Source organism: Haliotis rubra, unplaced genomic scaffold, assembly GCF_003918875.1.
Source record: "Haliotis rubra isolate DU_JTF1 unplaced genomic scaffold, ASM391887v1 Scf1691, whole genome shotgun sequence".
In the NCBI taxonomy this organism is placed as follows: Eukaryota; Metazoa; Mollusca; class Gastropoda; order Lepetellida; family Haliotidae; genus Haliotis; species Haliotis rubra.
This window is the reverse complement of record NW_025765660.1, coordinates 55,167-127,208: the sequence shown is the minus strand read 5'-3', so window position 1 is coordinate 127,208 and position 72,042 is coordinate 55,167. Positions and strand designations below refer to the sequence as shown.

General features: G+C 42.8%; 2 protein-coding genes across 2 annotated transcripts; one reads left to right on the top strand and one right to left on the bottom strand.

Moving 5' to 3' along the window:
• Nucleotides 1–28,372: 28,372 nt before the first annotated feature.
• Nucleotides 28,373–41,428, top strand: LOC124272375 (protein Wnt-7-like). Its single transcript, XM_046707546.1, has 3 exons — nucleotides 28,373–28,399; nucleotides 29,697–30,721; nucleotides 41,418–41,428. Exons 1-2 carry the CDS (start codon nucleotides 28,373–28,375, stop codon nucleotides 30,177–30,179), a joined length of 510 nt encoding a protein of 169 aa, XP_046563502.1. The 3' UTR covers nucleotides 30,180–30,721; nucleotides 41,418–41,428.
• Nucleotides 39,508–41,164, bottom strand: LOC124272374. The gene is made up of 5 exons (XM_046707545.1): nucleotides 40,527–41,164; nucleotides 40,366–40,467; nucleotides 40,172–40,315; nucleotides 39,847–39,990; nucleotides 39,508–39,790 (listed from the first exon to the last, which is right to left on the bottom strand). The coding sequence occupies exons 1-5, from the start codon at nucleotides 40,667–40,669 to the stop codon at nucleotides 39,508–39,510; spliced, it is 816 nt and encodes a 271-aa protein (XP_046563501.1). The 5' UTR covers nucleotides 40,670–41,164.
• Nucleotides 41,429–72,042: the final 30,614 nt, after the last annotated feature.

The window sequence follows — 72,042 nt, the reverse complement described above, 5'->3', positions numbered from 1 at the left end:
AACGTTGATGATAGTTGTTCCGTCCAATATTGAATCATTATCGATCGAAGGTCAGCGATACCGAGCCAGTTTATCGTCAGAAAGTTACATTGATTTATTTCCGCATTAACGACACTTCCAGATCATTCATCGAAGAATCGACTTCGTTAATGATTAGTATCGACCACCGTTCAATGAAGAATCCCCATTGTTCGACGATCATCGAAGAACTCCCATTACCGACGACTTCGTCCAGTGAAGAACCGATTTATTCGTCGACGACCGGATCGAATGACTCGTCCGTCGAAGAATCATTTCATTACCGATCACCAGGTCCGCCCTGAATAGTCGATCATTCAGCAACATTAATCTCGACGAGCCGCAGAAGTTGAACCTCATTTATCGAAGGTTCAATGAAGAACCGATTTCGATTGAATGACTGAATCAATTCGGTCCACGAAAACCTCGGTTTCATCGATCGAATTTGATTGAAACAGTTGAAATTACCGACTGATATCGATTCCGCCCGATTCGGTTTCGATTTTACGACCGAAGTCCAGTGACGAACCGACCATATCGATCGACGACCGTCCACGAAGAACCGACTTTATCATTTCCTCGAATGAATGACCTCGTCCATGAAGAACCATTCGACCGACTGAATGACTCGTCCATCAGGAACCGACTGGTTTCCGACAGAATGTTCCTCATTCAATGAAGAAACATCTTCATTAACACTATCGACGTTCAGTGAATTTCATCGATTGAATGACACTTCAATGAAGGTCCCTGTTACCTACGAATGACTCATTCACGAAATATTCATTACCGACTGAATTATTCGTTCGGTGAAAGAAACACCACCGACTGAATGCCGCGTAATGAAGAACTCTATTATCGACGAATAACTAATGAAGAATCCGAATATCGACGTATTCGCCACGAAGAATCATCGATCAGTTCATGATAGATCGAATCGATTCGTCTGGTCGAATTATTACCGTCGAAGTCCGGCGAAGAACCGATTTCGATACGAGATCGTCCAATGAAAACATTCGTTATTCCGTCCAATGAAGCAACCATTACTACCGATTGAATGATCATTCAGTGAAGTTGAATTAATACCAGTTTATTCCGTTCATGAAAGAACCGACGTCACGATCCAAATCATTTCATTGACGATGAAGATTCCACCACGAAGAACCGTTCAATGAAGAACCTTGTCACGATCGAATGACTCGCCCATACGACGAAGATTCGCTGAAATATTCACGACCTCGTCAAATGACGAAATCATCATCCGTCGACGAAGAACCATTCTTGCTCGTTCAGTGAAGAAACACTACCGAAGGTGCACGAAGAACCTTCTGTTATCGACCGAATGGGTTCCGTTCAATGAAGAACCGACTATTGCCGATTGAATACTGTTCAATGAAGAATCTTCGAAGAAATCATTTCATTACGATTAACGATTCGTCCGGTATATTATCGATTTATCGTAATGAAAGAGTTGTTACCGACGAATGACTCGACTATCAATTTTCCCATTCAGAATATTACTACCGATCGAATGACCGTCCAATGAAATCATTCATTACCGATCGAATGACTATCATCATTGTCACCGTCCGGTCGAAGAACTGTTTCGACGAATGACGTCCAGAAGAACATTATTAATGATCAAATGACATCAAAGAAAGAAATCATTTCATGACCGGGATCGAATGACCCGTCCGTCGAAATTACCCGTCATCGAAGAATCATTCACTATTCCGTCTGGTCTCTTCACCGAATATATTCGCAATACAACCTTCTTACCGACCGAATAGTTCCGTCCAATGACTGAAGAACCTCACTAATTTTACCGAATAACCGTTCGCGATGAATCATCGAGCCACGATTAAATGAATTGTCCAACGAAATAGCCATCGATCGAATGACCGTCATTACCGATCGAATTATTCCGTCCGCCCACTGTTACCATTGTCGACCGAGACTATCCAGCGATCATCATCGAATATTCGTCCAATGAAGAACTTCGGTTGCTTCGATCGAATACCAGTCCAGTGAAGAACAATTGTTCTCGACCGAGATCCTTCCACGAAGTTAACATTACCGATCAAATGATCGTCCAAATCATTATGAAGAATCATATTGCCGATGATGAACAGTCCGCGAAAGAAACACCGTTTTCTCGACGATTCGCCCACGAACCTCGAGACGTTCAATGAAGAACTTACCGACGATGATTCGTCCGGTCGAAGAACTCCTTTGTCACTACGAATAACCGTTCATGAAGAACCGATTTTCATTACGATCGAATAATTTCGTCCGAACTCATTGTTTGCCGAATAAATCGTTCAAATGAAGAACCGACGATCAAATACCGTTCAATACCGACGAATATTCGTCAACGAAAGAAACAAAGTTGTTACCGATCGTCGACCAATGAAGAACATACTTTCACTGCTCTTTCGGACGACAGTTCATTACCACGAATGGCTGTCCAATGAAGAACATCATCGATATCGAATGATCTACCGACACCGCCCGTCGAACCTCATCGAATGTTAGGGTCACTTCACGACCGACTGAATGTCCAATGAAGAACCGACTACGACGAATGAAGACCAGTTACTGGCTTCCCAGTTGATGACGTTCAGTGAAGAACATAATCTTCGATCACAGCCCGGTACAAATTCTTAATACGATCGAATAGTTCCGTCAATGAGCTTACTGATTTATCACGTTCAATTGTTTCCGGTTGAATAACGTTCATGCCCCTGTTATACCGATCGAATGATCGTCAACGAAGAAATCGAATTGTTACCGACGACCGGCTCAATGAAAGAAACACTCAATACTTTTCTGAATGAACAATAAAGTGAAGAATACTACCGATATCAACGAAGAACCGATACGATCGAATGACTGATTCGTCGAAGAACCGACCACGCCCGTTCAATTCCTCAATATTGATCGAATAAACATCATCGAATGAGATCCTTCAATCATTGTTCACCGACAATGACTCGTTCAGTCCGACAGTATCGCTCGCTCAGGAAGAAATCACTACTGACGATCGAATGACCAGTTCAATGAAGAAACATTACCGAATGGCCTCGTCCGAAGAACCCTCATTGCCTACGCCGAATGATTCGCCCGTCGAAATAATCACTTGTCGGGTCTATTCGTCTGATTCAATACCGACGAATGCTCCGTTCACGAAATATCGATCAATGACGTTCGTAATCATTTCATTGTCGATTTAATTCTCCGGTCGAGCCAGTCCCCTGTTTCGACCGAATGTCCAGAAGAATCACTTTAATCGTTCAATGAAAGTTGTTATTTCGCGCAACATTAACCTTCCGTTCAATGAAGAAATCATCGCATGTCCAATGAAGAAATCATTCATCAATGACCATAGATCGGTCGAATTCGTCACTATTGGTCGATTGGGGCCGACTGTTAAGAAATCATTCATTGATGTTCACGAAGTAACCGTTTCGTTACGTATTCCGCTCAATGAAATAAATCATTAATGACCGTCCAGTGAAGCACCATTACGACAATGACCGTCGTTACTACGCTCACGAAGAACCACTACACGATTGAATGACTCGCCCAACCACTATTACCTCTATCAGTAGCCGCCCAGTGAAGAAGCCACGACCGCCTGTTTGTGCTGAACCATTACCAATACCACGAATGAATTTACTACACGGCTGCCGTGAAATCATTTCATGACCGAATTTTATTCCTCGCCCAATGAAGAAATCAATTTCGCCACGACGGTTCGGGTCGAAGAAATCATTCACGTACTCCTGCGACCGTCCAGTGAAAGAAACACAACTTCTGTTTATCGGTGTCATGCAATGAAGAACCTCTGACACGATCGAATACCGTTCAATGAAGAACCTCATTACTTCCACGAATAACCAGTCCTTCATTACCGACCAACATCTGTTCAATGAAACCGAATGACCTCGTCAACGAAGAAATGTTACGACCTAAGAACATTGCCACTTCTTTTCGAATAGCTCAGTGAACACTACTGGTTTCGACCGAATGACTGTTCAATGAAGAATCATTTTGCCGCTCGACCACGACCATCCAAGAAAGAATCGAATCACTGAATGAATGAATGCGCGCCCGTCCGTCGAAGAACTCCTTGTTATTTACGAATGACCGCGAAGGCCACGATACTGATCGTCAGCGAACACCGCCTGCTCACGAAGAAATCACATTACCGACGATTCGTTCATGAAATCATTTACTACTATTAATGACTCGTCCAGTGAAGAAACACTGTCTTCAATGTTCAATGAAGAACCACGATCACTCGTCTAGGCCGTCCTTCGCTTCGCCGGTAGCTGAATATCGTCGAAGAAATCATTTCATTACCGACGACCTGCGTTCGTTCGTTTTCCCATCGAATGATTCGTCGCGAAACAGTTACCGACGAATGGTCGTCCATTTCGCTTCTTCGAACAGTCTGCGCGAACCGTTTCGTTTCTCGATCGAATGAAGCAGTCACGTTACGAGCCGAATACCATCCGTCGAAAGAATCAATACGACACCACAGCCAGTCCCTGTTTTATTCGTTCAATGAAAATCACTTCTACCGACGAAATTCTTCCACGAAAAATCATTTCGTTACCCGTTCAATGAAGAACAGCCACGATACCGAATGAGTCGTCCAGCAGTTAAATCACTCACCAGTTCAATGAAGAAACAACACTTTATCGAATAACCCTGATTAATTTGGTTGAATGATCAGTCCATTCTCCATCGATTGAATTTATCGTCAATGAAGAACATCATTACCGATGTTCGTCCAATGAAGAACACTATCAGTTAGAATCACTTTATTATCGATCAATGAAGAATCACAGCCGATTTATTCCGTCCATGAGAATCATCGTCGATCGACGACTCATTCAATGAAAGCAAACATCGCACGAAGAACCTTCTTACCAGCCGATCGAAGTCAATTCCGTTCAGAAATATCCACCGGCCAGAAGTTAGCCGATAACCGGTCGAATAATGAAGAAATCATTCGTCGACTTCCGTCCACGAAGAACCGTTCATTGTTTCGATCGAATGACCGGTTCAATGAAAGAATCATTACCGACGACGATCGTCCAGAAGAACATTATCACTCGTCGAAAGAATCATTTTCATCAATGATCATTCACGAAGAATCATCATTGTTTATTTCCATTCAATGAAGAACTTCATCGAATTAATGGCCCGTTCAGTGAAGAACATTATTACCGATCGTCCGTCGAAGATTACCGACTACCGTTCATCGATCGAATTTCGCTCAGAAGAACACTACTACCGATTGTCGTAAATCATGATCGATTGACGACTCGGTTCAATGAATCATCATTACCGACTAATGACCGTCCAATATTGAATGAAACACTAACTTTCGATTCGGTAATGAAGAACCTTCATCGATCATAATAACTCAGTCCAATGAAGAATCATATTGTCGACTGAACCTCACTACCTATTGAATGAAGAACTATTTCATTATTCTCGACAAGATTCGTCCAATGATTGATCGAATGACGAACCAAGAAGAACAGTTACCGATTGAAGGACCGGTTCACGAAGAACACTGTTTATCAGTGATCATTATTACTTCCATCGAATTTATCATCCACACGATCGAATGATGCTGGTTCAATGAAATACCGATTGATTCGTCAGAAGAACCTCATTACTGATCAATATCCAGTGAAATTATTCGTCCATGAAATATCGATCAGCGATCGTTCAACCTCATTATCGACCGTTCAATGAAATTAATACCGATTAAATGACTGTTCGTCGAGCCATTACTTCGATCGAATAATCGTCGAACATCATCGAGATTCGTTCACATTACCGATACCGTTCAATGAAGAACTCAGAGAATCATTTTGATGATATTCCGCTCAATGAAGAACACTACCGATAAATGACCGAACCAATTAGATTTCATTACCGACGTCGAAGAAATCATTCATTACCGATCAGCGAACAGACCGTCGTATTAATCATTAATGATCGAGAACGAAGAACCATTATTACCGAATGAATGACTCGTCCAATGAAGAACCGATACGATGAAGAACCGATCATTACCGAATTACCCGTTCATCGAACCTCATCGACCGAATTTTATTCCGTCCACGAGTTGTTCACCGAATGCATTCAGTGAAGCGTTAACAATGACCCGTCACATGACCGGACGGTTCATGAAGAATCATTACTACGAAGAACACTTGTTGAATGATACCGTCATAACCTTCTATCGAATAACTCCGTCCAATGAAGAACACTTTCGCCCTCATTATCAATAACGCTTCAAATGAAATCATTTCCTTTCACGAGACTGGCGATTCGTCCGAAATTCCACAGTCGACGAAGGACCGTCAACGAGTTACGTCGACGATTACGTCCAATGAAGAAACATCTTCGTTTCCACGAATGAATTGAAATATCGGTTTCCCATCGAATAATCCGTCAATAACCGACTACTACTGATCGAATGCCCGGTCGAAAGAACATCATCACCGATCGAATATACCAATGAAGAACCTCATTATTTCGACTGGTCACTGTTCAGTGAAGAACATCATCGCATCATCCGCCTCGATTCACGACGAAGAACCGACTACTGTTTCGATCGAATGTTCGTCCAGCATTACCGATCGAATGATCAGTCCAATGAAGCCGACCGAATGATTACGTCCGTCGAAGCAACCCCTTCGTTTGCCGATCGACTTCGTCCAATGAAGGTCCTTCTTTCACGATTCGTCCAGAAGAACCGATTATTACCGACAGTATCGTCCGGTCGAGATCGTCCAGCAAAATATCGATTGAATGACCAGTTGAACCCTGTTACCGATCGAATGACCGGTTCAATGAAGAACCGATATTACCGACGATCGTCGAAGAAACACCGACGAAGAACCTTCTGATTGTCGACGACACCTGTTCAATGAAGAATCATTAATGATTTATATTCGTCCAATGAAATTGTCGACCGTTCAATATTAGTCCCCTTTTGTTCCTTCAATGAAGAACCATTACCGATAACGAAGAAATCATTCGATTGTCGATCGAATACCCGTTCACGAAGAACCATATTACGACGAATGACTTCCGTCCAGTGAAATCATTGCGCCACGATTCGACGAAAGTTAATTATCGATCGACGTCCAGAAGAATATTCATTGCCGACGATTCGTCGAAGAATCATTATTACCGACCGAATGATTCGTTCAGTGAAATTACTTCAATTTTATTTATACCGTCCAGTAACCATCATTCAATCATTATCATCACCAATGACCAGTCGAAGAATCATTACCGTTCCAGTTGAATGACGTCGACTGACCATACCGGCGGAAGAACCGACCGAATTCGTTCAATGAAGAATCATCTACCACGATCGAATACCGTCCAATGAAGAAATATTACCGAATAACGATTCGTCTCCGAAGAACCTTTATTACCGATCGAAATTCCATCATTCAGCCACGACCGAATTATCTTTCATCGAAATAGCCACTATGGTCGGCCCGTCGAAGAAATTACTGGTTAACACGAAGAAACATAATGCATCAGACGAAGAACATTATCTTCGCACCAATAGCACACGACCGACGACCGCCCAATGAATAACCACTTTATTCACGAAGAAACAGTATCGAATGACCGTCCACGATCTAACACTTTCATCTTTCCAACGTTTCGTCGAACATCGTTACCGATCGACACCTACCAAGAAGTTAAACCCTTACCGAATAACTCGGCTCATCGTTAAACATTATTTATTCGCTCAACAGTTGTCATTCGTTTCATTTATCGAATGACGTCTGGTTGAAGAAACACTACTACCGACGACGTTCAGCGGTGAATCATCACTGAATGTTCGTCCATGAAGTCAACGTTCAGTAGTTCTCGACGAATGAAACCGTTCAATAAATCATTGTTACCGACAATTCGTTCAATGAAAGAACAGTTTCATTAATGACGACGTTCCGTTCAACGAAGAACCAATTTCATTACCGACTGAATGACCAGCTCAATGAAGTTGAAACATCAATGACGATTCGTCCATGAAGCACTTCATTACTTACTGTCCGAGAACCGATTTCTGGCCGACCGAATGATCATAACCATTCATCAACAGAAGGTTTAATTCGTTCAGTGGAACACCGATTGAATGACCTTCCAATGAACTCCCCGTGACTCACGAAGAATCATTCACGATCACGATTCCGTTCGTTTCTTCGACGAATACGGTGCACGAAGTTAATCGAAGACTCGTCCACGAAGAAATCATTTTCACGAAGAATCGATGACCAATGAAGAAGAAGAACCACGACTAGATCGTTCAATGAAGAATCAATTATCTCGACTTATTCACGAAGAATCACTACGAGCGACGACGTCGAAAGAACCATTGGCCGATCGAATGACCGTCCAGTAACCGACATTGGTTTCGACGACTCGTCGTATTGCCGATCGATTCGAAGAACATCATTACTGATCGACGACAGTTCGGTCGAAGAACATTATTGTTTCGATCGAATGAAACTAAAACAGCCTATTGTTTGTCGACGTTCAGAAGAAATTATTCGTCTGTCGAAAGAAATCATATTCGTCGAAAATCATTTTCAATAATTTGTTGAATGATTTCGTTCAGTGAAATCTTCTTCGACGGCAACCTTGTTGTCGACTTCGTTCAATGAATACCGTTCACGAAAATCATTCATACCTTTTCCGTCCCTGTTATTGACGACGAAGAAATCATTGCCGATCATGATTCGTTCAATGAAGAATCGCTCATTGGTTTCACGACTAATGAAATAAACAACTACTACTCGAACTGGTCATTCAGTCGAGTAGTAAGTGGTTCTTCATTGGACGGAGCATTCAGTCGAGTAGTAAGTGGTTCTTCATTGGACAGGTCATTTAGTCGAGTAGTAAGTGGTTCTTCATTGGACGGGTCATTCAGTCGAGGAAGTGAGTGTTTCTTCACTGGACGGGTTATTCAGTCAAGTAGTAAGGGTTCTTCATTGGACGGGGCATTCAGTCGAGTAGTGAGTGGTTCGCCACTGGACAGGTCATTTAGTCGAGTAGTAAGTGTTTCTTCATTGGACGCAGCATTCAGTCGAGTAGTAAGTGGTTCTTCATTGGACGGGTCATTCAGTCGAGTAGTAAGTGGCTCTTCATTGGACGGGTCATTCAGTCGAGGAAGTGAGTGTTTCTTCATTGGACGGGTTATTCAGTCGAGTACTAAGGGGTTCTTCATTGGACGGGTCATTCAGTCGAGTAGGAAGTGGTTCTTCATTGGACGGGTCATTCAGTCGAGTAGTAAGTGGTTCTTCATTGGAACGGTTATTCAGTAGAGTAGTAAGGGGTTCTTCATTGGACGGGTCATTCAGTCGAGGAGTAAGTGGTTCGTCATTGGACGGGTCATTCAGTCGAGTAGTAACTGTTTCTTCATTGGACGGGTCATTCAGTCGAGTAGTAAGTGGTTATTCATTGGACGGGTCATTCAGTCGAGTAGTAAGGGGTTCTTCATTGGACGGGGCATTCAGTCGAGGAAGTGAGTGTTTCTTCATTGGACGGGTCATTCAGTCGAGTAGTAAGTGGTTCTTCATTGGACGGGTCATTCAGTCGAGTAGTAAGTGGTTCTTCATTGGACGGGTCATTCAGTCGAGTAGTAAGGGGTTCTTCATTGGACAGGTCATTCAGTCGAGTAGTAAGTGGTTCTTCATTGGACGGGTCATTCAGTCGAGTAGTAAGTGTTTCTTCATTGGACGGGTCATTCAGTCGAGTAGTAAGTGGTTCTTCATTGGACAGGTCATTCAGTCGAGTAGTAAGTGGTTCTTCATTGGACAGGTCATTCAGTCGAGTAGTAAGTGGTTCTTCATTGGACGGGTCATTCAGTCGAGTAGTAAGTGGTTTTGGACAGGTCATTGTCGAGTAGTAGTGGTTCTTCATTTGAGTCGAGTGTAGTAGTTTCTTCATTGGACGGGTGATTCAGTCGAGTAGTAAGTGGTTCTTCATTGGACAGGTTATTCAGTCGAGTAGTAAGAGGTTCTTCATTGCACGGGGCATTCAGTCGAGGAAGTTAGTGTTTCTTCACTGGACGGGTCATTCAATAGGGTAGTAAGTGGTTCTTCATTGGACGGGTCATTTAGTTGAGTAGTAAGTGGTTCTTCATTGGACGGGTCATTCAGTCCAGTCGTAAGTGGTTCTTCACTGGACGGGTCATTCAATAGAGTAGTAGGTGTTTCTTCACTGGACGGGTCATTCAGTCGAGTAGTAAATGGTTCTTCATTGGACGGGTCATTCAGTCGAGTAGTAAGTGGTTCTTCATTGGACGGGTCATTCAGTCGAGTAGTAAGTGGTTCTTCCTTTGACGGGTCATTTAGTCGAGTAGTAAGTGGTTCTTCACTGGACGGGTCATTCAGTCGAGTAGTAAGTGGTTCTTCATTGGACGGGTCATTCAGTCGAGTAGTAAGTGGTTCTTCATTGGACAGGTCATTTAGTCGAGTAGTAAGTGGTTCTTCATTGGACGGGTCATTTAGTCGAGTAGTAAGTGGTTCTTCATTGGACGGGTCATTCAGTCGAGTAGTAAGGGGTTCTTCATTGGACAGGTCATTTAGTCGAGTAGTAAGTGGTTCTTCATTGGACGGGCCATTCAGTCGAGTAGTAAGTGGTTCTTCATTGGACAGGTTATTCAGTCGAGTAGTAATAGGTTCTTCATTGCACGGGGCATTCAGTCGAGGAAGTGAGTGTTTCTTCATTAGACGGGTCATTCAGTCGAGTAGTAAGTGGTTCTTCATTGGACGGGTCATTCAGTCGAGTAGTAAGGGTTCTTCATTGGAAGGGTCATTCAATCGAGTAGTAAGTGGTTCCCCACTGGACAGGGTCATTTAGTCGAGTAGTAAGTGTTTCTTCATTGGACGGAGCATTCTGTCGAGTAGTAAGTGGTTCTTCATTGGACGGGTCATTCAGTCGAGTAGGAAGTGGTTCTTCATTGGACGGGTCATTCAGTAGAGTAGTAAGGGTTCTTCATTGGACGGGCCATTCAGTCGAGGAAGTGAGTGTTTCTTCATTGGACTGGTCATTCAGTCGAGTAGTAAGTGGTTCTTCATTGGACGGAGCATTCAGTCGAGTAGTAAGTGGTTCTTCATTGGACAGGTCATTTAGTCGAGTAGTAAGTGGTTCTTCATTGGACGGGTCATTCAGTCGAGGAAGTGAGTGTTTCTTCACTGGACGGGTTATTCAGTCAAGTAGTAAGGGTTCTTCATTGGACGGGGCATTCAGTCGAGTAGTGAGTGGTTCTTCACTGGACAGGTCATTCAGTCGAGTAGTAAGTGTTTCTTCATTGGACGCAGTCATTCAGTCGAGTAGTAAGTGGTTCTTCAATGGACGGGTCATTCAGTCGAGTAGTAAGTGGCTCTTCATTGGACGGGTCATTCAGTCGAGGAAGTGAGTGTTTCTTCATTGGACGGGTTATTCAGTCGAGTACTAAGGGGTTCTTCATTGGACGGGTCATTCAGTCGAGTAGTAAGTGGTTCTTCATTGGAACGGTTATTCAGTAGAGTAGTAAGGGGTTCTTCATTGGACGGGTCATTCAGTCGAGGAGTAAGTGGTTCGTCATTGGACGGGTCATTCAGTCGAGTAGTAACTGTTTCTTCATTGGACGGGTCATTCAGTCGAGTAGTAAGTGGTTATTCATTGGACGGGTCATTCAGTCGAGTAGTAAGGGGTTCTTCATTGGACGGGGCATTCAGTCGAGGAAGTGAGTGTTTCTTCATTGGACGGGTCATTTAGTCGAGTAGTAAGTGTTTCTTCATTGGACGGAGCATTCAGTCGAGTAGTAAGTGGTTCTTCATTGGACGGGTCATTCAGTCGAGTAGTAAGGGGTTCTTCATTGGACAGGTCATTCAGTCGAGTAGTAAGTGGTTCTTCATTGGACGGGTCATTCAGTCGAGTAGTAAGGGGTTCTTCATTGGACAGGTCATTTAGTCGAGTAGTAAGTGGTTCTTCATTGGACGGGTCATTCAGTCGAGTAGTAAGTGGTTCTTCATTGGACAGGTTATTCAGTCGAGTAGTAAGAGGTTCTTCATTGCACGGGTCATTCAGTCGAGGAAGTTAGTGTTTCTTCACTGGACGGGTCATTCAATAGGGTAGTAAGTGGTTCTTCATTGGACGGGTCATTTAGTCGAGTAGTAAGTGGTTCTTCATTGACGGGTTCATTCAGTCCAGTCGTAGTAAGTGGTTCTTCACTGGACGGGTCATTCAGTAGAGTAGTAGGTGGTTCTTCACTGGACGGGTCATTCAGTCGAGTAGTAAGTGGTTCTTCATTGGACGGGTCATTCAGTCGAGTAGTAAGTGGTTCTTCATTGGACGGGTCATTCAGTCGAGTAGTAAGTGGTTCTTCACTTGACGGGTCATTTAGTCGAGTAGTAAGTGGTTCTTCACTGGACGGGTCATTCAGTCGAGTAGTAAGTGGTTCTTCATTGGACGGGTCATTCAGTCGAGTAGTAAGTGGTTCTTCATTGGACAGGTCATTTAGTCGAGTAGTAAGTGGTTCTTCATTGGACGGGTCATTCAGTCGAGTAGTAAGGGTTCTTCATTGGACAGGTCATTTAGTCGAGTAGTAAGTGGTTCTTCATTGGACGGACGCCATTCAGTCGAGTAGTAAGTGGTTCTTCATTGGACAGGTTATTCAGTCGAGTAGTAAGAGGTTCTTCATTGCACGGGGCATTCAGTCGAGGAAGTGAGTGTTTCTTCATTAGACGGGTCATTCAGTCGAGTAGTAAGTGGTTCTTCATTGGACGGGTCATTCAGTCGAGTAGTAAGGGGTTCTTCATTGGAAGGGTCATTCAATCGAGTAGTAAGTGGTTCCCCACTGGACAGGTCATTTAGTCGAGTAGTAAGTGTTTCTTCATTGGACGGAGCATTCTGTCGAGTAGTAAGTGGTTCTTCATTGGACGGGTCATTCAGTCGAGTAGGAAGTGGTTCTTCATTGGACGGGTCATTCAGTAGAGTAGTAAGGGGTTCTTCATTGGACGGGCCATTCAGTCGAGGAAGTGAGTGTTTCTTCATTGGACTGGTCATTCAGTCGAGTAGTAAGTGGTTCTTCACTGGACGGAGCATTCAGTCGAGTAGTAAGTGGTTCTTCATTGGACAGGTCATTTAGTCGAGTAGTAAGTGGTTCTTCATTGGACGGGTCATTCAGTCGAGGAAGTGAGTGTTTCTTCACTGGACGGGTTATTCAGTCAAGTAGTAAGGGGTTCTTCATTGGACGGGGCATTCAGTCGAGTAGTGAGTGGTTCTTCATTGGACGGGTCATTCAGTCGAGTAGTAAGTGGTTCTTCATTGGACGGGTCATTCAGTCGAGTAGTAAGTGGTTCTTCACTGGACTGGTCATTCAGTAGAGTAGTAAGTGTTTCTTCATTGGACGGGTCATTCAGTCGAGTAGTAACTGTTTCTTCATTTGACGGGTCATTCAGTCGAGTAGTAAGGGTTTTTTCATTGGACAGGTCATTTAGTCGAGTAGTAAGTGGTTCTTCATTTGAACGGTTATTCAGTAGAGTAGTAAGGGGTTCTTCATTGGACGGGTGATTCAGTCGAGTAGTAAGTGGTTCTTCATTGGACAGGTTATTCAGTCGAGTAGTAAGAGGTTCTTCATTGCACGGGCCATTCAGTCGAGGAAGTTAGTGTTTCTTCACTGGACGGGTCATTCAATAGGGTAGTAAGTGGTTCTTCATTGGACGGGTCATTTAGTCGAGTAGTAAGTGGTTCTTCATTGGACGGGTCATTCAGTCCAGTCGTAAGTGGTTCTTCTTTTGACGGGTCATTTAGTCGAGTAGTAAGTGGTTCTTCACTGGACGGGTCATTCAGTCGAGTAGTAAGGGGTTCTTCATTGGACGGGTCATTCAGTCGAGTAGTAAGGGTTCTTCATTCATTGACAGGTCATTTAGTCGAGTAGTAAGTGGTTCTTCATTGGACGGGTCATTCAGTCGAGTAGTAAGTGGTTCTTCACTGGACGGGTCATTCAGTCGAGTAGTAAGTGGTTCTTCATTGGACGGGTCATTCAGTCGAGTAGTAAGTGGTTCTTCATTGGACGGGTCATTCAGTCGAGTAGTAAGTGGTTCTTCATTGGACGGGTCATTCAGTCGAGTAGTAAGTGGTTCTTCATTGGACGGGTCATTCAGTCGAGTAGTAAGTGGTTCTTCATTGGACGGGTCATTCAGTCGAGTAGTAAGTGGTTCTTCATTGGACGGGTCATTCAGTCGAGTAGTAAGTGGTTCTTCATTGTCATTTAGTCGTAGTCTTCATTGGACGGGTCATCAGTCATTCAGTCGAGTAGTAAGGGGTTCTTCATTGGACAGGTCATTTAGTCGAGTAGTAAGTGGTTCTTCATTGGACGGGTCATTCAGTCGAGGAAGTGAGTGTTTCTTCACTGGACGGGTTATTCAGTCAAGTAGTAAGGGGTTCTTCATTGGACGGGTCATTTAGTCGAGTAGTAAGTGGTTCTTCATTGGACGGGTCATTCAGTCGAGTAGTAAGGGGTTCTTCATTGGACAGGTCATTTAGTCGAGTAGTAAGTGGTTCTTCATTGGACGGGTCATTCAGTCGAGGAAGTGAGTGTTTCTTCACTGGACGGGTTATTCAGTCAAGTAGTAAGGGGTTCTTCATTTGACGGGGCATTCAGTCGAGTAGTGAGTGGTTCTTCATTGGACGGGTCATTCAGTCGAGTAGTAAGTGGTTCTTCATTGGACGGGTCATTCAGTCGAGTAGTAGTGGTTCTTCATTGGACTGGTCATTCAGTCGAGTAGTGTTTCTTCATTGACGGGTCATTCAGTGAGTTCTTCATTGGACGGGTCATTCAGTCGAGTAGTAAGTGGTTCTTCATTGGACAGGTCATTCAGTCGAGTAGTAAGTGGTTCTTCATTGGACAGGTCATTCAGTAGTAAGTGGACGGGTCTTCATTGGACGGGTCATTCAGTCGAGTAGTAAGTGTTTCTTCATTGGACGGGTCATTCAGTCGAGTAGTAAGGACGGGTTTCAGTCGAGTAGTAAGGGGTTGACAGGTCATTTAGTCGAGTAGTAAGTGGTTCTTCATTGGACGGGTTATTCAGTAGAGTAGTAAGGGTTCTTCATTGGACGGGTCATTCAGTCGAGTAGTAAGTGGTTCTTCATTGGACAGGTTATTCAGTCGAGTAGTAAGAGGTTCTTCATTGCACGGGCCATTCAGTCGAGGAAGTTAGTGTTTCTTCACTGGACGGGTCATTCAATAGGGTAGTAAGTGGTTCTTCATTGGACGGGTCATTTAGTCGAGTAGTAAGTGGTTCTTCATTGGACGGGTCATTCAGTCGAGTAGTAAGTGGTTCTTCATTGGACGGGTCATTCAGTCGAGTAGTAAGTGGTTCTTCATTGGACGGGTCATTCAGTCGAGTAGTAAGGGGTTCTTCATTGGACGGGTCATTCAGTCGAGTAGTAAGTGGTTCTTCATTGGACGGTCATTCAGTCATTAAGTAGTCGAGTTCAGTCAGAGTAAAGTGGTTCTTCATTGTAAGTGGTTCTTCACGGGTCATTCAGTCGAGTAGTAAGTGGTTCTTCATTGGACGGGTCATTCAGTCGAGTAGTAAGTGGTTCTTCATTGGACGGGTCATTCAGTCGAGTAGTAAGTGGTTCTTCATTGGACGGGTCATTCAGTCGAGTAGTAAGTGGTTCTTCATTGGACGGGTCATTCAGTCGAGTAGTAAGTGGTTCTTCACTGGACGGGTCATTCAGTCGAGTAGTAAGTGGTTCTTCATTGGACGGGTCATTCAGTCGAGTAGTAAGTGGTTCTTCATTGGACGGGTCATTCAGTCGAGTAGTAAGTGGTTCTTCATTGGACGGGTCATTCAGTCGAGTAGTAAGTGGTTCTTCACTGGACGGGTCATTCAGTAGAGTAGTAAGTGTTTCTTCATTGGACGGGTCATTCAGTCGAGTAGTAACTGTTTCTTCATTGGACGGGTCATTCAGTCGAGTAGTAAGGGTTTTTTCATTGGACAGGTCATTTAGTCGAGTAGTAAGTGGTTCTTCATTTGAACGGTTATTCAGTAGAGTAGTAAGGGGTTCTTCATTGGACGGGTGATTCAGTCGAGTAGTAAGTGGTTCTTCATTGGACAGGTTATTCAGTCGAGTAGTAAGAGGTTCTTCATTGCACGGGCCATTCAGTCGAGGAAGTTAGTGTTTCTTCACTGGACGGGTCATTCAATAGGGTAGTAAGTGGTTCTTCATTGGACGGGTCATTTAGTCGAGTAGTAAGTGGTTCTTCATTGGACGGGTCATTCAGTCCAGTCCAGTCGTAAAGTGGTTCTTCTTTTGACGGGTCATTTAGTCGAGTAGTAAGTGGTTCTTCACTGGACGGGTCATTCAGTCGAGTAGTAAGGGGTTCTTCATTGGACGGGTCATTCAGTCGAGTAGTAAGGGGTTCTTCATTGGACAGGTCATTTAGTCGAGTAGTAAGTGGTTCTTCATTGGACGGGTCATTCAGTCGAGTAGTAAGTGGTTCTTCACTGGACGGGTCCTTCAGTCGAGTAGTAAGTGGTTCTTCACTGGACGGGTCATTTAGTCGAGTAGTAAGTGGTTCTTCACTGGACGGGTCATTCAGTCGAGTAGTAAGTGGTTCTTCATTGGACGGGTCATTCAGTCAAGTAGTAAGTGGTTCTTCATTGGACAGGTCATTTAGTCGAGTAGTAAGTGGTTCTTCATTGGACGGGTCATTTAGTCGAGTAGTAAGTGGTTCTTCATTGGACGGGTCATTCAGTCGAGTAGTAAGTGGTTCTTCATTGGACAGGTCATTTAGTCGAGTAGTAAGTGGTTCTTCATTGGACGGGCCATTCAGTCGAGTAGTAAGTGGTTCTTCATTGGACAGGTTATTCAGTCGAGTAGTAAGAGGTTCTTCATTGCACGGGGCATTCAGTCGAGGAAGTGAGTGTTTCTTCATTAGACGGGTCATTCAGTCGAGTAGTAAGTGGTTCTTCATTGGACGGGTCATTCAGTCGAGTAGTAAGGGGTTCTTCATTGGAAGGGTCATTCAATCGAGTAGTAAGTGGTTCCCCACTGGACCGGTCATTTAGTCGAGTAGTAAGTGTTTCTTCATTGGACGGAGCATTCAGTCGAGTAGTAAGTGGTTCTTCATTGGACGGGTCATTCAGTCGAGTAGGAAGTGGTTCTTCATTGGACGGGTCATTCAGTAGAGTAGTAAGGGGTTCTTCATTGGACGGGCCATTCAGTCGAGGAAGTGAGTGTTTCTTCATTGGACTGGTCATTCAGTCGAGTAGTAAGTGGTTCTTCACTGGACGGAGCATTCAGTCGAGTAGTAAGTGGTTCTTCATTGGACAGGTCATTTAGTCGAGTAGTAAGTGGTTCTTCATTGGACGGGTCATTCAGTCGAGGAAGTGAGTGTTTCTTCACTGGACGGGTTATTCAGTCAAGTAGTAAGGGGTTCTTCATTGGACGGGGCATTCAGTCGAGTAGTGAGTGGTTCTTCATTGGATGGGTCATTCAGTCGAGTAGTAAGTGGTTCTTCATTGGACGGGTCATTCAGTCGAGTAGTAAGTGGTTCTTCACTGGACTGGTCATTCAGTAGAGTAGTAAGTGTTTCTTCATTGGACGGGTCATTCAGTCGAGTAGTAACTGTTTCTTCATTGGACGGGTCATTCAGTCGAGTAGTAAGGGTTTTTTCATTGGACAGGTCATTTAGTCGAGTAGTAAGTGGTTCTTCATTTGAACGGTTATTCAGTAGAGTAGTAAGGGGTTCTTCATTGGACGGGTGATTCAGTCGAGTAGTAAGTGGTTCTTCATTGGACAGGTTATTCAGTCGAGTAGTAAGAGGTTCTTCATTGCACGGGCCATTCAGTCGAGGAAGTTAGTGTTTCTTCACTGGACGGGTCATTCAATAGGGTAGTAAGTGGTTCTTCATTGGACGGGTCATTTAGTCGAGTAGTAAGTGGTTCTTCATTGGACGGGTCATTCAGTCCAGTCGTAAGTGGTTCTTCTTTTGACGGGTCATTTAGTCAAGTAGTAAGTGGTTCTTCACTGGACGGGTCATTCAGTCGAGTAGTAAGGGGTTCTTCATTGGACGGGTCATTCAGTCGAGTAGTAAGGGTTCTTCATTGGACAGGTCATTTAGTCGAGTAGTAAGTGGTTCTTCATTGGACGGGTCATTCAGTCGAGTAGTAAGTGGTTCTTCACTGGACGGGTCCTTCAGTCGAGTAGTAAGTGGTTCTTCACTGGACGGGTCATTTAGTCGAGTAGTAAGTGGTTCTTCATTGGACAGGTCATTCAGTCGAGTAGTAAGTGGTTCTTCATTGGACGGGTCATTCAGTCGAGTAGTAAGAGGTTCTTCATTGACGGGTCATTCAGTCGAGTAGTAAGTGGTTCTTCATTGGACGGGTCATTCAGTCGAGTAGTAAGTGGTTCTTCATTGGACGGGTCATTCAGTCGAGTAGTAAGTGGTTCTTCACTGGACGGGTCATTCAGTCGAGTAGTAAGTGGTTCTTCATTGGACGGGTCATTTAGTCGAGTAGTAAGTGGTTCTTCATTGGACAGGTCATTCAGTCGAGTAGTAAGTGGTTCTTCATTGGACGGGTCATTCAGTCGAGTAGTAAGTGGTTCTTCATTGGACGGGTCATTCAGTCGAGAGTAGTAAGTGGTTCTTCATTGGACGGGTCATTCAGTCGAGTAGTAAGTGGTTCTTCATTGGACGGGTCATTCAGTCGAGTAGTAAGGGTTCTTCATTGGACGGGTCATTCAGTCGAGTAGTAAGTGGTTCTTCATTGGACAGGTCATTCAGTCGAGTAGTAAGTGGTTCTTCACTGGACGGGTCATTCAGTCGAGTAGTAAGTGGTTCTTCATTGGACGGGTCATTCAGTCGTTATTCATTCGAGTAGTAAGTAAGGGTTCTTCATTGGACGGGGCATTCAGTCGAGTAGTAAGTGTTTCTTCACTGGACGGGTCATTCAGTCGAGTAGTAAGTGGTTCTTCATTGGACAGGTCATTCAGTCGAGTAGTAAGTGGTTCTTCATTGGACGGGTCATTCAGTCGAGTAGTAAGTGGTTCTTCATTGGTGGGTTTCTTCAATGGACGGGTTATTCAGTCGAGTAGTAAGGGTTCTTCATTGGACGGGTCATTCAGTCGAGTATAGTAGTAAGTGGTTCTTCATTGGACGGGTCATTCAGTCGAGTAGTAAAGTGGTTCTTCATTGGACGGGTCATTCAGTCGAGTAGTAAGTGGTTCTCATTGGACGGGTCATTCAGTCGAGTAGTAAGTGGTTCTTCATTGGACGGGTCATTCAGTCGAGTAGTAAGTGGTTCTTCATTGGACGGGTCATTCAGTCGAGTAGTAAGTGGTTCTTCATTGGACAGGTTATTCAGTCGAGTAGTAAGGGTTTCTTCATTGGACAGGGGCATTCAGTCGAGTAGTAAGAAGTGAGTGTTTTCTTCACTGGACGGGTCATTCAATAGGGTAGTAAGTGGTTCTTCATTGGACGGGTCATTTAGTCAAGTAGTAAGTGGTTCTTCAATGGACGGGTCATTCAGTCCAGTCGTAAGTGGTTCTTCACTGGACGGGTCATTCAATAGAGTAGTTGGTGTTTCTTCACTGGACGGGTCATACAGTCGAGTAGTAAGAGGTTCTTCATTGGTCGGGTCATTCAGTCGAGTAGTAAGGGGTTCTTCATTGGACGGGTCCTTCAGTCGAGTAGTAAGGGGTTCTTCATTGGACGGGTCATTTAGTCGAGTAGTAAGTGGTTCTTCATTGGGCGGGTCATTCAGTCGAGTAGTAATGGGTTCTTCATGTGACGGGTCATTTAGTCGAGTTGTAAGGGGTTCTTCATTGGACGGGTCATTCAGTCGAGTAGTAAGTGGTTCTTCATTGGACGGGTCATTCAGTCGAGTAGTAAGGGGTTCTTCATTGGACGGGTCATTCAGTCGAGTAGTAAGTGGTTCTTCACTGGACGGGTCATTCAGTCGAATAGTAAGTGGTTCTTCATTGGACGGGTCATTCAGTCGAGTAGTAAGTGGTTCTTCACTGGACGGGTCATTTAGTCGAGTAGTAAGTGGTTCTTCATTGGACGGGTCATTCAGTCGAGTAGTAAGTGGTTCTTCACTGGACGGAGTCATTCAGTCGAGTAGTAAGTGGTTCTTCACTGGACGGGTCATTCAATAGAGTAGTAGGTGGTTCTTCATTGGACGGGTCATTCAGTCGAGTAGTAAGTGTTTCTTCATTGGACGGGTCATTCAGTCGTAGTAGTAAGTGGTTCTTCATTGGACGGGTCATTCAGTCGAGTAGTAAGTGGTTCTTCATTGGACGGGTTATTCAGTAGAGTAGTAAGGGGTTCTTCATTGGACGGGTCATTCAGTCGAGTAGTAAGTGGTTCTTCATTGGACGGGTCATTCAGTCGAGTAGTAAGGGGTTCTTCATTGGACATTTCATTTAGTCGAGTAGTAAGTGGTTCTTCATTGGACGGGCATTCAGTCGAGGAAGTAAGTGTTTCTTCATTGGACGGGTCATTCAGTCGAGTAGTAAGTGGTTCTTCACTGGACGTGTCATTCAGTCGAGTAGTAAGTGGTTCTTCACTGGACGGGTCATTCAATCGAGTAGTAAGTGGTTCTTCACTGGACGGGTCATTCAGTCGAGTAGTAAGGCGTTCTTCATTGGACGGGTCATTCAGTCGAGTAGTAAGTGGTTTCTTCATTGGACAGGTCATTCAGTCGAGTAGTAAGGCGGTTCTTCACTGGACGGGTCATTCAGTCGAGTAGTAAGTGGTTCTTCATTGGACGAGTCATTCAGTCGAGTAGTGAGTGTTTCTTCATTGGACGGGTCATTCAGTCGAGTAGTAAGTGGTTCTTCATTGGACGGGTCATTCAGTCGAGTAGTAAATGGTTCTTCATTGGACAGGTCATTCAGTCGAGTAGTAAGGTGTTCTTCATTGGACGGGTCATTCAGTCGAGTAGTAAGTGGTTCTTCATTGGACGGGTCATTCAGTCGAGTAAGTAGAGTGTTCTTCATTGGACGGGTCATTCAGTCGAGTAGTAAGGGGTTCTTCATTGGACGGGTCATTCAGTCGAGTAGTAAGTGGTTCTTCACTGGACAGGTCATTTAGTCGAGTAGTAAGTGGTTCTTCATTGGACGGGTCATTCAGTCGAGTAGTAAGTGGTTCTTCATTGGACGGGTCATTCAGTCGAGTGGGTGTTTCTTCATTGGACGGGTTATTCAGTCGAGTAGTAAGTGGTTCTTCATTGGACGGGTCATTCAGTCGAGGAAGTGAGTGTTTCTTCATTGGACTGGTCATTCAGTCGAGTAGTAAGTGGTTCTTCATTGGACGGGTCATTTAGTCGAGTAGTAAGTGGTTCTTCATTGACGGTCATTCTTAGTAAGTGGTTCTTCATTGGACGGGTCATTCAGTCGAAAGAGTAGTAAGTGGTTCTTCACTGGACGGGTCATTCAGTCGAGTAGTAAGTGGTTCTTCATTGGACGGGTCATTCAGTCGAGTAGTAAGTGGTTCTTCATTGGACGGGTCATTCAGTCGAGTAGTAAGTGGTTCTTCATTGGACGGGTCATTCAGTCGAGTAGTAAGTGGTTCTTCATTGGACGGGTCATTCAGTCGAGTAGTAAGTGTTTCTTCATTGGACGGGTCATTCAGTCGAGTAGTAAGTGTTTCTTCATTGGACGGGTCATTCAGTCGAGTAGTAAGTGGTTCTTCATTGGACGGGTTATTCAGTAGAGTAGTAAGGGGTTCTTCATTGGACGGGTGATTCAGTCGAGTAGTAAGTGGTTCTTCATTGGACAGGTTATTCAGTCGAGTAGTAAGAGGTTCTTCATTGCACGGGCCATTCAGTCGAGGAAGTTAGTGTTTCTTCACTGGACGGGTCATTCAATAGGGTAGTAAGTGGTTCTTCATTGGACGGGTCATTTAGTCGAGTAGTAAGTGGTTCTTCATTGGACGGGTCATTCAGTCCAGTCGTAAGTGGTTCTTCTTTTGACGGGTCATTTAGTCAAGTAGTAAGTGGTTCTTCACTGGACGGGTCATTCAGTCGAGTAGTAAGGGGTTCTTCATTGGACGGGTCATTCAGTCGAGTAGTAAGGGGTTCTTCATTGGACAGGTCATTTAGTCGAGTAGTAAGTGGTTCTTCATTGGACGGGTCATTCAGTCGAGTAGTAAGTGGTTCTTCACTGGACGGGTCCTTCAGTCGAGTAGTAAGTGGTTCTTCACTGGACGGGTCATTTAGTCGAGTAGTAAGTGGTTCTTCATTGGACAGGTCATTTAGTCGAGTAGTAAGTGGTTCTTCATTGGACGGGTCATTAAGTCGAGTAGTAAGAGGTTCTTCATTAGACGGGTCATTCAGTCGAGTAGTAAGTGGTTTTTCATTGGACGGGTCATTTAGTCGAGTAGTAAGTGGTTCTTCATTGGACGGGTCATTCAGTCGAGTAGTAAGTGGTTCTTCACTGGACGGGTCATTCAGTCGAGTAGTAAGTGGTTCTTCACTGCACGGGTCATTTAGTCGAGTAGTAAGTGGTTCTTCATTGGACAGGTCATTTAGTCGAGTAGTAAGTGGTTCTTCATTGGACGGGTCATTTAGTCGAGTAGTAAGTGGTTCTTCATTGGACGGGTCATTCAGTCGAGTAGGAAGTGGTTCTTCACTGGACGGAGCATTTAGTCGAGTAGTAAGTGGTTCTTCATTGGACGGGTCATTCAGTAGAGTAGTAAGGGGTTCTTCATTGGACGAGTCATTCAGTCGAGTAGTAAGGGGTTCTTCATTGGACAGGTCATTCAGTCCAGTCGTAAGTGGTTCTTCACTGGACGGGTCATTCAGTCGAGTAGTAAGTGGTTCTTCATTGCACAGGTTATTCAGTCGAGTAGTAAGGGTTTCTTCATTGGACGGGGCATTCAGTCGAGGAAGTGAGTGTTTCTTCACTGGACGGGTTATTCAGTCGAGTAGTAAGGGGTTCTTCATTGGACGGGGCATTCAGTCGAGTAGTAAGTGGTTCTTCATTGGACGGGTCATTCAGTCGAGGAAGTGAGTGTTTCTTCAATGGACGGGTTATTCAGTCGAGTAGTAAGGGGTTCTTCATTGGACGGGGCATTCAGTCGAGTATACGTAGTAAGTGGTTCTTCATTGGACGGGTCATTCAGTCGAGTAGTAAAGGGTTCTTCATTGGACGGGTCATTCAGTCGAGTAGTAAGTGGTTCGTCACTGGACGGGTCATTCAGTAGAGTAGTAAGTGTTTCTTCATTGGACGGGTCATTCAGTCGAGTAGTAACTGTTTCTTCATTGGACGGGTCATTCAGTCGAGTAGTAAGTGGTTCTTCATTGGACAGGTTATTCAGTCGAGTAGTAAGGGTTTCTTCATTGGACGGGGCATTCAGTCGAGGAAGTGAGTGTTTCTTCACTGGACGGGTCATTCAATAGGGTAGTAAGTGGTTCTTCATTGGACGGGTCATTTAGTCAAGTAGTAAGTGGTTCTTCAATGGACGGGTCATTCAGTCCAGTCGTAAGTGGTTCTTCACTGGACGGGTCATTCAATAGAGTAGTTGGTGTTTCTTCACTGGACGGGTCATACAGTCGAGTAGTAAGAGGTTCTTCATTGGTCGGGTCATTCAGTCGAGTAGTAAGGGGTTCTTCATTGGACGGGTCCTTCAGTCGAGTAGTAAGGGGTTCTTCATTGGACGGGTCATTTAGTCGAGTAGTAAGTGGTTGTTCATTGGGCGGGTCATTAAGTCGAGTAGTAATGGGTTCTTCATGTGACGGGTCATTTAGTCGAGTTGTAAGGGGTTCTTCATTGGACGGGTCATTCAGTCCAGTAGTAAGTGGTTCTTCATTGGACGGGTCATTCATTCGAGTAGTAAGGGGTTCTTCATTGGACGGGTCATTCAGTCGAGTAGTAAGTGGTTCTTCACTGGACGGGTCATTCAGTCGAATAGTAAGGGGTTCTTCATTGGACGGGTCATTCATTCGTGTAGTAAGTGGTTCTTCACTGGACGGGGCATTTAGTCAAGTAGTAAGTGGTTCTTCATTGGACGGGTCATTCAGTCGAGTATTAAATGGTTCTTCACTGGACGGAGCATTCAGTCGAGTAGTAAGTGGTTCTTCACTGGACGGGTCATTCAATAGAGTAGTAGGTGTTTCTTCATTGGACGGGTCATTCAGTCGAGTAGTAGGTGTTTCTTCACTGGACGGGTCATTCAGTCGAGTAGTAAGTGGTTCTTCATTGGACGGGTCATTCATTCGTGTAGTAGGTGTTTCTTCACTGGACGGGTTATTCAGTAGAGTAGTAAGGGGTTCTTCATTGGACGGGTCATTCAGTCGATTAGTAAGTGGTTCCTCACTGGACGGGTCATTCAGTCGAGTAGTAAGGGGTTCTTCATTGGACATTTCATTTAGTCGAGTAGTAAGTGGTTCTTCATTGGACGGGCAATTCAGTCGAGGAAGTGAGTGTTTCTTCATTGGACGGGTTATTCAGTAGAGTAGTAAGTGGTTCTTCACTGTACGTGTCATTCGGTCGAGTAGTAAGTGGTTGTTCACTGGACGGGTCATTCAATAGAGTAGTAGGCGTTTCTTCACTGGACGGGTTATTCAGTCGAGTAGTAAGGCGTTCTTCATTGGACGGGCCATTCAGTCGAGGAAGTGAGTGTTTCTTCATTGGACAGGTTATTCAGTAGAGTAGTAGGGCGTTCTTCACTGGACGGGTCATTCAGTAGAGTAGTAAGTGGTTCTTCATTGGACGAGGCATTCAATCGAGGAAGTGAGTGTTTCTTCATTGGACGGGTCATTCAGTCGAGTAGTAAGGGGTTCTTCATTGGGCGGGTCATTCAGTCGAGTAGTAAATGGTTCTTCATTGGACAGGTTATTCAGTAGAGTAGTAAGGCGTTCTTCACTGGACGGGTCATTCAGTAGAGTAGTAAGTGGTTCTTCATTGGACGAGGCATTCAGTCGAGGAAGTGAGTGTTTCTTCATTGGACGGGCCATTCATTCGAGTAGTAAGGGGTTCTTCATTGGACGGGTCATTCAATCGAGTAGTAAGTGTTTCGCCACTGGACAGGTCATTTAGTCGAGTAGTAAGTGGTTCTTCATTGGACGGGCCATTCAGTAGAGTAGTAAGTGGTTCTTCATGTGACGGCCATTCAGTCGAGGAAGTGGGTATTTCTTCATTGGTCGGGTTATTCAGTCGAGTAGTAAGTGGTTCTTCATGTGACGGGCCATTCAGTCGAGGAAGTGAGTGTTTCTTCATTGGACTGGTCATTCAGTCGAGTAGGAAGTGGTTCTTCATTGGACGGGTCATTTAGTCGAGTAGTAAGTGGTTCTTCATTGGACGGGTCATTCAGTCCAGTCGTAAGTGGTTCTTCACTGGACGGGTCATTCAATAGAGTAGTAGGTGTTTCTTCACTGGACGGGTCATTCAGTCGAGTAGTAAGTGTTTCTTCATTGGACGGGTCATTCAGTCGAGTAGTAAGTGGTTCTTCATTGGACGGGTCATTCAGTCGAGTAGTAAGTGGTTCTTCATTGGACGGGTCATTCAGTCGAGTAGTAAGTGTTTCTTCATTGGACGGGTCATTCAGTAGAGTAGTAGGTGTTTCTTCACTGGACGGGTCATTCAGTCGAGTAGTAAGTGGTTCTTCATTGGACGGGTCATTCAGTAGAGTAGTAGGTTGTTCTTCATTGGACGGGTCATTCAGTCGAGTAGTAAGGGGTTCTTCATTGGACGGGTCATTCAGTCGAGTAGTAAGTGGTTCTTCATTGGACGGGTCATTCAGTCGAGTAGTAAGTGTTTCTTCATTGGACGGGTCATTCAGTCGAGTAGTAAGTGTTTCTTCATTGGACGGGTCATTCAGTAGAGTAGTAGGTGTTTCTTCACTGGACGGGTCATTCAGTCGAGTAGTAAGTGGTTCTTCATTGGACGGGTCATTCAGTAGAGTAGTAGGTTGTTCTTCATTGGACGGGTCATTCAGTCGAGTAGTAAGGGGTTCTTCATTGGGCGGGTCATTCAGTCGAGTAGTAAGGGGTTCTTCATTGGACGGGTCATTCAGTCGAGTAGTAAGTTGTTCTTCATTGGACTGGTCATTCAGTCGAGTAGTAAGGGGTTCTTCATTGGACGGGTCATTCAGTCGAGTAGTAACTGGTTCTTCATTGGACGGGTCATTCAGTGGAGGAAGTGAGTGTTTCTTCATTGGACGGGTCATTCAGTCGAGTAGTAAGTGGTTCTTCATTGGGCGGGCCATTCAGTCGAGGAAGTGAGTGTTTCTTTATGACTATGTGTCGCAACTCGGACTGGTGAAATATAAACATGGGCATGTGTTCAACACCTTTAACTCAGACACACAAGGACTATTGAAATATAAACACGGGCATGTGTTCAACACATTTTACTCAGATACACAAGGACTATTGAAATATAAACACGGGCATGTGTTCAACACATTTAACTCAGACACACAAGGACTATTGAAATATAAACACGGGCATGTGTTCAACACATTTAACTCAGACACACAAGGACTATTGAAAAATAAACACGGGCATGTATTCAACACATTTAACTCAGACACACAAGGACTATTGAAATATAAACACGAGCATGTGTTCAACACATTTAACTCAGATACACAAGGACTATTGAAATATAAACACGGGCATGTGCTCAACACATTTAACTCAGATACACAAGGACTATTGAAATATAAACACGGGCATGTGTTCAACACATTTAACTCAGATACACAAGGACTATTGAAATATAAACATGGGCATGTGTTCAACACATTTAACTCAGACACACAAGGATAAGACTTAACACATCTGTGACAACAATATTAGTCAACTGATTATCTTAACGTTTGTCATTTTCCTCGTGTTTTGGCAGATGAACAATTGACATGCTCGCAAGAGCTTCGGACTCATTGTTGTGATTGTCTTGTGCTACTAGTGAACTATTGTCTTTGTACGTATCCCTTGATGGCTTCCTGTCTTCTGTCACCACTGGCTTCAGTCAGCTACCAACCTTCAGGAAAAAGTAACTATGGTCCTGTTAACAGTATAAATAAGTTCATATACAAAATATCTTTGACTCACATTCGGTTCTTCTAAATGCCCTTCGAAAAGCTTTGAACATTGTTTGTGTTATTGAAATTCCATTGGAGAATTATTTTCCGAGTCATTAAGTGACTGTTATTGAGTTAGCTCTGCTCAAAGACATTAAGAGATATGTGCGACTTTGAACTTACCCCCAGCGTTTTGTTCAACCTTTGATGATTTCATTGTACGCGGTGTACTGTACGTATATGCGTGCCTTGTGGACGTTTATTGCCCCGTGGACGTTTAAGGAGCTTGTGCACTGAGAGGTGATTTTATATTATGGAGTAGAAAAGGTATTGGCTCGTTGCATGTACGAATTTATAGTCATTAATGTCGATGTGCATCACTTAGCTCTTTGGGAATGTTTTGGTTGGCTATGCTCAGTTGTTTCAGCAGAAAGGAAAGCTCACACGCTGAGAACGTTCACAGCAACAATCTTAGCAAAGACGCGCCTTGACTGCGGAAACATAATTATTTCTTGTGCTCTTACTATTTTCTGAGGATGTGTCTCCGTTCGTGACCTCAATATTCCTTTCATATTATAGAAATATACTTATTCCGTTTTGTCTTGTGGTTATGACCTCCAAGGACATCCGGCATCCGGGGTGAACACAGATGCAAAGTTTTGAGGGGAGTCATTTAAATCCATTAGGGTTCTTAGGACTTGTCATAAAGGTAGAATAGGATTAGTTGATGTCTTAAAGAAGGGATACGAAAACAAATCGGTAAATTTGAATTGAATATTTATGTTAAACAACAACACCCCACTACGTCCCCGTGGCGCTTGCCTTCTGTCTTTTTAACTACCAGCAGAGACGTTCAAGAAGGTATAGTAGTAACAAAACACATCAGGTTTTCCGTTTTGTCCCACCGACCACCAGGAGCACCCGCGGTAGTCTAGAATCGTCGCCGTAGCGCCAGGACACGTGTAGTCTTTCCATGTGCTGACCAGTAGAGGTGACTGGTTCGTTTACTTCTCGTTCTGTGTCAGGAAGGTCCGCGTGATCCTATGATCAGTGGCTGGGGAAGAAGCGAGGCGGTATTTCTGATCACAGCTGGTCGAAATGTAAACAAAGAGGGAAGATCTGGTCCCCACTGAGACACAAACCAACACAGAACATTAAATTATGTACAACCAGTGAACAAATTTGAAATTAAGCGCTTCCCCACTGGGGGAGCTGACGTATAGGCTATGCATAACAATAGGCCCTGTTGTGGGTGGCAACACAGCCAATATGGCGGACAAGGTGGTGGGACATGCTGTGGGAATGAAAGCGCCAACAGCTCAGTGGTGACCTCTCACTTTGTGTGTGTGTTAGGGGTAGCATTTATGACATCTTGGTGTTGACAGTCCTAAAGTTGGAAATTCTCTTGAGGATTTCAGTTCTGCTTGGTTGACATTCAAGACTATCCAGCGGGCCAAAGGAGACTGAGTTATCGTTAGGGAGGGAACGTGTTCGTCAAAACAAAACCGGTATAGTTTGATTATATACAGGCGTACGTTCAATTCACCGGGTGTTCCACAGGTCACATCATCAGGTGTTCCACAGGTCACATCATCGGGTGTTCCACAGGTCACATCATCAGGTGTTCCACAGGTCTCACCAACGGGTGTTCCACAGGTCACATAATCCGGTGTTCCACAGGTCACATAATCAGGTGTTCCACAGGTCACACCATCGGGTGTTCCACAGGTCACATCATCGGGTGTTCCACATGTCACATCATCGGGTGTTCCACAGGTCACATCATCGGGTGTTCCACAGGTCACATCATCAGGTGTTCGACAGGTCACATCATTATTTTGTTCACAGGTCACATCATCAGGGGTTCCACAGTGTCATAGGTAGTGATGGTGATCCATCTGTCACGTACCTCTGAAAAGTTGAAAAGTGTAGCCCGAGATGTTCCACATCCATTCCACACTAACTTGAGGTGACCAGTTGACAGATACATTCGCATTAAGCTGGAACACTATTAACCAGGACTTATTGTACGCATAAAACAAAGTAGATTGTATTTACTACTTTGCACTCAAGAGATTTCAGTTCTACATAGAGAAACTGTGCAGCAACGTTTGGATCTGTGTAATACTCATCTGTAGGTATGTGTTCACCGTAGCCCCATTTGAATCAAGGATAGGGACGTCCTCGACATGGTGTTCATGGTAATTCTGGGACAATAGTCACCTGTTTGTAGGTGTTTACTGTTGAGCGTATTTAAACAAAGCAGAGTGTCGTCATCAAGGTGTGTCATGGTTTTTCTGGGACAATACCTGTTTGTAGGTGTTTACTGTAGAACTTATTTAAACACCACATAGTGACGCCATCAAACTGTGCCATAGTAGTTCTAGGGTAATGCTCCCCTGTTTGTAAGTGTTTACTGTAGTACCTATTTAAAAAACGTCATCAACGTGTGTCATGGTAGTTCTGAGGTAATGTTGATTCTGGTTGTAATGCTTTCCCGTTTATTGTAGTACCTATTACACCAACATATAGTGGCGTCCTCCAGATGGTCGGCAAAATCATCCTGGGTGTAATGCTCATTTGTTTGTTTCAGGCTGTCAAGGATAACATGGGCACAGACTGCAAATGTCACGGCGTGTCAGGATCGTGCACCACAAAGACATGCTGGACTACATTGCCCTCTTTTAGAAAAATTGGAGACTCTTTGAAGAAGAGGTACAAAAAGTCAAAACTTGTGGTACCCTATAGAGGCGGAAGGGCAAGCACACCCAAATCTCTCATACTTAAGCGCTCGAAACGGGCCCACCGGAAGCCACGTAGAAGCCATCTTGTTTATTTGGAGAAATCGCCAAATTATTGTGATCACGATCCGAGTACTGGTTCACTGGGTACAGTGGGACGCCGGTGTAATAGGACCTCAGCAAGCACCGATGGATGTGACTTGATGTGTTGTGGGCGGGGCTATAACACGCACCAGTACACCAAGACATGGCAGTGCAACTGTAAGTTCCACTGGTGTTGTTATGTAAACTGTAACCGTTGCAGTGAGCGAACTGAGGAATACACGTGCAAGTAGTGAGGTGGTAAACCGAGTGATGTGAACAGCTTGGGTTGTGTAACCCTCCCTACAAATGGGCTGCCTTTACTAGTGCTGTATGCGGGAGCTGCTTCCTGGTGCCATGTGTGCGTCACACCAAATACTTTGTTCACATTCAAGACTAATATTTAAGGTAGTCTAGCGACCCATTCACTGGTCAACTGGTGATATTCCGGGAGCATGCTGTGCGCTGATAGAAGGTATTGTATCTGATACGGATGAAATTTAACTGAGATTCACTTGGCGAAAGAAACCGACTGCAGGCAATACATGTGGAACGCCGGCAAGGACCATGACTATTGTGATGGGATGATTTGATGACATTCCTTTCTATCTACTGCATTTCACGTGAAGTCTCAGTAGTGTAGAACTATGCACCATCTGTATGGTGAATCGAGTGAATAGTATGGTATTTCGGACATGTGGTTGATGACAGGAATACTTATGTAATGTGCGCCAGGGACGCTGGGGTGACCAAGAGGTTGCTAACATATCCAACGTGGGCCCACATATGACAGGGTGTCGGCTGGAGGGTGGCCGGGTATGGGTGGTACCGCCTCAGCTTACGTCGTACTCCAGTTCACAGCATTTTGCCAAATATGTAGACCACGATCGAGAATAACCAGTGTACTGCCTATGTTCAATGAAGTATGCATATTTCAAATAAGAGATACCTTATTGAAAACTGTCAGTGTCAAATAATGTAAACCCTAAGGATACATGGACAGAGCAGAGGGCACAGACACATCCGTCCACCTTGGTTGACCAACATTAGGGTACCTCGCCGCATCCAACTGTAAGACATAAGGGCACCCCACCACATCCAACTGTAAGACATAAGGGTACCCCACCACATCCAACTGTAAGACATAAGGGCACCCCACCACATCCAACTGTAAGACATAAGGGCACCCCACCACATCCAACTGTAAGACATAAGGGCACCCCACCACATCCAACTGTAAGACATAAGGGTACCCCGCCACATCCAACTGTAAGACATAAGGGTTCCCCGCCACATCCAACTGTAAGACATAAGAGTACCCCACCACATCCAACTGTAAGACATAAGGGTACCCCACCACATCCAACTGTAAGACATAAGGGTACCCCGCCACATCCAACTGTAAGACATAAGAGTACCCCACCACATCCAACTGTAAGACATAAGAGCACCCCACCACATCCAACTGTAAGACATAAGAGTACCCCACCACATCCAACTGTAAGACATAAGGGTACCCATCACATCCAACTGTAAGACATAAGGGTACCCCGCCACATCCAACTGTAAGACATAAGGGCACCCCACCACATCCAACTGTAAGACATAAGGGTACCCCACCACATCAAACTGTAAGACATAAGGGTACCCCACCACATCCAACTGTAAGACATAAGGGTACCCCACCACATCAAACTGTAAGACATAAGGGTACCCCACCACATCCAACTGTAAGACATAAGGGTACCCATCACATCAAACTGTAAGACATAAGGGTACCTCACCACATCCAACTGTAAGACATAAGGGTACCCCGCCACATCCAACTGTAAGACATAAGGGTACCCCATCACATCCAACTGTAAGACATAAGGGGTACCCCGCCGCATCCAACTGTAAGACATAAGGGTACCCCGCCGCATCCAACTGTAAGACATAAGGGTACCTATCACATCAAACTGTAAGACATAAGGGTACCCCACCACATCCAACTGTAAGACATAAGGGTACCCCGCCACATCCAACTGTAAGACATAAGAGTACCCCGCCGCATCCAACTGTAAGACATAAGGGTACCCCACCACATCCAACTGTAAGACATAAGGGTTTCCCACCACATCCAACTGTAAGACATAAGGGTTTCCCACCATCACCTTACGCCAGACTAGAAGAAGGGAACATGTGTATACTACCGCCACAAGCTGACAAGCAGTGCTTTACATCACCACTTCTGTCTGACAGAGAGTTGGGTATAGTGTCAGCTGGCAGACTAATGTAGAGACAGTAGGGTATATTCCCACCAGACAAGATGGGTTATACTCCCATCCGGCCCCCATCCCCACCCCACTATTGAAAAGACGGTGTTGTATACTTCCATTAACCTATTATTCCCCAACTGTTTAAATATTGCCTATTCTCAAATGTAGTTTCGCCATTTGGTTATCATCACCTCAATTAAGTAATGCTTTCAATTTATTTGCATATTTTTTGGGAAACTGCAAAATATGTTTCCGGACCCTGATAGGGTGCATGGAGACGAGGGTCCCCATGTTTCATCTGGTATATGATTTTTTTAAAGAAAAGTGACATCTTCCTCGCAAATTCATATTAATTCCTTCTCGTAAGATATATACAACGTTATAAATTCAGTTTCAGCCAGTTCGTGGCAGATTTTATCAATTCATTCAAGCATTATTGACAGACCTGTGATGCTGTCAATCACTCACTCGCTCATCCCCACCACTGGCCTCGTGCGCCATTATTAGATGAAGTGATAAATATGCAAACATCCGCAAAATCATCTTCCGCAATGATGTTGACAGCATCACTATGAATTCTGCCAAGATTACACATTAGGCGTTTCCTAATAATACTGTGTTCAAATTGTTTAGTTTACAACTTCAGTATCATTCCGTTGTCTGATAATAATCAGTAAGGACGAAATTATAACATTTTTGCAGGTTAGGTCGTGTAATAACTAAAGAAGACTTTTTTCTAACTATCACGTGATATCTGTAAATGAAAGCCCTGGGGAGCTTCATCGCTATGTAATCATCGTGTACAAATAAGGTATTGTCTAAGTAAATAAAGAGAAGAGATTATTTGTATGCAACACTTAGACAGTTAAAGAATATAATTTAAAAACTTTAGCACTGACTCTGCTGAACGTCTCAAACTCGTCGCCATTTTGGTTTCTCACACAAGACCAAACCTCCCGACACGGACTCCAGTGGGATAACTCACAAACAACTAATAAATTCAAAAAGTATTTGTAAGTAATTTTTTACATTATAACTCTTGCGCCCTACTGGCATGCATGGCGGTTAAGGGGTTATTACAGAAAATGGGTTTTACACCAACCGCAGCTGACAAAACGTGGGAAATACTCCCTCACCACCTTACAGAAAGTGGGATATACTCCCTTATCCCCTGACAGAAAGTGGGATATACTCCGTCACCACCTGACAGAAAGTGGGATAAACTCCTTCACCACCGGACAGAAAGTGAGATATACTCCCTTATCACCTGACAGAAAGTGGGATATACACCCTTATCACATGGGAGGAAGTGGGATATACTCCGTCACCACCAGACAGAAAGTGGGATATACTCCCTTATCACCTGACAGAAAGTGGAATATATCCCCTTATTACCTGACAGAAAGTGGGACATACTCCCATATCACCTGGGAGGAAGTGGGATATACTCCGTCACCACCTGACAGAAAGTGGGATATACTCCCTTACCACCTGACAGAAAGTGGGATATAATCCCTTACCACCTGACAGAAAGTGAGATATACTCCCTGACCACCTGACAGAAAGTGGGATATACTCCCTTACTATCTGACAGAAAGTGGGATATACTCCATTACTTTGTGACAGAAAGTGGGATATACTCCCTTATCACCTGGGAGAAAGTGGGATATACTCCCTCATCACCTGACAGAAAGTGGGATATACTCCCTTACCACCTGACAGAAAGTGGGATATAATCCCTCACCATCTGACAAAAAGTGGGATATACTCCCTCACCACCTGACAGAAAGTGGGATTAACTATCTTACCACCTGACAGAAAGTGGGATATAATCCCTTATCACCTGAGAGAAAGTGAGATATACTCCCTGACCACCTGACAGAAAGTGGGATATATTCCATTACCATCAGACAGAAAGATGGATATACTCCCTTACTATCTGACAGAAAGTGGGATATACTCCCTTATCACCTGGGAGAAAGTGGGATATACTCCCTCATCACCTGACAGAAAGTGGTATATACTCCCTTATCACCTGACAGAAAGTGGGATATAATCCCACACCACCTGAGAGAAAGTGGGATATACTCCCTTACCATCTGACAGAAAGTGAGATGACTCCCTTATCACCTGACAAAAAGTGGGATATTTTCCCTTATCACATGGGAGGAAGTGGGATATACTCCCTCACCCCCTGACAGAAAGTGGGATATACTCCCTTACCACCTGACAGAAAGTGGGATTAACTCCCTCACCACCTGACAGAAAGTGGGATATACTCCCTTACCACCTGACAGAAAGTGGGATATACTCCCTCACCACCTGACAGAAAGTGGGATACACTGCCTCATCACCTGGGTGAAAGTACATTTTTCTCCGACAACAGCTGACAGATATTGGGATATACACCTTCATCACCTGACAAAATGTGGGATTAACTCCCTTACCTTGTGACAGAAAGTGGGATATACTCCCTTATCAACTAGGAGAAAGTGGGGTGTTTTCCCTTATCACATGGGAGAAATTGGGATATACTCCCTGACCACCTGACAGAAAGTGGGATATAATCCCTTATCACCTGACAGAAAGTGAGATATACTCCCTGACCACCTGACAGAAAGTGGGAAATACTCCCTTATCACCTGACAGAAAGTGGGATATACTCCCTTATCACATGGGAGAAAGTGGGATATACTCCTTCATCAGTTGACAGAAAGTGGGGTATACTCCCTCACCACCTGGGAGAAAGTACATTTTTCTCCGACAACAGCTGACAGATATTGGGATATACACCTTCATCACCTGACGAAATGTGGGATATACTTCCTTATTACCTGACAGAAAGTGGGATATACTCCCTCACCACCTGACAGAAAGTGGGATACACTGCCTCATCACCTGGGAGAAAGTACATTTTTCTCCGACAACAGCTGACAGATATTGGGATATACACCTTCATCACCTGACGAAATGTGGGATATACTTCCTTATCACCTAACAGAAAGTGGTATATACTCCCTCACAACCTAACAGAAAGTGGGATATACTCCCTGACCACCTGACAGAAAGTGGGATTAACTCCCTTACCTTGTTACAGAAAGTGGGATATACTCCCTTATCAACTGGGAGAAAGTGGGATGTTTTCCCTTATCACATGGGAGAAATTGGGATATACTCCCTTATCACATGGGAGAAAGTGGGATATACTCCCTTATCACCTGACAGAAAGTGGAATATACACCTTTATCACTTTGGAGGAAGTGGGATATACTCCGTCACCACCTTTACAGAAAGTGGGATATACTCCCTTACCATCTAACAGAAAGTGAGATATACTCCTTCATCAGTTGACAGAAAGTGAGATATACTCCCTCACCACCTGACAGAAAGTGGGATTAACCCCATCACCACCCGACAGAAAGTGGGATTAACTCCCTCACCACCTGATGGAAAGTGGGATTAACTCCTTCACCACCTGACAGAAAGTGGGATATACACCCTTATCACATGGGAGGAAGTGGGATATACTCCGTCACCACCTCACAGAAAGTTGGATATACTCCCTTACCATCTGACAGAAAGTGAGATATACTCCCTTATCACCTGACAGAAAGTGGAATATACACCTTTATCACTTTGGAGGAAGTGGGATAAAGTCCGTCACCACCTGACAGAAAGTGGGATATACTCCCTTACCATCTAACAGAAAGTGAGATATGCTCCTTTATCACCTGACAGAAAGTGAGATATACTCCCTCACCACCTGACAGAAAGTGGGATATACTCCCTTAACACCTGGGAGAAAATGGGATATACTCCCTCATCACCTGACAGAAAGTGGGATATACTCCTTTACCACCTGACAGAAAGTGAGATACAATGCTTCACCACTTGACAGAAAGTGGGATATACTCCCTTATCACCTGGGAGAAAGTTGGATATACTCCCTCATCACCTTACAGAAAGTGGTATACTACCTTACCACCTGACAGAAAGTGGGATATACCCCCTCACCACCTGACAGAAAGTGGGATTAACTCCCTCACCACCTAACAGAAAGTGGGATCTATTTCCTTACCATCTGACAGAAAGTGGGATATACTCCCCTACCATCTGACAGAAAATGGGATATACTCCCTCACCACCTGACAGAAAGTGGGATTAACTCCCTCACCACCTAACAGAAAGTGGTATCTACTCCCTTACCATCTGACAGAAAGTGGGATATACTCCGCTACCATCTGACAGAAAATGGGATATACTCCCTTATCACCTGGGAGAATGTTGGACGTACTCGCTCATCACCTGAAAGAGAGTGGGATATACTCCCTTTCCACCTGACAGCAAGTGGGATATACTCCCTGATCACCTGACAGAAAGTGGGATATACTCCCTTACCACCTGACAGAAAGTGGTATCTACTCCCTTACCATCAGACAGAAAGTGGGATATACTCCGCTACCATCTGACAGAAAATGGCATATACTCCCTTATCACCTGGGAGAATGTGGGACGTACTCGCTCATCACCTGAAAGAGAGTGGGATATACTCCCTTTCCACCTGACAGCAAGTGGGATATACTCCCTGATCACCTGACAGAAAGTGGGATACACTCCCTTACCACCTGACAGAAAGTGGGATATACTCCCTTACCACCTGACAGAAAGTGGGATATACTCCCTTATCACCTGACAGAATGTCGGATATACTCCCTTATCACCTGACAGAAAGTGGGATATACTCTCTTACCATCTGACAGAAAGTGAGATGTACACCCTTATCACCTGAAAGAAAGTGGAATATACTCCCTGATCACCTGACAGAAAGTGGGAGATACTCCCTTACCATCTGACAGAAAGTGGGGTATACTCCCTTACCACCTGACAGGAAGTGGGATACACTGCCTCATCACCTGGGAGAAAGTACATTTTTCTCCGACAACAGCTGACATATATTGGGATATACACCTTCATCACCTGACAAAATGTGGGATATACTCCCTTATCACCTAACAGAAAGTGGTATATACTCCCTCACCACCTAACAGAAAGTGGGATATACTCCCTCACAACATGACAGAAAGTTGGACATACCCCCTTACCATCTGACAGGAAGTGGGATATTTTCCCTTATCACATGGGAGGAAGTGGGATATACTCCCTCAACCCCTGACAGAAAGTGGGATATACTCCCTTATCACCTGACAGAAAGTGGGATATACTCCCTTATCACCTGACAGAATGTCGGATATACTCCCTTATCACCTGACAGAAAGTGGGATATACTCTCTTACCATCTGACAGAAAGTGAGATGTACTCCCTTATCACCTGAAAGAAAGTGGAATATACTCCCTGATCACCTGACAGAAAGTGGGAGATACTCCCTTACCATCTGACAGAAAGTGGGGTATACTCCCTTACCACCTGACAGGAAGTGGGATACACTGCCTCATCACCTGGGAGAAAGTACATTTTTCTCCGACAACAGCTGACATATATTGGGATATACACCTTCATCACCTGACAAAATGTGGGATATACTCCCTTATCACCTAACAGAAAGTGGTATATACTCCCTCACCACCTAACAGAAAGTGGGATATACTCCCTCACCACATGACAGAAAGTTGGACATACCCCCTTACCATCTGACAGGAAGTGGGATATTTTCCCTTATCACATGGGAGGAAGTGGGATATACTCCCTCACCCCCTGACAGAAAGTGGGATATACTCCCTTATCACATGGGAGAAAGTGTGATATACTCCCTCACCCCCTGACAGAAATTGAGATATACTCCCTCATCACCTGACAGAAAGTGGGATATACTCCCTCATCACCTGACAGAAAGTGGGATATACTCCCTTATTACCTGACAGAATGTGGGATATACTCCCTCACCACCTGACAGAAAGTGGGATATACTCCCTCACCCCTGACAGAAAGTGAGATATACTCCCTCATCACCTGACAGAAAGTGGGATATACTCCCTCTTCACCTGACAGAAAGTGGGATATACTCCCTTATTACCTGACAGAAAGTGGGATATGCTCCCTCGTCACCTGGGAGAAAGTGGGTTTTTCTCCGACAACAGCTGACAGAAAGTTGGTTATACTCCTCCATCACCTGACAGAAAGTGGGATACACTTCCTGACCACCTGACAGACAGTGATAAAAATACTTCCTGACCACCTGGAAGAAAGTGGGATATACTCACTTATCACCTTGGAGAAAGTGGGTTATTCTCTCTCCCTCTTCTCTCTCTCTTTCTTTCTCCCTCTCTCTCTCTCTCTCTTTTTTCCTCTCTCTCTCTCTATCTCTATCTCTCCTCCCCCCCCCCTATCTCTCTCTCTCTCCGGGTAAACTAAAAGCTGCGTGACATTGTCCTTGGTGGCAGATGGCGAGGTATACTCCCTACCCATCTGATATATAGTGGTGTATCTCCCATCCCATCTAACAGACAACCGGTTACACTCCCTCCCGCAGCTAAGAGATAGTACTATTTACTCCCAACCACAGTTAAAAAGGTTTAGCGTGTCCAGCTGTTTCCAAGTTTCATATTGTCTTTTATCATGTACTATTTATTTCTTGCGGCCACAACAAATTCATTATTGAATCTTTGTAATATTTCCTCTACTATGTGACCTTGAGACTGTATATACATGCATTGTTAAATTATTTTCTTTCATCTGTTTCAACAGAAGAGAACTGATGTAAAACCAACTGACTTGGTATCGTGGATCAATATTATTTCCATACTGACAATTATTCCTATTCTGAAGTATTCCCAGTAGCGAGCGGTCCTGAGGACTACACCTTGTATATTGGTAGGTTTACACGATTCTAAAGAATCAGTAATCAATATGCTGTGGTCAGTAATTTTTTATGAATATTTTTTAATGTCGTATAAATGTAACATACATGTATATCTATTTTATTTTCAGAGGGTATTTTTCAAAATCACATGACCTTTTAAATGTGAAAGTCGAATCTTTGTAAGTGTCCATCTCCGGTAGTGTTGTACCTGTGTTTCTCTACAGTACATAGATAGGAGCTGATATCTTCTCTGTACCTGTGTTTCTCTACAGTACATAGATAGGAGCTGATATCTTCTCTGTACCTGTGTTTCTTTACAGTACATAGATAGGAGCTGATATCTTCTCTGTACCTGTGTTTCTCTACAGTACATAGATAGGAGCTGATATCTTCTCTGTACCTGTGTTTCTTTACAGTACATAGATAGGAGCTGATATCTTCTCTGTACCTGTGTTTCTCTACAGTACATAGATAGGAGCTGATATCTTCTCTGTACCTGTGTTTCTCTACAGTACATAGATAGGAGCTGATATCTTCTCTGTACCTGTGTTTCTCTCTACAGTACATAGATAGGAGCTGATATCTTCTCTGTACCTGTGTTTCTCTACAGTACATAGATAGGAGCTGATATCTTCTTCTGTACCTGTGTTTCTTTTTACAGTACATAGATAGGAGCTGATATCTTCTCTGTACCTGTGTTTCTCTACAGTACATAGATAGGAGCTGATATCTTCTCTGTACCTGTGTTTCTCTACAGTACATAGATAGGAGCTGATATCTTCTCTGTACCTGTGTTTCTTTACAGTACATAGATAGGAGGAAACCAGCTGATATCTTCTCTGTACCTGTGTTTCTTTACAGTACATAGATAGGAGCTGATATCTTCTCTGTACCTGTGTTTCTCTACAGTACATAGATAGGAGCTGATATCTTCTCTGTACCTGTGTTTCTTTACAGTACATAGATAGGAGCTGATATCTTCTCTGTACCTGTGTTTCTCTTACAGTACATAGATAGGAGCTGAGCTGATATCTTCTCTGTACCTGTGTTTCTTTCTCTACAGTACATAGATAGGAGCTGATATCTTCTCTGTACCTGTGTTTCTCTACAGTACATAGATAGGCTGATATCTTCTCTGTACCTGTGCTGATATCTGATATCTCTCTGTACCTGTGTTTCTCTACAGTACATAGATAGGAGCTGATATCTTCTCTGTACCTGTGTTTCTCTACAGTACATAGATAGGAGCTGATATCTTCTCTGTACCTGTGTTTCTCTACAGTACATAGATAGGAGCTGATATCTTCTCTGTACCTGTGTTTCTCTACAGTACATAGATAGGAGCTGATATATCTTCTCTGTACCTGTGTTTCTTTACAGTACATAGATAGGAGCTGATATCTTCTCTGTACCTGTGTTTCTCTACAGTACATAGATAGATAGGACCTGATATCTTCTCTGTACCTGTGTTTCTCTGTACCTGTGTTTCTTTACAGTACATAGATAGGAGGAAACCAGCTGATATCTTCTCTGTCCCTGTGTTTCTTTACAGTACATAGATAGGAGCTGATATCTTCTCTGTACCTGTGTTTCTTTACAGTACATAACCAAGACGAAATCAGCTGATATCTTCTCCGAATGATTACCATTGTCATCTGCAAATGACATACAAAAGTATACAGGAAAACCTCGTTTATCCGGGCACTGTATTATACGACATCGACTAGAAAACGCCTTATATATGGCATTAACGGAACGAGAGGTCAGAACTTGGAGAGTTGAGTTTCATGGGGCCCTGTCCAACATGATTGCACTTTCTACACGAAGTCTGATATGTATTTATTTAAAATCGTGTCATATTATTACATTTGATAGATGTGGCAAATGATTATTGAAACTAGCAGTATCACTAGTCTTTTAATAGTGAAACACAGAAAATTGTACTATTTTTACCGCAAAATTATCAGTATTTTCTGGTCAATATAGTTTTGTTTTTTATTACATATTTCATTATTTGTTTTCATTTATTAAAATGATGAACTACGTACTTCCTGTCCGTGTGACGTCATGGCTTGTTCATCGGACAGAGTTTGATGTGTTCCTGCACCTTAGCCTGGTCGCCATTGTCGTTAATCAAATAAACTGACAAATATTTACAGATGTGCAAAACCTTTTCGTTTTTGTTTGTTGATTTACAAGCTTATTTTGCGTGACAAATACCCCTCCGACTTCACACAATCGATGGTAACTAGCTTTCCGCTATGTAGGGAGGACAATATGTGCCATTGTACAGTATTCCTGCAGTGGTATTATGCTGCGCAGGAATAACTGTTGCATAAAAAAGCTCAACAAGTATTTACCTTTGCATAAAACAAGCAACGTTAGTGTGCATAAAACAAGATTCGCAAATGTGTAGAACTGTGTTACGAAGTGTATGAAGAGTCCTAGTTACGCGAACCCCTGTGTATGTACTGCCATGTAAGTATGCATAGTCCTATTTCATCAAACAAACCCCGCACGTATGTACTATTCCATCAAACAAACCCCGTAAGTATGTACTATTTCATCAAACAAACACCGCAAGCTTGCACTATCCCATCAAACAAACCCCGCAAGTATGTACTATTCCATCAAACAAACCCCGCAAGTATGCACTATTCCATCAAACAAACCCAGCAAGTATGCACTATTCCATCAAACAAACACCCAAATATGCTGTTCCCATCAAACAAACAAGTATGTACTATTCCATCAAACAAACACCGCAAGTATGCACTATTCCATCAAACAAACCCCATCAAGTATGCCACTATTCCATCAAACAAACCCCGCAAGTATGCACTATTCCATCAAAACAAACCCAGCAAGTATGCACTATTCCATCAAACAAACCCGCCAGTATGTATTCCATCAAACAAAACCCTCTATTCCATCAAACAATGTACTATTCCATCAAACAAACCCCGCAAGTATGTACTATTCCATCAAACAAACCCCGCAAGTATGTACTATTCCATCAAACAAAAACAAACCCCGTGGTATGCACTATTCCATCAAACAAACCCCTGCAAATACTATTCCATCAAACAAACCCCGTAAGTATGTACTATTCCATCAAACAAACCCCGTAAGTATGTACTATTCCATCAAACAAGTATGCCCGCATCAAACAAACCCAGCAAGTATGTACTATTCCATCAAAACAAACCCTGTCAAACAAACCCCGTGCACTATTCCATCAAACAAACCCCGCACTATTCCATCAAACAAACCCCGCAAGTGTACACTATTCCATCAAACAAACCCGCAAAGTATGCACTATTCCATCAAACAAACCCCAAGCAAGTATGTACTATTCCATCAAACAAACCCCGCAAGTATGCACTATTCCATCAAACAAACCCCGTAAGTATGCACTATTCCATCAAACAAACACCGCAAGCATGCACTATCCCATCAAACAAACCCAGCAAGTATGTACTATTCCATCAAACAAACCCCGCAAGTATGCACTATCCCATCAAACAAACCCAGCAAGTATGGACTATTCCATCAAACAAACCCAGCAAGTATGCACTATTCCATCAAACAAACCCCGCAAGTATGCACTATTCCATCAAACAAACCCAGCAAGTATGTACTATTCCATCAAACAAACCCCGTAAGTATGCACTATTCCATCAAACAAACCCCGTAAGTATGTACTATTCCATCAAACAAACCCCGTAAGTATGCACTATTCCATCAAACAAACCCCGTAAGTATGCACTATTCCATCAAACAAACCCCGCAAGTATGTACTATTCCATCAAACAAACCCCGTAAGTATGTACTATTCCATCAAACAAACCCCGCAAGTATGTACTATTCCATCAAACAAACCCAGTAAAGTATGTACTATTCCATCAAACAAACCCCGTATGCACTATTCCATCAAACAAACACCCGCAAGCATGCACTCCATCAAACAAACCCAGCAAGTATGTACTATTCCATCAAACAAACCCCGCAGGTATGTACTATTCCATCAAACAAACCCCGCAAGTATGTACTATGTACCATCAAACAAACCCCTATTCCATCAAGTATGTACTATTATTCCATCAAACAAACCCCGTAAGGATGTACTATTCCATCAAACAAACCCCGTAAGTATGTACTATTCCATCAAACAAACCCCGTAAGTATGTACTATTCCATCAAACAAACCCTGCAAGTATGCACTATTCCATCAAACAAACCCCGCAAGTATGTACACTATTCCATCAAACAAACCCCGCAAGTATGTACTATTCCATCAAAACAAACCCAGCAAGTATGCACTATTCCATCAAACAAATCCCGCAAGTATGCACTATCCCATCAAACAAACCCCGTATGTATGTACTATTCCATCAAAACAAACACCGCCAGAATGCACTATTCCATCAAACAAACCCCGCAAGTATGCACTATTCCATCAAACAAATCCCGCAAGTATGCACTATTCCATCAAACAAATCCCGCAAGTATGCACTATTCCGTCAAACAAACCCCGCAAGTATGTACTATTCCATCAAACAAATCCCGCAAGTATGCACTATTCCATCAAACAAACCCCGTATGTATGTACTATTCCATCAAACAAACCCCGCAAGTATGCACTATTCCATCAAACAAACAACGCCAAGTATGTACTATTCCATCAAACAAACCCGTAAGTATGTACTATTCCATCAAACAAACAAACTATTCCATCAAACAAGTATGTACTATTCCATCAAACAAACCCCGCCAGTATGTACTATTCCATCAAACAAACCCCGTAAGTATGTACTATTCCATCAAACAAACCCCGTAAGTATGTACTATTCCATCAAACAAACCCTGTAAGTATGTACTATTCCATCAAGCAAACCCCGCAAGTATGTACTATTCCATCAAACAAACCCCGTAAGTATGCACTATTCCATCAAACAAACCCCGTAAGTATGTACTATTCCATCAAACAAACCCCGCCAGTATGTACTATTTCATCAAACAAACTCCGCAAGGATGTACTATTCCATCAAACAAACCCCGCAAGTATGCACTATTCCATCAAACAAACCCCGCAAGTATGCACTATTCCATCAAACAAACCCCGTAAGTATGCACTATCCCATCAAACAAACCCCGTATGTATGTACTATTCCATCAAACAAACCCCGCAAGTATGCACTATTCCATCAAACAAACCCCGCAAGTATGTACTATTTCATCAAACAAACCCCGTAAGTATGTACTATTCCATCAAACAAACCCTCTAAGTATGCACTATTCCATCAAACAAACCCCGTAAGGATGTACTATTCCATCAAGCAAACCCCGCAGGTATGTACTATTCCATCAAACAAACCCCGCAAGTATGTACTATTCCATCAAACAAACCCTGTAAGTATGTACTATTCCATCAAACAAACCCCGCAAGTATGTACTATTTCCATCAAAACAAACCCAGCAAGTATGTACTATTCCATCAAACAAACCCCGCAAGGATGTACTATTCCATCAAACAAACCCCGTAAGTATGTACTATTCCATCAAACAAACCCCGTTAGTATGTACTATTCCATCAAACAAACCCTGTAAGTATGTACTATTCCATCAAACAAACCCCGTAAGTATGCACTATTCCATCAAACAAACCCCGTAAGTATGTACTATTCCATCAAACAAACCCCGCAAGTATGTACTATTCCATCAAACAAACCCCGCAAGTATGTACTATTCCATCAAACAAACCCTGTAAGTATGTACTATTCCATCAAACAAACCCCGCAAGTATGTACTATTCCATCAAAACAAACCCAGCAAGTATGCACTATTCCATCAAACAAACCCCGTAAGTATGCACTATCCCATCAAACAAACCCCGGTATGTATGTACTATTCCATCAAAACAAACCCTGTAAGTATGTACTATTCCATCAAACAAACCCAGCAAGTATGTACTATTCCATCAAAACAAACCCAGCAAGTATGCACTATTCCATCAAACAAACCCCGTAACTATGCACTATCCCATCAAACAAACAAACCCCGTAAGTATGTACTATTCCATCAAACAAACCCTGTAAGTATGTACTATTCCATCAAACAAACCCCGTAAGTATGTACTATTCCATCAAACAAACCCCGCAAGTATGCACTATTCCATCAAACAAACCCAGCAAGTATGTACTATTCCATCAAACAAACCCGCACTAGTATGTACTATTCCATCAAACAAACCCGGCAAGTATGTAAGTATGTACTATTCCATCAAACAAACCCCGCAAGTATGTACTATTCCATCAAACAAACCCCGTAAGTATGTACTATTCCATCAAACAAACCCAAACAGTATGTACTATTCCATCAAACAAACCCCGTAAGTATGTACTATTCCATCAAACAAACCCCGTAAGGTATGTACTATTCCATCAAACAAACCCTGTAAGTATGTACTATTCCATCAAAACAAACCCCGTAAGTATGTACTATTCCATCAAACAAACCCCGTAAGTATGTACTATTCCATCAAACAAACCCCGCAAGTATGCACTATTCCATCAAACAAACCCGTAAGTATGCACTATTCCATCAAACAAACCCCGTAAGTATGTACTATTCCATCAAACAAACCCCGCAAGTATGTACTATTCCATCAAACAAACCCAGCAAGTATGCACTATTCCATCAAACAAACCCCGTAAGTATGTACTATTCCATCAAACAAACCCCGTAAGTATGTACTATTCCATCAAACAAACCCTGCAAGTATGTACTATTCCATCAAACAAACCCGCAAGTATGTACTATTCCATCAAACAAACCCCGTAAGTATGTACTATTCCATCAAACAAACCCCGTAAGTATGCACTATTCCATCAAACAAACCCCGTAAGTATGTACTATTCCATCAAACAAACCCCATGCATGTACTATTCCATCAAACAAACCCCGTAAGTATGCACTATTCCATCAAACAAACCCCGCAAGCATGTACTATTCCATCAAACAAACCCCGCAAGTATGTACTATTCCATCAAACAAACAACGCAAGCATGTACTATTCAATCAAACAAACCCAGCAAGTATGTACTATTCCATCAAACAAACCCCGCCAGGATGTACTATTTCATCAAACAAACCCCGTAAGTATGTACTATTCCATCAAACAAACCCCGTAAGTATGTACTATTCCATCAAACAAACCCTGTAAGTATGTACTATTCCATCAAACAAACCCCGTAAGTATGTACTATTCCATCAAACAAACCCCGCAAGTATGCACTATTCCATCAAACAAACCCCGCAAGTATGTACTATTCCATCAAACAAACCCCGCAAGTATGTACTATTCCATCAAAACAAACCCAGCAAGTATGCACTATTTCATCAAACAAATCCCGTAACTATGCACTATCCCATCAAACAAACCCCGTATGTATGTACTATTCCATCAAAACAAACACCGCCAGAATGCACTATTCCATCAAACAAACCCCGCAAGCATGCACTATCCCAACAAACAAATCCCGCAAGTATGCACTATTCCGTCAAATAAACCCCGCACGTATGTACTATTCCATCAAACAAATCCCGCAAATATGCACTATTCCCGTCAATGTACTATTCCATCAAACAAACCCCGCAAGTATGTACTATTCCATCAAACAAACCCCGTAAGTATGCACTATTCCATCAAACAAACAACGCAAGCATGCACTATCCAATCAAACAAACCCAGCAAGTATGTACTATTCCATCAAACAAACCCCGCCAGTATGTACTATTCCATCAAACAAACCCCGTAAGTATGTACTATTCCATCAAACAAACCCCCGTATTCCATCAAACAAACCCCGTAAGTATGTACTATTCCATCAAACAAACCCCGTAAGTATGCACTATTCCATCAAACAAACAACGCAAGTATGCACTATTCCATCAAACAAACCCAGCAAGTATGTACTATTCCATCAAACAAACCCCGCAAGTATGTACTATTCCATCAAACAAACCCCGTAAGTATGTACTATTCCATCAAACAAACCCCGTAAGTATGTACTATTCCATCAAACAAACCCTGTAAGTATGTACTATTCCATCAAACAAACCCCGTAAAGTATGTACTATTCCATCAAACAAACCCCGCCAAGTATGTACTATTCCATCAAACAAAACCCGTAAGTATGTACTATTCCATCAAACAAACCCCGTAAGTATGTACTATTCCATCAAACAAACCCCAAGTGTACTATTCCATATGTATGCTATTCCATCAAACAAACCCTGCAAGTATGCACTATCCCATCAAACAAACCCAGCAAGTATGCACTATTCCATCAAACAAACCCCGCAAGTATGCACTATTCCATCAAACAAACCCCGCAAGTATGTACTATTCCATCAAACAAACCCTGCAAGTATGTACTATTCCATCAAACAAACCCCGCAAGTATGTACTATTCCATCAAACAAACCCCGCAAGTATGTCCTATTCCATCAAACAAACCCCGCAAGTATGCACTATTCCATCAAACAAACCCCGCAAGTATGCACTATTCCATCAAACAAACCCCGTAAGTATGTACTATTCCATCAAACAAACCCCGTAAGTATGTACTATTCCATCAAACAAACCCCGTAAGTATGCACTATTCCATCAAACAAACAACGCAAGCATGCACTATCCAATCAAACAAACCCCGCAAGTATGTACTATTCCATCAAACAAACCCCGCCAGGATGTACTATTTCATCAAACAAACCCCGTAAGTATGTACTATTCCATCAAACAAACACCGTAAGTATGTACTATTCCATCAAACAAACCCAGTAAGTATGTACTATTCCATCAAACAAACCCCGTAAGTATGCACTATTCCATCAAACAAACCCCGTAAGGATGTACTATTCCATCAAACAAACCCCGCAAGTATGTAAACTGTACTATTCCATCAAACAAACCCCGCAAGTATGTACTATTCCATCAAACAAACCCCTGTAAGTATGCACTATTCCATCAAACAAACCCCGCAAGTATGCACTATTCCATCAAACAAACCCAGCAAGTATGCACTATTCCATCAAACAAATCCCGCAAGTATGCACTATCTCACCAAACAAACCCAGCATGTACACACTATTCCATCAAAGAAACACCGCCAGAATGCACTATTCCATCAAACACACCCCGCAAGCATGCACTATCCCAACAAACAAATCCAGCAAGAATGTACTATTCCATCAAAACAAACCCAGCAAGTATGCACTATTTCATCAAACAAATCCAGTAACTATGCACTATCTCATCAAACAAACCCCGTAAGTATGTACTATTCCATCAAACAAACCCTGTAAGTATGTACTATTCCATCAAACAAACCCCATCAATTCCATCAAACCCCGTAAGTATGCACTATTCCATCAAACAAACAACGCAAGCATGCACTATATAATCAAACAAACCCAGCAAGTATGTACTATTCCATCAAACAAACCCCGCCAGGATGTACTATTTCATCAAACAAACCCCGTAAGTATGTACTATTCCATCAAACAAACCCCGTAAGTATGTACTATTCCATCAAACAAACCCTGTAAGTATGTACTATTCCATCAAACAAACCCCGTAAGTATGCACTATTCCATCAAACAAACAACGCAAGCATGCACTATCCAATCAAACAAACCCCGCAAGTATGTACTATTCCATCAAACAAACCCCCTAAGTATGTACTATTCCATCAAACAAACACCGTAAGTATGTACTATTCCATCAAACAAACCCTGTAAGTATGTACTATTCCATCAAACAAACCCCGTAAGTATGCACTATTCCATCAAACAAACCCCGTAAGTATGTCCTATTCCATCAAACAAAGCCCGTAAGTATGTACTATTCCATCAAACAAACCCCGTAAGTATGTACCATTCCATCAAACAAACCTTGTAAGTATGTACTATTCCATCAAACAAACCCTGTAAGTATGTACTATTCCATCAAACAAACCCCGCAAGTATGTACTATTTCATCAAAACAAACCCAGCAAGTATGTACTATTCCATCAAACAAACACCGCCAGGATGTACTATTTCATCAAACAAACCCCGCAAGTATGTACTATTCCATCAAACAATTAAACCCTGTAAGTATGTACTATTCCATCAAACAAACCCCGCAAGTATGTACTATTCCATCAAAACAAACCCAGCAAGTATGCACTATTTCATCAAACAAATCCCGTAACTATGCACTATCCCATCAAACAAACCCCGTATGTATGTACTATTCCATCAAAACAAACCCTGTAAGTATGTACTATTCCATCAAACAAACCCCGCAAGTATGTACTATTCCATCAAAACAAACCCAGCAAGTATGCACTATTTCATCAAACAAATCCCGTAACTATGCACTATCCCATCAAACAAACCCCGTAAGTATGTACTATTCCATCAAACAAACCCTGTAAGTATGTACTATTCCATCAAGCAAACCCCGTAAGTATGCACTATTCCATCAAACAAACAACGCAAGCATGCACTATCCAATCAAACAAACCCCGCAAGTATGTACTATTCCATCAAACAAACCCCGCCAGGATGTACTATTTCATCAAACAAACCCCGTAAGTATGTACTATTCCATCAAACAAACACCGTAAGTATGTACTATTCCATCAAACAAACCCCGTAAGTATGTACTATTCCATCAAACAAACCCCGTAAGTATGCACTATTCCATCAAACAAACCCCGTAAGGATGTACTATTCCATCAAACAAACCCCGCAAGTATGTACTATTCCATCAAACAAACCCCGCAAGTATGTACTATTCCATCAAACAAACCCTGTAAGTATGCACTATTCCATCAAACAAACCCCGCAAGTATGCACTATTCCATCAAAACAAACCCAGCAAGTATGCACTATTCCATCAAACAAATCCCGCAAGTATGCACTATCTCACCAAACAAACCCAGCATGTATGCACTATTCCATCAAAGAAACACCGCCAGAATGCACTATTCCATCAAACAAACCCCGCAAGCATGCACTATCCCAACAAACAAATCCAGCAAGAATGTACTATTCCATCAAAACAAACCCAGCAAGTATGCACTATTTCATCAAACAAATCCAGTAACTATGCACTATTCCATCAAACAAACCCCGTAAGTATGTACTATTCCATCAAACAAACCCCGTAAGTATGTACTATTCCATCAAACAAACCCCGTAAGTATGCACTATTCCATCAAACAAACAACGCAAGCATGCACTATCCAATCAAACAAACCCAGCAAGTATGTACTATTCCATCAAACAAACCCCGCCAGGATGTACTATTTCATCAAACAAACCCCGTAATCAAACAAACCCCGTATGTATGTACTATTCCATCAAACAAACCCCGTAAGTATGTACTATTCCATCAAACAAACCCCGTAAGTATGTACTATTCCATCAAACAAACCCCGTAAGTATGTACTATTCCATCAAACAAACCCCGCAAGCATGCACTATTCCATCAAACAAACCCCGCAAGTATGTACTATTCCATCAAACAAACCCCGTAAGTATGTACTATTCCATCAAACAAACCCCGTAAGTATGCACTATTCCATCAAACAAACCCCGTAAGTATGTACTATTCCATCAAACAAACCCCGTAAGTATGCACTATTCCATCAAACAAACAACGCAAGCATGCACTATCCAATCAAACAAACCCCGCAAGTATGTACTATTCCATCAAACAAACCCCATAAGTATGTACTATTCCATCAAACAAACACCGTAAGTATGTACTATTCCATCAAACAAACCCTGTAAGTATGTACTATTCCATCAAACAAACCCCGTAAGTATGCACTATTCCATCAAACAAACCCCGTAAGGATGTACTATTCCATCAAACAAACCCCATAAGTATGCACTATTCCATCAAACAAACAACGCAAGCATGCACTATCCAATCAAACAAACCCCGCAAGTATGTACTATTCCATCAAACAAACCCCCTAAGTATGTACTATTCCATCAAACAAACACCGTAAGTATGTACTATTCCATCAAACAAACCCAGTAAGTATGTACTATTCCATCAAACAAACCCCGTAAGTATGCACTATTCCATCAAGCAAACCCCGTAAGGATGTACTATTCCATCAAACAAACCCCGCAAGTATGTACTATTCCATCAAACAAAACCCCGCAAGTATGTACTATTCCATCAAACAAACCCTGTAAGTATGCACTAATCCATCAAACAAACCCCGCAAGTATGCACTATTCCATCAAAACAAACCCAGCAAGTATGCACTATTCCATCAAACAAATCCCGCAAGTATGCACTATCTCACCAAACAAACCCAGCATGTACACACTATTCCATCAAAGAAACACCGCCAGAATGCACTATTCCATCAAACACACCCCGCAAGCATGCACTATCCCAACAAACAAATCCAGCAAGAATGTACTATTCCATCAAAACAAACCCAGCAAGTATGCACTATTTCATCAAACAAATCCAGTAACTATGCACTATCTCATCAAACAAACCCCGTAAGTATGTACTATTCCATCAAACAAACCCCGTAAGTATGTACTATTCCATCAAACAAACCCCGTAAGTATGCACTATTCCATCAAACAAACAACGCAAGCATGCACTATCCAATCAAACAAACCCAGCAAGTATGTACTATTCCATCAAACAAACCCCGCCAGGATGTACTATTTCATCAAACAAACCCCGTAAGTATGTACTATTCCATCAAACAAACCCCGTAAGTATGTACTATTCCATCAAACAAACCCTGTAAGTATGTACTATTCCATCAAACAAACCCCGTAAGTATGCACTATTCCATCAAACAAACCACGCAAGCATGCACTATCCAATCAAACAAACCCCGCAAGTATGTACTATTCCATCAAACAAACCCCATAAGTATGTACTATTCCATCAAACAAACCCCGTAAGTATGTACTATTCCATCAAACAAACCCTGTAAGTATGTACTATTCCATCAAACAAACCCCGTAAGTATGCACTATTCCATCAAACAAACCCCGTAAGGATGTACTATTCCATCAAACAAACCCCGTAAGTATGCACTATTCCATCAAACAAACAACGCAAGCATGCACTATCCAATCAAACAAACCCCGCAAGTATGTACTATTCCATCAAACAAACCCCCCTAAGTGTACTATTCCATCAAACAAACCCCGTAAGTATGTACTATTCCATCAAACAAACCCTGTAAGTATGTACTATTCCATCAAACAAACCCCGTAAGTATGCACTATTCCATCAAACAAACCCCGTAAGTATGTACTATTCCATCAAACAAACCCCGCAAGTATGTACTATTCCATCAAACAAACCCCGCAAGTATGTACTATTCCATCAAACAAACCCTGCAAGTATGCACTATTCCATCAAACAAACCCCGCAAGTATGCACTATTCCATCAAACAAACCCAGCAAGTATGCACTATTCCATCAAACAAATCCCGCAAGTATGCACTATTCCATCAAACAAACCCAGCATGTATGTACTATTCCATCAAACAAACCCCGCCAGTATGCACTATTCCATCAAACAAACCCCGCAAGTATGCACTATTCCATCAAACAAATCCAGCAAGTATGCACTATTCCATCAAACAAACCCCACAAGTATGTACTATTCCATCAAAACAAAACCCCGTAAGTATGCACTATCCCATCAAACAAACCCCGCAAGTATGCACTATTCCATCAAACAAACCCGCAAGTATGCACTATTCCATCAAACAAACCCCGTAAGCATGCACTATCCCATCAAACAAACCCCGCAAGTATGCACTATTCCATCAAACAAACCCCGTAAGTATGCACTATTCCATCAAACAAACCCCGTAAGTATGCACTATTCCATCAAACAAACCCCGCCAGAATGTACTATTCCATCAAACAAACCCCGCAAGGACGTACTATTCCATCAAACAAACCCCGCAAGTATGCACTATTCCATCAAACAAACCCCGTAAGTATGCACTATCCCATCAAACAAACCCCGTAAGTATGTACTATTCCATCAAACAAACCCCGTAAGTATGTACTATTCCATCAAACAAACCCCGTAAGTATGTACTATTCCATCAAACAAACCCCGCAAGTATGCACTATTCCATCAAACAAATCCCGCAAGTATGTACTATTCCATCAAACAAATCCCGCAAGTATGCACTATTCCGTCAAACAAACACCGCCAGAAGGTACTATTCCATCAAACAAACCCCGTAAGTATGCACTATTCCATCAAACAAACAACGCATGCATGCACTATCCAATCAAACAAACCCCGTAAATATGTACTATTCCATCAAACAAACCCCGCTAGAATGTACTATTCAATCAAACAAACCCCGCAAGTATGTACTATTCCATCAAACAAACCCCGCAAGTATGTACTATTCCATCAAACAAACCCCGTAAGCATGCACTATCCCATCAAACAAACCCCGCAAGTATGCACTATTCCATCAAACAAACCCCGCAAGTATGCACTATTCCATCGAACAAACCCATAAGCATGCACTATCCCATCAAACAAACCCCGCAAGTATGCACTATTCCATCAAACAAACACCGCCAGAATGTACTATTTCATCAAACAAACCCCGCACGTATGCACTATTCCATCAAACAAACACCGCCAGAATGTACTATTCCATCAAACAAACCCCACACGTATGTACTATTCCATCAAACAAACCCCGCAAGTATGCACTATTCCATCAAACAAACACCGCCAGAATGTACTATTTCATCTAACAAACACCGCCAGAATGTACTATTCCATCAAACAAACGCCGCACGTATGTACTATTCCATCAAACAAACCCCGCAAGTATGCACTATTGCATCAAACAAACACCGCCAGAATGTACTATTTCATCTAACAAGTCTCTCAAGGATGGACTATTCCATCAAACAAACCCCGCACATATGTACTATTCCATCAAACAAACCCCGTAAGTATGCATTATTCCATCAAAACAAACCCCGTTAGCATGCACTATCCCATCAAACAAACCCCGCCAGAATGTACTATTTCATCAAAACAAGTCTCGCAAGGATGTACTATTTCATCAAACAAACCCCGCAAGTATGCACTATTCCATTAAACAAACCCCGCACGTATGTACTATTCAATCAAACAAACCCCGTAAGTATGCACTATTCCATCAAACAAACCCCGTAAGCATGCACTATCCCATTAAACAAACCCCGTAAGCATGCACCATCCAATCAATCAAACCCCGCAAGTATGCACTATTCCATCAAACAAACCCCGCAAGTATGCACTATTCCATCAAACAAACCCCGTAAGCATGCACTATCCCATCAAACAAACCCAGCAAGTATGCACTATTCCATCAAACAAACACAGCAAGCATGCACTATTCAATCAAACAAACACCGCCACAGTGTACTATTTCATCAAACAAGTCTCGCAAGGATGTACTATTCCATCAAACAAACCCCGTAAGTATGTACTATTCCGTCAAACAAACCCCCCAAATATGCAGTTTTCTAGAAATTAAGCCTGACGAATATGTACTATTTCATCAAACAAACCCCGCAGGTATGCACTATTTCATCAAACCAACCCCAGGAAGTATGTACTATTCCGTCAAACAAACCCCCCAAATATGAGCTATTCTAGAAATTAAGCCTGACAAGGATGTACTATTCCATCAAACAAACCCCGCAAGCATGCACTATTCCATCAAACAAACACCGCCAGAATGTACTATTTCATCTAACAAACACCGCCAGAATGTACTATTCCATCAAACAAACGCCGCACGTATGTACTATTCCATCAAACAAACCCCGCAAGTATGCACTATTGCATCAAACAAACACCGCCAGAATGTACTATTTCATCTAACAAGTCTCTCAAGGATGGACTATTCCATCAAACAAACCCCGCACATATCTACTATTCCATCAAACAAACCCCGCAAGTATGCATTATTCCATCAAAACAAACCCCGTTAGCATGCACTATCCCATCAAACAAACCCCGCCAGAATGTACTATTTCATCAAAACAAGTCTCGCAAGGATGTACTATTTCATCAAACAAGTCTCGCAAGTATGCACTATTCCATTAAACAAACCCCGCACGTATGTACTATTCAATCAAACAAACCCCGTAAGCATGCACTATCCCATTAAACAAACCCCGTAAGCATGCACCATCCAATCAATCAAACCCCGCAAGTATGCACTATTCCATCAAACAAACCCCGCAAGTATGCACTATTCCATCAAACAAACCCCGTAAGCATGCACTATCCCATCAAACAAACCCAGCAAGTATGCACTATTCCATCAAACAAACACAGCAAGTATGCACTATTCAATCAAACAAACACCGCCACAGTGTACTATTTCATCAAACAAGTCTCGCAAGGATGTACTATTCCATCAAACAAACCCCGTAAGTATGTACTATTCCGTCAAACAAACCCCCCAAATATGCAGTTTTCTAGAAATTAAGCCTGACGAATATGTACTATTTCATCAAACAAACCCCGCAGGTATGCACTATTTCATCAAACCAACCCCAGGAAGTATGTACTATTCCGTCAAACAAACCCCCCAAATATGAGCTATTCTAGAAATTAAGCCTGACAAGTATGTACTATTTCATCAAACAAACCCCGCAGGTATGCACTATTTCATCAAACAAACCCCAGCAAGTATGTACTATTCCGTCAAACAAACTCCCCAAATATGCACTATTCTAGAAATTAAGCCTGACAAGGATGTACTATTCCATCAAACAAACCCCGCAAGTATGCACTATCCCATCAAACAAACCCCAGCAAGTATGTACTATTCCGTCAAACAAACCCCGCAAGTATGCACTGTTCTAGCAGTTAAGCCTGACAAGTATGTTCTATTTCATCAAACAAACTCCGCAAGTATGTAATATTTCTTCAAACAAACCCCGCAATCATGTACTATTCTAGTAGTTAAGCCTGCCAAATATGCACTATTCAATCAAACAAGCCTCACAAGTATGCACTATTCTAGTAATTAAGCCCAACAAGTATGTACTTATCTAGTACTTAAGCCTGCCAAATATGCACTATTCCATCAAACAAGCCTCGCAAGTATGCACTATTCTAGTAATTAAGCCTCACGAGTATGTACTATTCCATCAAACAAGCCTCACAAGTATGCACTATTCTAGTAATTAAGCCCAACAAATATGTACTATTCCACCAAAGGTGTCCAGAACACACCCTCCTTTATCTCCCAAAACATACCCCGGTTCCTGTCCAGAACACACCCTCCTTTATCTCCCAGAACATACCCCGGTTCCTGTCCAGAACACATCCTGCTACACACACAGAACATATCCAGCTACATGCCCAGAACACATTCTGCTACACACCCATAACTCAAACCGCTACATAAACAGAACACATTTTACTACACACCGAACAATTCCCTCTGCACACAAAGAACACCTTCTCACACACACATAGAATACAATACGCTACACAAAGAGCAAATTTCTCAACAAAAGCTTCATGTCCAGAAAGCATCCTGCTGCACATACAGAACACATCCTGCTACACATACAGAACACATCCTGCTACACACCCCGAAAAAATCCTGCTACACACACAGAACATATCCTGCTACACATACAGAACACATCCTGTAACACACACAGAACACATCCTGCTACACACACAGAACACATCCTGCTACACACACAGAACACATCCTGCTACACCCACATTACACATCCTGCTACACAACCAGAGCACATGCTGCTACACTCCCAGAACATGTCCTGCTACACACCCAGAACACATCCCGCTACACACACAGTACACATCCTGTTACGCTCCCAGAGGACATGCTGCTACACTCACAGAACACTTCCCGCTACATTCTCAGAACACATTCCACTACCCACACAGTACACATTCTGCTCCACACCCAGAGGACATTCTGGTATACTCCCAGAACACTTCCTCCTACACACAATCAACACATCCTGCTACACACAGAGAACACATCCTGCTATACACCCAGAACACATCCTGCTACACCCCCAGAACACATCCTGCTACACACACACAGAACACATCCTGCTACACCCCCAGAACACATCCTGCCACACACACAGAACACATCCTGCTACACCCCCAGAACACATCCTGCTACACCCCCAGAACACATCCTGCTACACCCCCAGAACACATCCTGCTACACCCCCAGAACACATCCTGCTACACTCCCAGAACACATCCTGCTACACACAGAACACATCCTGCTACACACACAGAACACATCCTGCTACACACAGAACACATTCTGTTACACACAGAACACGTCGAGCTTCATGTCCAGAACACATCCTGTTACACTCCCATATCCTACCCTGCCACACACACAGATCATATCCTGCTACACACCCAAAACACATTCCGTTACACACCGAACACATAATACTGAATATCAAAATATAATTTCGGTCAACACCCAGAACTCATTCCTCTGCACATCCAGAACACCCCAACACCCAAGTAATACACACAAGACACATTCTCTTGTACAACCTGAACATACTCGCTTGTACACCAAGAGCACACTCGCTTGAACAACCACAACACACTCTGGACTCAGAAGCACACCAGAATGCATTTTGACTAAATGCACCAAACGGATTAAACTGCACCACCTCTGCCAAGACACAGCATTAAGGCGGACCTCAATATATTTTTCCTTGTTATTTACTCTTTTTTCCCCAATACAGCGTGTTGATTTCAGCGTACAGTCAGTCATCTGAATAAAAGATTTTATAAGGGCATTACGAGATGTGTATTTATGTCTCCAAATCTCCCTTTGTGTAACGAAAGAAGACCACACCAAGCCGGTCATCTTTGAGGAGTATACGTGTAATTATTGACGCATAGAAACCCTCGCTAATATCAAATATCACGTCCACGACTGAGCACAGTCTGCTTATCTTAACACACTTTTCTCACATCAAATTTTGTCAGTAGGTAAGTGATAACTGCAAAATTAAGCGCAGGATGGTTCATGCTTAAGCAATAAATTACTACTACATGCACTCACCCACATACCGAGCTCTACATACACTCACCCACATACAGGCCCCTACATCCACTCACCCACATACAGATATCTACAAAAACAGACCTCTACATACAGTCACCCACATACCGACTTCTACATCCACTCACCCACATACAAACATCTACATACACTCACTAACAAACAGACCTCTACATACACTCACCGACATACAGACCACTACAGACACTCACCCACATACAGACCACTACAGACACTCACCGACATACAGACCTCTACAGACGCTCACCCACATACAGACCTCTCTATACACTCACCAACATACCGACCTCTACATACACTCGCACACATACAGACCTCTACATCCACTCACACACATACATACCTCTACATACACTCACCCACATACATACTCTACATACACTCACCCACATAAAGACCTCTACATACACTCACTCACATACATACTTCCTACATACACTCACCCACATACAGACCTCTACATACACACTAACACAAATACAGACTCTCCTACATCCACTACACATACAGACACACATACAGACTCTACTACATCCACTCACCCACATACACTGACCTCTACATACACTCACCAAATACAGACCTCCACATACACTTAACCACATACCGACCTCTACATCCACTCACCAACATATACATACTTTCTACATACACTCACACACATACTGACTCTCTACATACATAGTTCAACACAAATACATACCTCTACATACACTCACAAACATACATACAGACCTCTACATCCACTCACTCACATACTGACCTCTACATACACTTCACACACATACAGACCTCTACATCCACTCACACACATACATACCTCTACATACATTCACCCACATACCAACCTCTACATACACTCACACACATACAGACCTCTACATACACTCACCCACATACAGACCTCTACATCCACTCACCCAAATACGTACCTCTACATACACTCACCCACATACAGACCTCTACATACACTCACACACATACAGACTCCTACATACACTCACCCACATACAGACTTCTACATCAAATAAAATAAATACAGAACTCTACATACACTCACCCACATACATAGACTCCTACATACACTCACACATACATGCTTCTAAATACACTCACCCACATAATGACTCTACATACACTCTCACAATATCCTGACCTCTACATATCCACTAACACAAATACAGACCTCTACATCCACTCAACACATATGCAGACCTGTACATACACTCAACCACATAAAGAACACTCTACATACACTCACCCACATACTGACCTCTACATCCACTAACACAAATACTGATCTCTATATCCAGAAACAAAAATGCAGACCTCTACATACACTCCATCCACATACAGATCTCTACATCCACACACCCACATACAGACTCCTACATCCACCTCCACTTCATACATACCTCTACATCCACTAACACAAATACAGACCTCTACATACACTCTCTACCACATATACAGACGTCTACATACACTCACCAACATACAGACCTCTACATACACTCACCCACATAACGACCTCTACATCCTCTCACCCACATTTAGACCTCTACATACACTCACCCACATACAGACCTCTACATCTACTCACCCACTTACATACTTCTCTACTACACTCACACACATATCCAGACCTCTACATACACTCACTCACATACCGACTCCTCTACATACATTCACGCACATACAGACCTCTACATCTACTCATCTACATACAGACCTCTCCATGCACTCACCTAGATACTGACTCTCTACATATACTCACCAACATACAGAACTCTTACATCCTCTAAACCACATACAGACCTCTACATACACTCACCCACATACAGAACTCTACATACACTCACCCACATACTGACCTCTCTACATCCACTCACTCACATACTGACCTCTACATACACTCACACACATACAGACCTCTACATCCACTCACCCACATACATAAGTCTACATACACTCACACACATACATACTTCTATATACACTCACCCACAAAATGACCTCTACATACACTCATTCACATCCCGACCTCTACATCCACAAACACAAATACAGACCTCTACATCCACTAACCATATGCAGACCTGTACATACACTCAACCACATACAGACCTCTACATCCACTAACACAAATACCGACCTCTACATCCACTAACGAAAATGCAGACCTCTACATACACTCATCCACATACAGATCTTTACATCCACACACCCACATACAGACCTCTACATCCACTCTCCAACATACAGACCTCTACATCCACTAACACAAATACAGACCTCTACATACACTCACCCACATACAGACTTCTACATACACTCACCAACATTACGAACTCTACATACACTCATCCACATAACGACCTCTACATCCTCTCACCCACATACAGACCTCTACATACACTCACCCACACACGGAGCTCTACACACACTCACTCAGATACCGACCTCTACATCAACTAACACAGATACAGACCTCTACATACGCTCACCCACATACCGACCTCAACATCCACTCACCCACATACCGACCTCTACATACACTAACACAAATACATACTTCTACATCTACTCACACACATACAGGCCTCTACATACACTCACCCACATACAGACCTCTACATCTACTCACCCACATACATACTTCTACATACACTCACACACATCCAGACTTCTACTTCCACTCACTCACATACCGAACTCTACATACATTCACGCACATACAGACCTCTACATATACTCACCAACATATAGAACTCTTCATCCTCTAAACCACATACAGACCTCTACATACCCTCACCCACATACAGACCTCTACATCTACTCACCGACATACAGACCTCTACATACACTCACCCAGATACAGACCTCTACATATACTCACCAACATACAGACGTCTACATACACTCACCCACATACTGACCTCAACATCCACTCTCCCATATACCTGACCTCTACATACACTAACACACAATACATACCTCTACATACACTCACAAACATACATACCTCTACATCCACTCACTCACATACTGACTCTCTACATACATTCACCCACATACAGACCTCTACATCCACTCACACTCTTACAGACTCTACATACACTCAACCACATACAGACTCACTACATAGACTCACTCTACATACCGACCTCTACATCCACTAACACAAATACCGATCTCTACATCCACTAACAAAAATGCAGACCTCTACATACACTCATCCACAAACAGATCTCTACATCCACACACCCACATACAGACCTCTACATCCACTCTCCAACATACAGACCTCTACATCCACTAACACAAATACAGACCTCTACATACACTCACCCACATACAGACTTCTACATACACTCACCAACATTACGACCTCTACATACACTCACCCACATAACGACCTCTACATCCGCTCACCCACATACAGACCTCTACATACACTCACCCACATACCGACCTCTACATCAACTAACACAAATACAGACCTCTACATACACTCACCCACATACCGACCTCTACATCCACTCACCCACATACATACTTCTACATACACTCACACACATCCAGACTTCTACATCCACTCACCCACATACCGACCTCTACATACATTCACGCACATACAGACCTCTACATATACTCACCCACAACATACAGAACTCTTTCATCCTCTAAACCACATACAGACTTCTACTATATACACTCACCCAAATACAGACCTCTACATCTACTCACCCACATACAGACTCTCTACATACACTCACCCAGATACAGACCTCTACATATACACTCACCCTCTACATACAGACGATTCCTACATACACTCACCCACATACTGACCTCAACATCCACTCTCACCCATATACTGACCTCTACATACACTAACACAAATACATACCTCTACATACACTCACAAACATACATACCTCTACATCCACTCACTCACATACTGACCCTCTACATACACTCACCCACATACAGACTCCTACATCCACTCACACACATACAGACCTCTACATACATTCACCCACATACCATACTTCTACATACACTCACACTCTACAGACTCCTACATACACTCAACCACATACAGACCACTATATACACTCACACACATACTGACCTCTACATTAATTCTAACACAAATACAGACATCTCTACATACACTAACACCCACATACAGACTCTCTACATACACTCATCCACATAACAGATCTCTACATCCACTCACCCACATACAGACTCTCTACATCCACTCACCAATATACAGACCTCTACATCCACTAACACAAATACAGACCTCCTACATACACTCACCCACATACAGACTTCTACTTACACTCACCACCCACATACGACCTCTACATACACTCACCTACATAACTCACATCTCTAAGCATCAACTCTACCCACATACAGACTCTACATACACTCACCCACATACTGACCTCTACATCAACTAACACAACATACAGACCTCTACATACACTCACCCACATACAGACTCTCTACATCCACTCTCACCCACATACAGACTCCTACATACACTCACCTACATACTGACCTCAACATCCACTCACCCACATACTGACCTCTACATACACTCACCAATATACAGACCTCTACATCTACTCACCCACATACAGACTTCTACATACACTCACCACACATACAGACCCCTACATACATTCACTCCACATACAGACCTCTGTACATACATTCATGCCCACATACAGACCTCTACATACTACTCACCTACATACAGACTCTCTACATACACTCACACATACAGACTACTGAACTCTACCCATATACATCACTCACCCACATACAGAACTCTACATCCACTAACCCACCTACAGACCTCTACATATACACTCACCCACATACAGACCTCTACATACACTCACCCACATACAGACCTCTACATACACTCACCCACATACCGACTTCTACATCAAATAACACAAATACAGAACTCTACATACTCTCACCCACATACATAAGTCTACATACACTCACACACATACATACTTCTATATACACTCACCCACAAAATGACCTCTACATACACTCATTCACATCCCGACCTCTACATCCACTAACACAAATACAGACCTCTACATCCACTAACCATATGCAGACCTGTACATACACTCAACCACATACAGACCACTACATAGACTCACCCACATACCGACCTCTACATCCACTAACACAAATACCGATCTCTACATCCACTAACAAAAATGCAGACCTCTACATACACTCATCCACATACAGATCTCTACATCCACACACCCACATACAGACCTCTACATCCACTCTCCAACATACAGACCTCTACATCCACTAACACAAATACAGACCTCTACATACACTCACCCACATACAGACTTCTACATACACTCACCAACATACGACTCTCTACATACACTCACCCACATAACGACCTCTACATCCACTCACCCACATACAGACCTCTACATACACTCACCTACATACTGACTCTCTACATCAACTAACACAAATACAGACTCCTACATACACTCACCTACATACTGACTCCTAACATCCTTCTCACTCCACATATAGACTCCTACATACGCTCACCCACATACTGACCTCCTAATAACATCCACTCACCCACATACTGACCTTCTACATACACTCAACACAAATACATACCTCTACATCTACTCACACACATACAGGTCTCTACATACACTCACCCACATACAGACCTCTACATCTACTCACCCACATACATACTTCTACATACACTCACACACATCCAGACTCCTACATACACTTCACTCACATACTGACCTCTCTACATACATTCATGCACATACAGACCTCTACATCTACTCACCTACATACAGACTCTCTCCATGCACTCACCCAGATACTGACCTCTACATATACTCACCACACATACAGAACTCTTTCATCCATCTAAACCACATACAGACCTCTACATACACTCACCCACATACAGACCTCTACATACACTCACGCACATACAGACCTCTACATCCACTCACCCACATACAGACCTCTACATATACTCACCCACATACAGACTCTACATATACTCACCAACATACAGACTCTTAAGCATACACTCACCCACATACTGACCTCATATCCACTCACCCACATACATACCTCTACATACACTCACACAAATACATACCTCTACATACACTCACACACATACATACAGACCTCTACATCCACTCACCCACATACTGACCTCTACATACACTCTCACACACATACAGACCTCTACATCCACTCACACACACATACATACTCCTACATACACTCACCCACATACTGACTCTAACATCCACTCACCCATATACTGACCTCTACAGTCACTAACACAACCTCATACAGACCTCCACATACACTCACATACATACAGACTCCTACATCCACTCACCCACCCACATACTGACTCTCTACATATACTCACCAAATACAGACCTCTACATACACTCAACCACATACTGACTCCTACATACACTACCAAATACATACCTCTACATACACTCACACACATACAGACTTCTACATACACTCACCAACATACATACCTCTACATACACTCACACACATACAGACCTCTACATCCACTCACCCACATACAGACCTCTACATACACTCACCCACATACTGACTCCTCTACATACACTCACACAAATACATACCTTTCTACATACACTCACAAAAATACAGACCTCTACATACACTCACCCACATACAGACCTCTACATACACTCACACACATACAGACCTCTATACATATCCACTCCACACACATACATCCTACATACACTCACCTACATACAGAACCTCTACATACACTCAAACAACATACAGACCTCTACATACACTCACCCACATACAGACCTCTACATACACTCACACACATACAGACCTCTACATACACTCACCCACATACTTTACTACTCTACATACACTCACTCTACATACAGACCTCCTACATTCACTACACACACACATACAGACCTCTACATACACTCACACACATACAGACCTCTACATCCACTCACCCACATACAGACCTCTACATACACTCACCCACACATACAGACCTCTACATACACTCACACACATACAGACTTCTCTCTACATACACTCACCCACATACAGACTTCTACATACACTCATAACACATACAGACCTCTACATCCACACTCACACAAATACAGACTCTCTACATCCACTCACCATACATACAGACCTCTACATACACTCACCCACACATACAGACTTCTACATACACTCACCCACATACAGACTCTCTACATCCACTCACCCACATACAGACTCCTCTCTACATCCACACTCACCAACATACAGACCTCTCTACATACACTCACCCACATACAGATCTCTACATCCACACACCCACATACAGACCTCTACATCACACTCACCAACATACAGACTCTCTACATCCACTAACATCCACTCAACAAAATACAGACCTACTACATACACTCACCCACATACAGACTTCTACATACTGACTCACCAACACTACATTACACTCTACATACACACTCAAACATATAACAGACCTCTACATACACTCACCCACATACAGACTCTACACATCAACTAACATACATACAGACTCTCTACATACACTCACCCACATACAGACCTCTACATACACTCACCCACATACAGACCTCTACATACACTCACCCACATACTGACCTCTACATACACTCACCCACATACAGACCTCTACATACACTCACACCTACATACATACCTCTTACCTACATACTCACACACATACAGACCTCTACATACACTCACCCACATACAGACCTCTACATCTACTCACCCACATACATACTTCTACATACACTCACACACATACAGACCTCTACATACACTCACCCACATACAGACCTCTACATACACTCACCCACATACAGACCTCTACATACACTCACCCACATACAGACCTCTACATCCACTCACCCAACATACAGACCTCTATATACACTACCACACATACAGACTCTCTACATACACTCACACCACATACAGACCTCACCTACACATACACTCACCCACATACAGACCTCTACATAAATAACAACTGGGACATACAGAACTCTACATACTCTCACACACATACATAAGTCTACATACACTCACACACATACATACTTCTAAATACACTCACCCACAAAATGACCTCTACATACACTCATTCACATACAGACCTCTACATCCACTAACACAAATACAGACCTCTACATCCACTAACCATATGCAGACCTGTACATACACTCAACCACATACAGACCACTACATACACTCACCCACATACCGACCTCTACATCCACTAACACAAATACCGACCTCTACATCCACTAACACAGATGCAGACCTCTACATACACTCATCCACATACAGATCTCTACATCCACACACCCACATACAGACCTCTACATCCACTCGCCAACATACAGACCTCTACATCCACTCACACAAATACAGACCTCTACATACACTCACCAACATACAGACTTCTACATACACTCACCAACATACACGACCTCTACATACACTCACCCACATACCGACCTCATACATCCACTCACCCACATACACCTCTACATACACTCACACACATACATACTACATACACACTAACCTACATACACTCTACATACACTCACCCACATACAGACCTCTACATCCACTCACCCACATACAGACCTCTACATACACTCACACACATACAGACCTCTACATCTACTCACACACATACAGACCTCTACATACACTCACCCACATACAGACCTCTACATACACTCACCCACATACATACTTCTACATACACTCACACACATACAGACCTCTACATACACTCACTCACATACAGACTCTCTACATACACTCACGCACATACAGACCTCTACATCTACTCACATACACATACAGACCTCTACATACACTCACCCACATACAGACCTCTACATACACTCACCCACATACAGACTTCTACATCCACTCACCCACATACAGACCTCTACATACACTCACCCACATACAGACCTCTACATACACTCACCCACATACAGACCTCTACATACACTCACCCACATACAGACCTCTACATACACTCACCAACATACAGACCTCTACATCCACTCACCCACATACAGACCTCTACATACACTCACCCACATACAGACCTCTACATCCACTCAACCCACATACAGACCTCTACATACACTCACACACATACAGACCTCTACATACACTCACACACATACATACCTCTACATACACTCACCCACATACAGACCTCTACATACACTCACCCACATACAGACCTCTACATACACTCACCCACATACAGACATCTACATACACTCATCCACATACAGACTACTACATGAACACATCGACATACAGACTTCTACATACACTCACACATACACAGACCTCTACATACACTCACCCACATACCTACCTCTACATCCACTCACCCACATACAGACCTCTACATACACTCACCCACACACGAACCTCTACACACACTCACTCACATACCGACCTCTACATCAACTAACACAAATACAGACCTCTACATACACTCACCCACATACCGACCTCTACATCCTCTCACCCACATATAGACCTCTACATACGCTCACCCACATACCGACCTCAACATCCACTCACCCACATACCGACCTCTACATACACTAACACAAATACATACCTCTACATCTACTCACACACATACAGGCCTCTACATACACTCACCCACATACAGACCTCTACATCTACTCACCCACATAGATACTTCTATATACACTCACACACATCCAGACCTCTACATACACTCACTCACATACCGACCTCTACATACATTCACGCACATACAGACCTCTACATCTACTCACCTACATACAGACCTCTCCATGCACTCACCCAGATACTGACCTCTACATATACTCACCAACATACAGAACTCTTCATCCTCTAAACCACATACAGACCTCTACATACACTCACCCACATACAGACCTCTACATCTACTCACCCACATACAGGCCTCTACATACACTCACCCAGATACAGACCTCTACATATACTCACCAACATACAGACCTCTACATACACTCACCCACATACCGACCTCAACATCCACTCACCCATATACCGACCTCTACATACACTAACACAAATACATACCTCTACATACACTCACACACATACAGACCTCTACATCCACTCACTCACATACAGACCTCTACATCCACTCACACACATACAGACCTCTACATCCACTCACACACATACATACCTCTACATCCACTCACACACATACATACCTCTACATACATTCACCCACATACCAACCTCTACATACACTCGCACACTTACAGACCTCTACATACACTCACCCACATACAGACCTCTACATACACTCACACACATACAGACCTCTACATCCACTCACTCACATACCGACCTCTACATACACTCACTCACATACAGACCTCTACATCCACTCACACACATACATACCTCTACATACATTCACCCACATACCAACCTCTACAAACAAGGACCCACATACAGACCGCTACATACATTCACCCACATTCATACTTCTACATACAGTCACCCACATACCGACCTCAACATTCACTAACACAAATACAGACCTCCACATACACTCACACACATACAGACCTCTACATCCACTCACCCACATACCGACCTCTACATACACTCAAACAAATACAGACCTCCACATACACTCACACACATACAGACTTCTACATACACTCACCAATATACATACCTCTACATACGCTCACACATATACTGGCCTCTACATCCACTCACCCACATACCCACCTCTACATACACTCATCCACATACCGACCTCAACATACAGTAATACACATACAGGCCTCTTCATACACTCACACTCATACAAACCTCCAGATCCACTCACCCACATACAGACCTCTACATACACCCACCCAAACATGTTCCAGAGGTACACATCGAGAAAAATATTTACGTTTAAGATATATAAGACTCCTAATAAACCTGCTGTGTTGATTAATCTTTACATATGTTTGCACTCCTACTACACCTGTTCTGTTGATAATACTTTACACATGTTTGAACTCAAAAGCATGTGCTACAGGGCCAGTGAGCAACCAGGAATGGCAAAGGTTCTCACCAGGAGACATTAGGTGTGCAAACAGACGTAATGTCGCATCAACAGAACCGGAGTAGTGGAAGTGCAAACAGAAGTAAAGTCGTATCAACAGAGCCGGTGTAGTAGGTGTGCAAACAGACGTAATGTCGTATCAACAGAGCCGGTGTAGTAGGGGTGCAAACAGAAGTAATGTCGTATCAACAGAACCGGAGTAGTAGGAGTGTAAATAGATGTAATGTCGTATCAACAGAGCCGGTGTAGTAGGTGTGTTAACAGACGTAATGTCGTATCAACAGAACCGGTGTAATAGGAGTGCAAACAGACGTAATGTCGTATCAACAGAGCCGGTGTAGTAGGAGTGCAAACAGACGTAATGTCGTATCAACAGAACCGGAGTAGTAGGAGTGCAAACAGAAGTAATGTCGTATCAACAGAACCGGTGTAATAGGAGTGCAAACAGACGTAATGTGTTATCAACTTTGTCGTGAAACGCACGTTAAGCAGCCCCAGGACCATTAAAAAATACAAAGGATTAAAAGGACATTGAAGCTATTAAACAGAATCAATGCATTACAAACAGACAGCTGTATTTCAGAAGGAATCTCCGCGCACCTGCTGGATAAGAATTAAAATCCCTTTAACGATTGCATTTTAAGCAACCGTTATGAATGTATGCGTTCTTTTATGATCCACCGATGTGTGTGCAATGTAACAGAGACAAGGTATCCAGCGGAAGAGAGGGTCTAAAACTGGAAGAGAAACTGGAAAATATTCAGGATGTTATTGAAAACATCATCTGTGCTATAATGCAGGATATATAGAGAATACTACACGAGGTCTCATTACATACGAATTATACGAAACGAGTGTCCTTCCTATGGTATCTGACCGAGCGAAAGCGAGGTCAGATAACATAGGAAGGTCACGAGTTTCGTATAATTCGTATGTAATGAGACCTCGTGTGGTATTTTATTTATTACCCACGTCTTACATGCATTAAATTGACAAAATAGCGTATTTTTGTTAATATTTTGGTTTCAAACCGAAACCGGTTTCATAAAGAGGTTGCGGAAGAGTTTTGTACTGTAGTACAATATTTGCATGACGTCACTGTAATGACGTCACTGCCTTGGTAACCGACGTCACGATGCATGTCAGTTGTCATCGCCTCCTACAGCCTCCTACAGTAAACTACTCCGTAGCACCCCGTTTCTTGGTTTGCAGTTGCTTCATTCGACTAACATCACTGGTGGAAACATTGCGTTTACGTTTTTCGACGGATATAATGTCTCAGTTCGACTCAAAATTAAACAGCGACACGGCAACGGTCGCGATGTTCACATTCCCACAATGCATTTAAGTTGTAGAATGAATGGATTCACGTGTTTGCTATGAATGAAAAAATAGTTACGTCAGAATGTGACCTAACTGAGAGGTCATCGGTTATCCAATCAAATCGTTGGAATCTCAGGTCAAGTCGTTACGACACAGGTCAACGCGATACGACACTCGTGTGACGTACGAGATTAGTATGCAACTACCCATACGTTGACCACGTGGGTAATAAAATCTCATATCTTCTATATTAGAGGGGACAATCTCATCTACGTCATATTACAGAGGACAATCCCATCTGTGCTATAATGCAGGATACAATCTCATATCTTCTATATTACAGAGGACAATCTCATCTACGTCATATTAAAGGGGGAAATCTCATCTGTGCTATATTACAGGGGACAATCTCATCTGTGCTATATTATAGGGAACAATCTCATCTGTGTTATATTACAGGGTACATTCTCATCTGTGGTATATTACAGGGGACCATCACATCTGTGTTATATTAGAGTGGACAATCAAATCTGTCCTTTATTACAGCGGACAATCTCATCTGTGCTATATTATAAGGGACAATCTCATCTGTGTTATATTATAGGGGAAAATCTCATTTGTGATATATATCAGGGGACCATCACATCTGTCCTATATTACAGGGGACAATCAAATCTGTCATTTATTACAGCGGACAATCTCATCTGTGCTATATTATAGGGGACAATCTCATCTGTGCTATATTATAGGGGAAAAATTCATTTGTGTTATATTACAGGTGACAATCTCATTTGTGTTATATTACAGCGGACAATCTCATCTGTGTTATATTACAAGGGACAATCTCATCTGTGTTATATTACAGGGGACAATCTCATCTGTGTTATATTACAGGGGATAATCTCATCTGTGCTATATTACAAGGGACAATCTCATCCGTGTTATTTTACAGGGGACAATCTCATCTGTGTCATATTACAAGGGACCATCACATCTCTCCTATATTACAGGGGACAATCCAATCTGTCTTTTATTAATGGGGACAATCTCATATGTGTTATATTATATTGGACAATCACATCAGTGTTATATTACGGGGGACAATCTCATCTGTGCCATATTACAGGGTACCATCACATCTCTCCTATATTACAGGGGACAATCCAATCTGTCTTTTATTAATGGGGACAATCTCATATGTGTTATATTATATTGGACAATCACATCAGTGTTA

Coding starts and splice junctions, on each gene's coding strand:
- LOC124272375 (XM_046707546.1), top strand. CDS start 28,373: ATGGCGGACAAGGTGGTGGGACATGCT. Junction 28,400..29,696: donor ACAAGGTGGTGGGACATGCT/GTGGGAATGAAA, acceptor TGTTTGTTTCAG/GCTGTCAAGGATAACATGGG.
- LOC124272374 (XM_046707545.1), bottom strand. CDS start 40,669: ATGTCATTTGCAGATGACAATGGTAATCATTCGGAGAAGATATCAGCT. Junction 39,991..40,171: donor TGTACTGTAGAGAAACACAG/GTACAGAGAGAT, acceptor AGAGAAACACAG/GTACAGAGAAGATATCAGCT. Junction 39,791..39,846: donor TGTACTGTAAAGAAACACAG/GTACAGAGAAGA, acceptor AAAGAAACACAG/GTACAGAGAAGATATCAGCT.